Raw genomic sequence first — 72,089 nt, forward strand, 5'->3', positions numbered from 1 at the left:
TTCTTTTTCAGCATATTTTTAAGAGTGTTCCAAAATGTCCTTTTCAGGTTCCACAGAAACAGAGATTACAAACTGCTCATTCCAAATAGTGATTAAACTCTATGAGGTGAATACAAACATCACAAAGCAGTCGCTCTGAAAGATTCTCTCCAGTTTTCATTGGAAGACGTTTCCTTTCTCACCTCAAGGCTCTGGGTGACACTTAATATCCCTTCACAGGTTTTTCAGAAAAAGAGTGTCCAAACTGGGCAAAGCAGTGTGAGCTTCACTTCTCTGAGATGAATACACACGTAAGAAGGCAGTTTCTTGGAATATTTCTTCCTGGGTTTTATTTCCAGATATTTCACTTTTCACCATATACGTCATGGCGCTGCAAACTATCCCTTTTTCAGTTTTACAGGAACAGTGTTTAAACACTGCCTTATGAGAAAATAGGTAGAACACCCTGAGTGGAATGCGCACATCAGAAAGTTGTGTCTCTGAAAGCCACTCTCCTGTTTTTATCTGAAGATATTTCCTACTTCCCCACAGGCCTGAATATGCTCTCAAATATCCCTTCACAAATCCGTTCATGATGCAGTTTCAAAACTGCATAATAGAAAGAAGATTTTATCTATGTGAGATGAATAGACATATCTATCACAAAGCAGTTTCACAGAAAGTTTCTTTCCAGTTTTTATCTGAGGATATTTCCTTTTTCACCATAACCGTCCATTTAAGACCGAATATCCCCTGGTAGCTTTTTCTGCAAATGGGATTCCTCCATCGTCTATGAGAAGAAAAGTATAACTCTGTGAGTGGAATGCACACGTCACAAAGCAGCTCCTTTGAAATCGTCTCTCCAGTATGTATCTGAAGTTATTTCCATTTTCACTGTATGCCTCAAAGCGCTCCCGAGTATTCCATAGCTGACTAACCTAAAGCAGTGTTTGAGTACTGTTCAATGAAAACATTAACTTAACTGTGCAAATGGACTTCATGTGACCTAGACCAGTTTCACAGAAAGTTTCCTTCGGGTTTTTATAGGAGGGTATTTGTTTTTCAGCATATTTTGAAGAGCGTTCCCAAATGTCCTTTCTCAGCTTCCACAGAAACAGTGATTACAAACTGCTCAGTCCAAAGAATGATTAAACTCTATGAGATGAATACACACATTGCAAAATACTTGCTCCTAAAGCTTCTCTCCACTTTTCATCGGAAGACGTTTACTTTCTCACCACAAGCCTCCGGGCGCCACTTAATATCCCTTCACAGATTTCTTAAAGACAGAGTTTCAAAACTGGGCAATGTAGTGTAAACTTTAACTCTCTGAAATGAATGCACACGTCAGAGAGCAGTTTCTTTGAATGCTTCTTTCTGAGTTTTATTTCAGGTTATTTCACTTTTCTCCCAAGTATTCAAAGTGCTGCCAAATATCACTTTTTCAGTTTTACAGGAACAGTATTCAAAAACTGCCTTATGAGAAAAGAAGTATAACTCCCTCAGGGGAATGCACACATCACAAAGCAGTTTCTCAGAAAGCTTCTCTCCAGTTTTTATATGAAGATATCTCCTTTTTCCCCATGGGCCTGAATGTGCTCCCAAATGTCCCTTCGTGAATCTGTCCATGATGCATTTTCAAAACTGCATAATAGAAAGAAAGTTTTATCTATGTGAATGAATAGACATATCTATCACAATGCAGTTTCACTGAAAGGTTCTTACAGCTTTTGTCTGAGATTTTCTTTTTCACCATAGCTGTCTATATACTCCTGAATGTCCCTTGTTAGCTTTTTCTCCAAACGGGATTCCCCAATCATCTATGAGAAGAAAAGTATAACTTTGTGAATGGAATGCACAGGTCACAAAGCAGCTCCTTGGAAATCTTCTCTCCTTATCTATCGGATGATATTACCATTTTCACCATAAGCTTAAAAGCGCTCCCGAGAATCCCTTAGATGACTAACCTAAAGCAGTGTTAGAATATTGCTCAAAGAAAGCAGAAGTTTAACTGTGCGAGCGGACTTCACGTGACCTAGAACAGATTCACAGAGGGATTCCTTATGTATCGGATGGTATTTCTTTCTCAGCATATTCTTAAGAACGTTCCCAAATGTCCTTTCTCAAGTTCCAGAGAAACAGTGATTTCAAACTGCTCAATCGACAGAATGATTTCACTCTATGTGATGAATACACACATCACAAAGCCATTGCTCTGAAAGCTTCCCTAGAGTATTCAAGGAAAGACGTTTCCTTTCTCATCACAAGCCTCTGGATGCCACTTAATATCCCTTTACAGATGCCTCAAAGACAGAGTTTCCAAACTGGACAACGTATTGGAAGCTTTAACTCTCTGTAATGAATGCACACATCAGAGAGCAGCTTCTTGGAACGCTTCTTTCTGGGTTTTATTTCAGGATATTTCACTTTTCACCATAGTCTTCAATGTGGTGCTAAATGTCACCTTTTCAGTTTTACAGAAACAATGTTCTAACACTGCCTCTTGAGAAAAGAGGTATATCTCCCTGAGTGGAATGCACACATCACAAAGCAGTTTCTCAGAAAGCTTCTCTACAGTTTTTATCTCAAGAAATCTCCTTTTTCCCCCAGGCCTCAATGTGCTCCCGAATGCCCATTCACGAATCCATCCATGACGCAGTTTCAAAACTGCATAACAAAAATAAAGTTTTATCTATGTGAAATGGATAGACATATCTATCACAAAGCAGTTTCAAACAAAGATTCTTTCCAGCTTTTGTCTGAGGATATTTCCTTTTTCACCATAGCTGTCCATGTTCTCCCTAATGTTCCTTGTTAGCTTTTTCGCCAAATGGGATTCCCCAATCCTCGATGAGAAAAAAAGTATAACTCTGTGAGTGGAATGCTCCCATCACAAAGCAGCTCCTCGAAAGTCTTTGCTCCAGTATCTATCTGATGATATTACCGTTTTCACTGTAAGCCTCAAAGCGCTCCCAAGTATCCCTTAACTGATTGACTAAAACAGTGTTAGAATACTGTATAATGAAAACAGAAGCTTAACTGTGCGAGTGAACTTCACATGACCTAGAGCAGTTTCACAGAAAGTTTCCTTTTGGTTTTTATCGGAGAATATTTCTTTTTCAGCATATTCTTAAGAGCGTTCCCAAATGTCCTTTCACAGGTTCCAAAGAAACAGTGATTTCTACTGCTCTATCCAAAGAATGATTTTACTCTATAAGATAAATACACACATCACAAAGTAGTTGCTCCTAACGTTTCTCTCCAGTTTTCATTGGAAGACGTTTTCTTTCTCACAACAAGCCTCCATGCGTCACTTAATATCCCTTCACAGATTCCTAAAAGGCAGATTTTTCACATTGTGCAATGTAGCATAATCTTTAACTCTCTGAAATGAATGCACACGTCAGAGAACAGTTTCTTGTAATGCTTCTTTCTGGGTTTTATTTCTGGATATTTCACTTTTCACCAAGGTCTTCAATGTGTTTCATAATATCCCTTTTTCAGTTTTACAGGAACAGTGTTGACACCTGCCTTATGAGAAAAGAGGTATAACTTACTGAGTGGCATGCACATATCACAAAGCAATTTCTCAGAAAGCTTCTCTCCAGTTTTTATCTGAAGAAATCTCCTATTACTTCACATTGCTGAATGTGCTCCCATATGTCCCTTCATGAATCCGTCCATGACACAGTTTCAAATCTTCGTAAGACAAAGTTTTATCTATGTGAGATGAATAGACATATCTATCGGAAAGCAGTTTCACAGAGAGCTTCTTTCCAGTATTTTTCTGAGGAAACTTCCTTTTTCACCATGGCTGTCCATATACTCCAGAATGTCCCCTGGTATCGTTTTTTCAAAACGGGATTCCTCAATCCTCTATGGGAAGAAAAGCATAACTCTGTGAGTGGAATGCACACGTCACAAAGCAGCTTCTCGGAAATCTTCTCTCCAGTATCTATCCGTAGATATTTCCATTTTCACCATAAGCCTCAAGGCGCTCCCGAGCATCCTTTAGCAGACTAACCTTAAACAGTGTTAGAATACTGCTCAATGGAAACAGAAGCTTAACGGTGTGAGTGGAATTCACGTGACATGGAGCAGATTCACAGAAAGTTTCCTTCTGGTTTTTATCGGAGGGTATTACTTTTTCAGCATATTCTTAAGAGTGTTCCCAAATGTCCTTTCTCGGGTTCCAAAGAAACAATTATTTCAAATGCTCAATCCAAAGAATGATTTAACTCAATGAGATGAATACACACATCACAATGCAGTTGCTCCGAAAGTTTCTCTCCAGTTTTCACCAGAAGACGTTTCCTTTGTCAACACAAGCCTCCCAGCTCCACTTATTATCCCTACACAGATTCCTCAAAGACAGAGTTTCCAAACTGGGTAATATAGTGTAAGTTTTACCTCTCTGAAATGAATGCACACGTCAGAAAGCAGTTTCTTGGAATGCTTCTTTCTGTATTTTATTTCAGGATATTTCACTTTTCACCATAGTCTTCAATGCACTGCAAAATATCACTTTTTCAGTTTTACAGGAACAGTGCTCAAACACTGCCTTATGAGAAAAGAGGTATAACTCCCTGAGCGGAATGTACACATCAAAAAGCAGTTTCTCAGAAAGCTTCTCTTCAGGTTTTATCTGGAGAGATTTCCTATTTTCCTACAGGGCTGAATTTGCTTCCGAATGTCCCTTTGGGAATCCGTCCATCACGCAGTTTAAAAACTGCGTATTAGAAAGAAAGTTTTATCTATGTGAGTTGAATAGACATATTTATCACAAAGCAGTTTCCCAGAAAGCTTCTTTCCAGTTTTTGTCTGAGGATACTTCCTTTTTCATCATAGAAGTCCATATACTCCTGAATGTCCCCTGGTAGCGCTTTCTTAAAAACGGGATTCCTCAATCCTCTATGAGAAGAAAAGTATAACTCTGTGCGTGGCATGGTCATGTCACAAAGCAGCTCCTCGGAAATCTTCTCTCCAGTATCTATCTGAAGATATTTCCATATTCACCATAAGCCTCCAAGTGCTCCCGAGTATTCCTTAGCTGACTGACTTGAAAGAGTGTTAAAATACTGCTCAATGAAAAAAGAAGTTTAACTGTGCATGTGGAATTCATGTGACCTAGGGTATTTTCACAGAAAGATTCCAAGTTTCCTTTTGGTTTTTATCAAAGGGTATTACTTTTTTAGTATATTCTTAAGAGTGTTCCCAAATGTCCTTTATGAGGATACACAGAAACAGTAATTTCAAACTGCTCAATCCAAGGAATGATTTAACTCTATGAGACGAATACACACATCACAAAGCAGTTGCTCCATAATCTTCTCTACAGTTTCCATTGTAAGATGTTACCTTCTCACCAAAAGTCTCCGGGCGCCACTCAATATCCCTTCTCAGATTCCTCAAAGACAGAGTTTCCAACCTGAGCAACGTAGTGTAAGCTTTAACTCTCTGAAATGAATGCACACGTCAGAGAGCAGTATCTTGGAATGGTTCTTTATGTGGTTTATTTCAGGATATTTCCCTTTTTGCCATAGTCTTCAATGTGCTGCAAAATATGACATTTTCTGTTTTACAGGAACTGTGTTCAAACCCTGCCTTGTGAGAAAAGACGTGGAACTCCCTGAGTGGAATGCACACATCACAAAGCAGTTTTTCAGAAAGCTTCTCTCCAGTTTTTATCTGAAGATATCTCCTATTTCCCCACAAGCCTCAACGTGCTCCCGAATGTCCCTTCGCGAATCCGTTCATGACGCAGCTTCAAAACTGAGTAATAGAAAGAAGGTTTCTCTATGTGAGATGAATAGACATATCTATCGCAAAGCAGTTTCACTGAAACCTTCTTCCAGTTTTTGTCTCAGGATACTTACTTTTTCACCATAGCCATCCATATACTCCCGTATGCCCCCTGGAAGCATTTTCTCCTAACGGGATTCCCCAATCCTCTATGAGAAGAAAGATATAACTCTGTGAGTGGAACTCACACTTCACAAAGCAGTTTCTCGGAAGTCTTCTCTCCAGTATATATCTGAAGATATTTCCGTTTTCATGGAAGCCTCAAAGTGCTCTCAAATATACCTTAGGTGACTAACCTAAAACAGTGTTACAATACTGCTCAATGAATGTGGAAGCTTAACTGTTCAAGTGGAATTCCCATGACCTAGAGCAGTTTCACAGAAAGTTTTCTTCTGGTTGTTATCGGAGGCTATTTCTTTTTCAGCATATCCTTAAGAGCGTTCCCAAATGTCCTTTCTCAGGTTCCACAGAAACAGTGATTTCAAACTGCTCCATCCAAAGAATGATTTAACTCTATGAGATGAATACACACCTCACAAACTTGTTGCTCTGAAATTTTCTCTTCGGGTTTCATCAGAAGACATTTCCTTTCTCACCACAAGCCTCCGGGTGCCACTTAATATCCCTTCACAGATACCTTAAAGACAGAGTTTCCAAACTGGGAAAGTAGTGTAAGCTTTGACTCTCTCAAATGAATGCACACGTCAGAGAGCAGTTGCTTGGAATGCTTCTTTCTGGGTTGTATTTCAGGATATTTCACTTTTTGCCATAGTTTTCCAGGCGCTACAAACTGTCACTTTTTTCATTTTGCAGAAACAGTGTTCAAACAGAGCCTTATGAGAATAGAGATATATCTCCCTGAGTGAAATGCACACATCACAAAGCTGTTTCTCAGAAAGCTTCTCTCCGGTTTTTACCTGAAGATATCTCCTTTTTTCCCGGAGGCCTGTATGTCTGAGGATATTTCTTTTTTCACCATAACAGTCCATATACTCCAGAATGTCCCCTGGTAGCTTTTTCTCAAATATCTCCAATGAGCTGCAAAATATCACTTTTTCAGTTTTACAGGAACAGTGTTCAAACACTGCCTTTTCAGAAAAGAGGTATAACTCCCTGAGTGGAATGCACACATCACAAAGCAGTTTCTCAGAAAGCTTCTCTCCAGTTTTTATCTGAAGATATATCCTATTTCCCCACAGGCCTGAATGTGCTCCCGATTGTCCCTTCGCGAATCCGTTTTTGATGCAGTTTCAAAACTGCGTAATAGAAAGAAAGTTTTACCTATGTGAGATGAATAGACACATTTATCACAAAGCAGTTTCACAGAAAGCTTCTTTCCAGTTCTTGTCTGAGGATATATCCTCAGACATGTTTCTAGGTAACATGGGCTTCATGTGACCTGGAACAGTTTCACAGAAAGTTTCCTTCTGGTTTTATCGGAGGGTATTTCTTTTTCAGCATATTCTTAAGAGCTTTCCTAAATGTCCTTTCTCAGGTTCCACAGAAACAGTGATTTCAGACTGCTTAATCCAAAGAATGATTAAACTCTATGAGATGCATACACACATCACAAAGCCATTGCTCCAAAAGCTTCTGTACAGTGTTCATCAAAAGACATTACCTTTCTCACCACAAGCCTCAGGCGCCACTTAATATCGCTTCACAGGTTCCTCAAGACCGAGTTTCCAAACTAGGTAATGTAGTGTAAGCGTTGACTCTCTGAAATGAATGCACACGTCAGAGAGCAGTTTCTTGGAATGCTTCTTTCTGGGTTTTATTTCCAGATATTTCATTTTTTGCCATAGTCTTCAATGGGATGTAAAATACCACTTTTTCAGTTTTACAGGAACAGTGTTAAAAACCTCCCTTTTGAGAAAAGAGGTATAACTTCCTGAGTCGAATACACATATCACAAAGCATTTTCTCAGAAAGCTTCTCTCTCGTTTTTATCTAAAGATATTTCCTATTTACACACAGGCCTGAATGTGCTCCCGAATGTCCCTTTGCTAATCCATCCACATCGCAGTTTCAAACCTGTGTCATAGAAAGAAGGTTTTACCTATGTGAGATGAATAGACAAATCTATCACAATGCGGTTTCAGAGAAAGCTTCTTTCCAGTTTTTGTCTGAGGATAATTCCTTTTTCACCATAGCCATCCATATACTCCCGAATGTCCCTTGATAGCTTTTTCACCAAGCGGGATTCCCCTATCCTCTATGAGAAGAAAATTATAACTCTGAATGAAAACAGAAGCTTAACTGTGCGAGTGGACTTCACGTGACCTAGAACAGATTCACAGAATGTTTCGTTTTGTTTTTTATCAAAGGGTATTTCTTTATCAGCATATTCTTAAGAGCATATTCTTAAGAGCATTCAGCATATTCTTAAGAACATTCACAAATGTCCTTTCTCAGGTTCCACAGAAACAGTGATTTCAAACTGCTCAATCTAAAGAATGATTTAACTCTATGAGATGAATACACACAACACAAAGCATTTTCTCCGAAAGCTTCTGTCCTGTTTTCATGCGAAGACGTTACCTTTCTCACCACAAGCCTCCGGGCGCCACTGAATATCTCTTCACAGATTCCTCAGAGACAGAGTTTCCAAACTGGGCAATGTAGTGTAAGCTTTTACTCTCTGAAATGAATGCAAACGTCACAGTGCAGTTTTTTGGAACACTTCTTTCTGGATTTTATTTCACGACATTTCACTTTTTGCTGTAGTCTCCAATGCACTGCAAAATATCACTTTTTCAATTTTACAGGACTGTGTTCAAACACTGTCTTATGAGAAAAGAGGCATAACTCCCTGAGTGGAATGCACGTATCACAAAGCAGTTTCTCAGAAATTTTCTCTCCATTTTTTATGTGAAAATATCTTCTGTTTCCCCACAGGCCTGAATGTGCTGCCGGATGTCCCTTCGCAAATCCGTCCATGACGCAGTTTAAAAACCACGTAATAGAAAGAAGGTTTTATCTATGTGAGATGAATACACATATCTATCACAAACCAGTTTCACAGAAAGCTTCTTTTCACTTTTTGTCTGAGGATATTTCCTTTTTTACCATAGCCGTCCATATAATCCCGAATGTCCCCTGGTAGCTTTTACTCCAAAAGGGATTCCACAATCCTCTATGACAAGAAAAGTATAACTCTGTGAGTGGAATGCACACGTCACAAATCAGCTCCTCTGAAGTCTTCTCTCCAGTATATATCTGAAGACATTTACGTTTTCACGGAAGCCTCAAAGTGCTCCCGAGTATCCCTTAGCTGAGTAAACTAAAACAGTGTAGAATACTGCTCAATGAAAACAAAAGCTTAACTGTGTGAGTGGAATTCACATGACTCAGAGCTGTTTCACAGAAGGTTTCCTTCTGCTTTTTATCAGAAGGTATTTCTTGTTCAGCATATTCTTTAGAGCATTCCCAAATGTCTTTTCTCAGGTTCCACAGAAAGAGTGATTCCAAACTGCTCAATCTAAAGAATGATTTACCTCTATGAGTTCAAAACACAGATCTCAGGCAGTTGTTCAGAAATCTTCTCTCCAGTTTTCACCAGAAGACATTTCCTTGCTCGCCACAGGATCCCGGTCGCCACTTAATCTCCCTTCCCAGAAACCTCAAAGACAGATTTTCCAATGGGGGCAGTGTAGAGTCATCTTAACGTAGTTAAATGAATGCACATATCAGAGAGTAGCTTCTTGGAACACTTCTTTCTGGGTTTTATTTGAGGATATTTCACGTTCTGCCACAGTCTTCAATGCGCTCTGAAATATCACATTTTTGGTTTTACAGGAACAATGTTCAAACACTGCCGTATGAGAAAAGAGGTATAACTACCTGAGTGGAATGCACACATCACAAAGCAGTTACTCATAAACCTTCTATCCGGTTTTTATCTGAAGATATTTCCTTTTTCACCATAGGCCTGAATGTGCTCCCAAATGTCCCTTCATGAATCCGTCCATGACGCAGTTTCAAAACTGCATAATAGAAAGAAGGTTTTATCTATGTGAGATGAATATATGTATCTATTCAAAGCAGTTCACAGAAAGCTTCTTTCCAGTTTTTATCAGAGAATATTTCCTTTTTCACCATTGCTGTCCATATACTCCCAAATGTCGCTTTGCAGCTTTTTCTCCAAAAAGGATTTTGCAATCCTCTATGACAACAAAGGTATAATTCGGTGAGTGGAATGCCCACATCACAAAGCAGCTCCTCAGAAAGCTTCTCTCCAGTTTCTATCTGAAGTTATTTCCCTCTTCAACATAAGCCTCACAGCGCTCTCAAATATTCCTTCACAGTCTAAACAAAAACAGTGTTAGAACACTGCTCTATGAAAACAGAAGCTTAACGGTGTGAGTGGAATTTACACTACAAAAAGCAGTTCCACAGAATGCGTCCTTCTGGTTTCTATCTGAGGATATTTCTTTTTCAGGATTTACTAAAGAGCGTTCCCAAATGTTCTTTCTCAGATTCTACAGAGAGTGATTTCAAACTGCTCAACCCAAAGAAAGATTTAACTCTATGAGATGAATACAAACATCACAAAAGAGTTGCTCAGAAAGCTTCTCTCCAATTTTCAATGGAAGAGGTTTCCTTGTTTGACACAGGTCTCTGGTTGCTGCTTAATATCCCTTCGCAAAATCCTCAAAGACAGACTTTCCAAATTGAGAAATGTAGAGTAAGCTTTAACTCTGTGAAATGAATGGACATGTCAGAGAGCAATTTCTTGGAATGCTTCTTTCTGGGTTTTATTGGACAACATTTCACTTTTCACCATAGTCTTCAATGTGCTCCGATTATCACTTTTTTACTTTTACAGGAACAGTGTTCCAACAGTGTCTTCTGAGAAGAAAGGTATAACTTCCTGAGTGGAATGCACACGTCACCAAGCAGTTTCTCAGAAAGTTTCTCTCCAGTTTTTATCTGATGATAATTCCTTTTTCACCATAGGGAAGAATGTGATCCCAAATATCCTTTTGCGGATTCATCCATGACAGAGTTTCCAAGTTGTGTAAGGTGAAGAAATCTTTATCTATGTGGGATGAATACACATATCACAGAGCAATTTCATAGAAAGCTTCTTTCCTGTATTTGTCTGAGGCTATTTTCCTTTTCACCATAGGCATCAACATGCTCCCGAATATCACTTGGTACCTTTCTGTCCAAAAGAGTTACCCCGATGCTGTATGAGAAGAGAAGTATAACACTGTGAGTGGAATGCACACATCACAGAGCAGTTCCTCGGAAAGCTTCTCTCCAATTTTGGTCTGAACATATTTTCTTTTTCACCACAAGCCTCAAAGTGCTCCCGAATATCCCTTCACACACTAAGGATACACAGGGTTAGAAAACTGCTCAATGAAAAGACAGGCTTTCAAATGAACAGTATTCAAACACTGATTTATGGGAAAAGAGGTATATCTCCCTGAGTGAAATGCACACATCACAACCCAGTTTCTCAGAAAGCTTCTCTCCAGTTTTTGTCTGATGATATTTCCTTTTTCACCATATTCCTAATTGTGCTCCCGAATGTCCCTTTGCAGATCCATCCCTGACAGAGTTTGCAAGCTGTGTAATGTAAAGAAAGCTTTATCTAGGTGAGATGAATACACATAGCACAGAGAAGTTTCACAGAAAGCTTCTATCCAGTTTTTATCTGAAGATATCTCCTTTTCCACCATAGGCCTGAATGTGCTCCCGAACGTCCCTTCGTGGATCCGACCATGACTGAATTTCCAAACTGCGTAATATAAGGAAAGTTTTATCTATGTGAGATGAATAAACATATCTATCACAAAGCTGTTTCACAGAAATCTTCTTTCCAGTTTCTGTCTCAGGATATTTCCTTTTTACCATAGCCGTCCATATACTCCCGAATGTCCCGTGGTAGCTTTTTCTCCAAAAGGCATTCCCCAATCCTCTATGAGAAGAAAAGTATAACTCTGTGTTGAACGTACACATCACAAAGCAGCTCCTCAGAAATCTTCTCTCCAGTATCTATCTGAAGATATTTCCTTTTTCACCATAAGCCTCAAAGTGCTCCTGAGTATCCCTTAGCTGACTAAGCTAAAACAGTGTTAGAATGCAGCTCAATGAAAACAGACGCTTAACTGTGCAAGTGGAATTCACGTGACACAGAGTAATTTCCCAGAGAGCTTTTTATCAAAGGGTAGAACTTTTTCAGCACATTCTTAAGAGTGTTCCCAAATGTCCTTTCTCAGGTTCCACAGAAAGAGTGATTTCAAACTGCGCATTCCAAAGAGTGATTTAACTCTATGAGATGAATACACACATCACAAAGCAGTTGCTCAGAAAGCTTCTCTCCAGTTTTCAATGGAAAGCATTTCCCTGCTCACCACAGGCCCCTGGTCGCCACTTAATATCCTTTTGCAGAATCCTCAAAGACAGACTTTCCAAACTTTTAAATGTAGAGTAAGCTTTAACTCTGTGAAAAGAAGGGACATATCAGAGAGCAGTTTCTTGGAATGCTTCTTTCCGGGTTTTATTGGATGATTTTCACTTTTCACCATAGTCTTCAATATGCTCCGAATATCACTTTTTTAGTTTCACAAGAACAGAGTTCAAACAGTGCCTTATGAGAAAAATGGTATAACTCCCTGAGTGGAATGCACACATCACCAGGCAGTTTCTCAGAAAGCATCTCTTCAGTTTTTATCTGATAATATTTTCTTTTTCACCATAAGCCTGAATATGATCCCGAATATCCCTTCGTGGATCCATCCATGACGGAATTTCCAAGCTGCGTAATGTAAAGAAAGCTTTATCTGTGTGAGATGAATAAACATAGCAAAAAGCAGATTCACAGAAAGCTTCTTTCCAGTTTTTATCTGAAGATATTTCCTTTTTCACCACAGTCCTGAAAGTGTTTCAAAATATCCCTTCGAGGATCAGTCCATGACAGAGTTTCCCAGCTGCATAATGTAAAGAAAGCTTTATGTATGTGAGATGAATACACATATCACAGAGTAGTTTCATAGAAAGCTTCCTTCCAATTTTTGTCTGAGACTATTTCCCTTTTCACCATACAATTCAACATACTCCTGAATATCACTTGGAACCTTCTTCTCCAAAAGTGTTTCCCCAATGCTGTTTGAGAAGAGAGGTATAACACTGTGAGTGGAATGCATACGTCACAAAGCAGTTCCTCAGAAAGCTCTCCAGTTTCCGACTGAATGTATTTCCTTTTTCACCATAAGCCTCAAAGCATTCCCGAATATCCCTTCACATGCTACACATAAACAGGGTTAGAAAACCGCTCGATGAAGAGAGAGGTTTAACTGAGTGAGAGGAATTAAGACGACACAGAGCAGTTTCACAGAATGCTTCCTTCTGGATTTTACCTGAGGATATTTCTTTCTCGATATTCTAAATAGGGTTCCCAAACGTCCTTCCTCAGATTCCACAAAAACAGTTATTTCAAACTGCTCAATTCAAAGAACGGTTTAACTCTATGAGCTGAAAACACACATCACAAAGCAGTTGCTCAGAAAGCTTCTCTCCAGTTTTCAACGGAAGATGTTTCCTAGCTCATGACAAACCTCTGGGCACCACATAATATCCCTTCATAGATTCCTCAAAGACAGAGTTTCCAGACTGGGCAAAGTAGAGTAAGCTTTAACTCTGTGAAATGAATGCACATAACAGAGAACAGTTTCTTGGAATGGTTCTTTTTCGCTTTTATTTGAGGATATTTCACTTTTCGCCATAGCCTTCAAAGTGCTCCGAAAAATCATGTTTTCAGTTTTACAGGAACAGTGTTCAAACACTACCTTATGAAAAAGGAGGTACACTACCTGAGTGCAATGCACGCATCACAAAGTAGTTTCTCAGAAAGCTTCTTTCCATTTTTTATCTGAAGATATTTCCTATTTCACCATAGGCCTGAATATACTCCCGAAATTCCCTTCATGAATCCCTCCATGATAACGTTTTGAAAATGCGTAACGGAAAGAAAGTTTTATCTATGTGAGATGAATAAACATGTCTATCACAAAGTAATTTCACAGAAAGCTTCTTTCCAGTATATGTCTGAGGATATTTCCTCATTTTTTTTTCACCATAGCCGTCCATATACTCCCCAATGTCCCCTGCTAACTACTTCCCCAAAAGGCATTTTCCAATCCTCTATGAGAAGAAAAGAGTAACTCTGTGAGTGGAATGCACACGTCACTTAGCTCTTCATCGGAAATCTTCTCTCCACTTTCTATCTGAAGATATTTCCGTTTTCACCATAAGCCTCAAAGTGCTCCCGAGTTTCATTTAGCTGACAAAACTAAAACAGTGTTATAATACTGTTCAATGAAAACAGAAGCTTACCTGTGCAAGGGGAATTCACATGACACAGAGCAGTTTCACAAAAGCTACCTTCTGATGTTTATCGGAGGGTATTTCTTTCTCAGCATATTCTTAAGAGCATTCCCAAATGTCCTTTCTCAGATTCCACAGAAAGAGTGATTTCAAACTGCTCAATCCAAAGAATGATTGAACTCTATGAGATGAATCCACATATCACAAAGCAGTTGCTCAGAAGCTTTTCTCCAGTTTTCAATGGAAGGCATTTCCTTGCTCGCCACAGGCATCTGTTTGCCACTTAATATCCCTTTGCAGAATCTTCATAGACAGACTCCTAATACCACTTTTTTAGTTTTACAGGAAAGTATTCAAACAGTGTCTTATGAGAAGAAAGTTATAATTCCCTGAGTGGAATGCAAACATCACCAAGCAGTTTCTCTGAAAGCTTCTCTCCAGTTTTTATCTTACGATATTTACTTTGTCACCATAGACCCGAATGTGATCCCAAATATCCCTTCACGGATCCATCCATAATGGAGTTTTCAGGGTGTGTAATGGAAAGAAAGTTTTATGACTGTGAGATGAATAAATATAGAAAAAAGCAGACTCTCAGAAAGCTTCTTTCCAGTTTTTATCTGAAGATATTTCCGTTTTCACCATAGACCAGAATGTTCTCCCGAATGTCGCTTCACGGATCCATCCATGACAGAGTTTCCAAGCTGCATAATGTAAAGAAAGCTTTATCTATGTGAGATGAATACACATATCACAGAGCAGTTTCATAGAAAGCTTCTTTCCAGTTTTTGTCTGAGACTGTTTCCCTTTTCACCATAGGCATCAATATGCTCCTAGATATCCCTTGGTACCTTGTTCTCCAAAAGGGTTTCCCTGATGCTGTATGAGACGACATGTACAATACTGTGAGTAAAATGCACAGGTCACAAAGCAGTTCCTCAGAAAGCTTCTCTCCAGTTTCTATCTGAACATATTTCCTTTATCACTGTAAGACTCAAAGAGCTTCTGAATATCCCTTCGCATGCTAAGTATAAACAGTATTGGAAAACTCTTCAATGCAAAGGGAAGCTTAACTGAGTGAGAGGAATTCACACAACACATAACAATTTCACAGAAAGCTTCCTTCTGGTTTTCATCTGAGGATATTTCTTTCTGCATATTCCAAAGAGCGATCGCAAATGTCCTTCCTGAGATACCACAGAAACAGTCATTTCAAACTGCTCAATCCAAGGAATAGTTTAACTCTATGAGATGAATACAAACATCACAAAGCAGTTGCTCAGAAAGCTTCTCTCCAGTTTTCAATGGAAGACATTTCCTTGCTCACCACAGGCCTCTGGCGCCACTTAATATCCCTTCGTAGATTCCTCAAAGACAGAGTTTCCAACTGGGCAATGTAGAGTATGCTTTAGCTCTGTGAAATGAAAGCATATATCACAGAGCAGTTTCTTGGAACACTTCTTTCTGAGTTTTATTTGAGGATGTTTCACTTTTCACCATAATCTTCAAAGCTCTCCAAATTATCATTTTTCCTGTTTTACAGGAACAGTATTCAAACACTGCCTTATGAGAAAAGAGTTGTAAATCCCTGAGTGGAATGCACACATCTCCAAGAAGTTTCTCAGAAAGCTTCTCTCCAGTTTTTATCTGAAGATATTTTCTTTTTCACTATAGGCCTGAATGTGCTCCCAAATGTCCCTTCGTGGATCCGTCCATGACGGAGTTTCCAAGCTGCATAATGTAAAGAAAGCTTTACCAATGTGAGATGAATAAACATAGCAAAAAGCAGATTCACAGAAAGCTTCTATTCAGTTTTTCTCTGAATATATTTCCACTTTCACCATAGTCCTGAATGTGCTCCTGAATGTCCTTTTGCGGATACGTCCATCTCAGAGTTTCCAAGCTGCATAATGTACAGAAAGTTTTATCTATGTGAGATGAATAAAGATAACAAGAAGCAGATTCACAGAAAGCTTCTTTCCAGTTTTTATCTGAAGGTGTTTCCCTTTTAGTCATACTAATGAATGTGCTCCCAAATGTCCATTGGTGAATCTGTCCATGACAACGTTTCCAACCTGCGTAATGTAAAGGAAGCTTTATCTATGTGAGATGAATACACATATCACAGAGCAGTTTCACAGAAAGCTTCTTTCCAGTTTTTGTCTGAAGATATTTCCCTTTTCACCATAGGCATCAATATACTCTGTAATAGTCATTTGTACCTTTTTCTCCTAAAGGATTTCCCCAATGCTGTATGAGAAGAGAGGTATAACACAGTGAGTGAAATGCACACGTCACAAAGCAGTTCCTCAGAAAGCTTCTCTCCAGTTTCTATCTGAACACGTTTCCTTTTTCAACATAAGTCTCACAGAGGAGTTGCACAGAAAGCTTCCATCTGGATTTTACCTGAGGATATTTCCTTGTCCATATTCTAAAGAGTGTTCCCAAATGTCCTTTATGAGATTCCACAAGAACAGTGACTTCTAACAGCTCAATCCAAAGAATGATTTAATACTATGAGCTGCAGACACACATCACAAAAGAGTTGCTCAGAAAGCTTCTCTTCAATTTTCAATGGAAGACATTTCCTTGCTTGCCACAGGCCTCCGGTTGCCACTTAATATCCCTTTGCAGAATCCTAAAAGACAGACTTTCCAAACTCGGAAATGTAGAGTAAGCTTTAACTCTGTGAAATGAATGACCATGTCAGAGAGCAGTTTCTTGGAATGCTTCTTTCCGGGTTTTATTTGATGACATTTCACTTTTCACCGTAGTCTTCAATGGGCTCTGAATATCACTTTTTTAGTTTTACAGGAACAGTGTTGAAACAGTGTCTTATGAGAAAAGAGGTGTAACACCCTGAGTGGAATGCACACATCACCAAGCAGTTTCTCAGAAAGCTTCTCTCCAGTTTTTATCAGATGATATTTCTTTTTTCACCATTGGCCCAAATGTGACCCCGAAAATCCTTTCGCGGATCCATCCATGACGGAGTTTCCAAGCTGTGTAATGTAAAGAAAGCTTTATCTATGTGAGATGAATAAACATAACAAAAAGCAGATTCACAGAAAGGTTCTTTCCAGTATTTATCTGAATATATTTCCTTTTTTAACATAGTCCTGAAAGTCCTCCTGATGTCACTTCATGGATCCATCCCTGACAGTTTCCAAGCTGTGTAATGTAGAGAAAGCTTTATCTATGTGAGATGAATACACATATCACAGAACAGTAACACATAAAGGGTTTCCCTGATGCTGTATGAGAAGAGAGTTATAATACTGTGAGTGGAATGCACACGTCACAAAGCAGTTCTGCGGAAAGCTTCTCTCCAGTTTCTATCTCAACATATTTTCTTTTTCACCGTAAGCTCAAAGAGCTGATGTATATCCCTTCATATGTTATACATGATCAATGTTAGAAAACTGCTCAATGAAAAGAGAAGCTTAACTGAGCGAGAGGAATTCACATGAAACAGCAGTTTCACAGAAAGATTCCTTCTGCTTTTTATCATACGATATTTCTTTCTCCATATTCTAAAGATCGTTCCCAATTGTCCCTCATCAGATTCCACAGAAGCAGTGAATTCAAACTGCTCAATCTAAAGAATGATTTAACTCTATGGGATGAATACACACATCACAAAGCAGTTGCTCAGAAAACTTCTCTGCAGTTTTCATCGAAAGACATTTCCTTGCCCATCACAGGCAAATGGGCACCACTTAATATCCCTTCACAGATTCCTGAAAGACAGAATTTGCAAACCGGGCAACGTAGAGTATGCTTTACCTCTGTGAAATGAATGCCCATATCTGAGAGCAGTTTCTTTGTACGCTTCTTTCTGGGTTTTATTTGAGGATATATCACTTTTAGCCATAGTCTTCAATGCGCTTCAAAATATCACTTTTTCGTATTACAGGAACAGTGTTCAAACACTGCCTTATGAGAAAAGAGGTATAACTCTCTGAGTGGAATACACACATCACAAAGCAGTTCCTCAGAAAGCTTCTCTCCAGTTTTTATCTGAATATATTTCCTTTTTCACAATAGGCCTGAATGCACTTTCAAATCTCCTCTCGCAGATCCATCCATGACGGAGTTTCCAACTGCGTAATATAAACAAAGTTTTGTCGGCCGGGCGCGGTGGCTCACGCCTGTAATCCCAGCACTTTGGGAGGCCGAGGCAGGCGGATCACAAGGTCAGGAGATCGAGACCATGGTGAAACCCCGTCTCTACTAAAAATACAAAAAATTACCCGGGCGCCATTGTGGGCGCCTGTAGTCCCAGCTACTCGGGAGGCTGAGGCAGGAGAATGGCACGAACCCGGGAGGCGGAGCTTGCAGTGAGCTGAGATCCGGCCACTGCACTCCAGCCTGGGCGACAGAGCGAGACTCCGTCTCAAAAAAAAAAAAAAAAAAAAAAAAAAAAACACAAAGTTTTGTCTATGTGAGATGAATAAACAGAGCAAAAAGCAGATTCAAAGAAAGCTTCTTTCTAGTTTTTATCTGAAGATATTTCCTTTTTCACCATAGTCCTGAATGTGCTCCCGAATATCCTTTCGCGGATCCATCCATGACAGAGTTTCCCAGCTGCGAAATGTAGAGAAAGATTTATCTATGTGAAATGAATACACATATCTAAGAACAGTTTCACAGAAAAGGTTTCCTAGATGCTGTATGAAAAGAGAGGTATAACACTGTGACTGGAATGCGCACGTCACAAAGTAGCCCTTTGGAAAGCTTCTCTCAAGTTTTTATCAGAACATATTTCCTTTTTCACTGTGAGCCTCAAAGTGTTCCCGAATATACCTACACACGCTAAACATAAACAGTGTTAGGAGACTGCTCAATGAAAAGTGAAGCTTAACTGGGCGAGTGGAATTCACACGATACAGAACAGTTTCACAGGAAGGTTGCTTCTGGTTTTTATCTGAACATGTTTGTTTTTCAGCATATTCTAAAGAACATTCCCATTTTTCCTTTCTCAAGTACCACAGAAACTGATTTCAAACTGCTCAATTGAAAGAATGATTTAACTCTATGAGATGAATACACACATCACAAAGCAGTTGCTCAGAAAGCTTCTCTCCAGTTTACAAGGGAAGATATTTCCTTGCTCACCACAGGCCTCCGGGTGCCACTTAATATCCTTTCGCAGATTCCTCAAAGATGTAGTTTCCATATTTGGCAATGTAGAGTAAGTTTTAACTCTGTGATATGAAAACACATATCAGAGAGCAGTTTCTTGGAAGACTTCTTTCTGAGTTTTATTTGAGGATATTTCGCTTTTTGCCATAGTCCTCAATGCTCTCCGAAATATCACTTTTTCAGTTTTACAGGAACAGTGTACAAACACTGCCTTATGAGGAAAGAGGTATAACTCCCTGAGTGGAATGCACACATCACAAAGCAGTTTCTCAGAAAGCTTCTCTACGGTTTTTGTCTGAAGATATTTCTATTTTCCCCATAGTCCTGAATGTGTTCCTGAAGGTCCCTTCATTGATCCATCCATGACAGTTTTTCCAAGTTGCATAAGGTAAAGAAAGCTTTATCTATGTGAGATGAATAAACAGCACAAAAAGCAGATCCACAGAAATCTTCTTTCCAGTTTTTACTTTAGATATTTCTTCTTTCACCATAGTCCTGACTGTGCTCCTAAATTTCCCTTCGCGGATCCGTCCATGACAGAGTTTCCAAGCAGAGTAATGTAAAGAAAGCTTTATCTATGTGAGGTGAATACACATAGCACAGAACAGTTTCACAGAAACCTTCTGTCCAGTTTTTTTCTGAGGCTGTTTCTTCTTTCTCCATATGCATCAATATGCTACCAAGTATCCCTTGGTACCTTTTTCTACAAAAGAGTTTCCCCGATGCTGTATGAGAAGAGAAGTACAAACCATGAGTGGAATGCACACGTCACAAAGCAGTTCCTCGGAAAGCTTCTCTCCAGTTTTGGTCTGAACATATTTTCTTTTTCACCGTAAGCCTCAAAGTGCTCCCGAATATCCCTTCACAGGCTAAACATAAACAGGGTCAAAAAACTGCTCAATGAAAAGAGAGGTGAAACTGAGTGAGAGGAATTAAAAATACACGGAGCAGTTTCACAGAAAGTTTCCTTCTGGATTTTACCTGAGGATATTTCTTTCTCCATATTCTAAGGAGCCTTCCCAAATGTCCTTCTTCAGATTGCACAAAAACAGTGATTACAAACTGCTCACTCCAAACAATAGTTTAACTCTATAAGACCAATACACACATCACAAAGCAGTTGCTCAAAAGCTTCTCTCTAGTTTTCATTGGAAGACATTTCCTTGCTCACCACAAGCCTCTGGACACCACTTAATATCCCTTCGCAGATTCCTCAAAGACAGATTTTCCAAACTGGGCAACGAAGAGTAAGCTTTAACTCTGTGAAATGAATGCACATATCAGAGAGTAGTTTCTTGGAACGCTTCCTTCTGGGTTTTATTTGAGGATATTTCACTTTTTGCCATAGTCTTCAATGTGTTCTGAAATATTATGTTTACAGTTTACAGGAACAGTGTTAAAACACTGCTTTATGAGAAAAGAGATAAAAGTCGCTGAGTCGAATGCACACATCACAAAGCAGTTTCTTAGAAAGCTTCTATCCAGTTTTTCTCTGAATATACTAACTTTTTCACCATAGGCCTGAATGTGCTCCTGAATGTCCTTTCGCAAATCCATCCATGATGGAGTTTCAAAACTGCATAATTGTAAGAAAGTTTTATCTATATGAGATGAATAAACGTATCTATCACAGAGCAGTTTCACAGAAAGCTTCCTTCCAGTTTTTGTCTGAGGATATTTTCTTTTTCACCATAGCCATTCATATACTCCCGAATGTCCCCTGGTAGATTATTCTCCAAAAGGGATTCCCCCACCCTCTATGAGAAGAAAGGTATAATTCTGTGCGTGGAATGCACACGTCACAAAGCCGCTCTTTGGGAGGTTCTCGCCAGTTTCTATCTGAAGATATTTCCTTTTACACCATAAGCCTCAAAGCGCTCCCGAATATCCCTTCACAGACTAAACAAAAACAGTGTTAGAATACTGCTCAATGAAAAGAGAAGCTAAACTGTGCAAGTGGAATTCATGCAACACAGTGTAGTTTCACAAAAAGCTTCTTTCTGATTTCTATCTGAGGTTATTTCTTTTTCAGGATATTCAAAAGAGTTTTCCCAAATGTCCTTTCTCAGATTCAACAGAAACAGTAATTTCAAACTGCTCAATCCAAAGAATGATTTAATTCTATGAGATGAATACAAACATCACAAAAGAGTTGCTCAGAAAGGTTCTCTCCAATTTTCGATAGAAGACATTTCCTTGGTCGCCACAGGTCACCAGTTGCAACTTAATATCCCTTCACAGAATCCTCAAAGACAGACTTTCCAAACGGGAAAATGTAGAGTAAGCTTTAACTCTGTGAAATGAACGGACATGTTAGAGAGCAGTTTCTTGGGATGCTTCTTTCTGGGTTTTATTGGATGACATTTCACTTTTCTCCATAGTCTTTTTTTTTTTTTTTAATTTATTTATTATTATTATACTTTAAGTTGTAGGGTACATGGGCATAACGTGCAGGTTTGTTACATATGTATACTTGTGCCATGTTGCTGTGCTGCACCCATCAACTCGTCATTTACATCAGGTATAACTCCCAATGCAATCCCTCCCCCCTCCCCCCTCCCCATGATAGGCCCCGGTGTGTGATGTTCCCCTTCCTGAGTCCGAGTGATCTCATTGTTCAGTTCCCACCTATGAGTGAGAACATGCGGTGTTTGGTTTTCTGTTCTTGTGATAGTTTGCTAAGAATGATGGATTCCAGCTGCATCCAAGTCCCTACAAAGGACTCAAACTCATCCTTTTTTATGGCTGCATAGTATTCCATGGTGTATATGTGCCACATTTTCTTAATCCAATCTGTCACTGATGGACATTTGGGTTGATTCCAAGTCTTTGCTATTGTGAATAGTGCTGCAATAAACATACGTGTGCATGTGTCTTTATAGCAGCATAATTTATAATCCTTTGGGTATATACCCAGTAATGGGATGGCTGGGTCATATGGTACATCTCGTTCTAGATCCTTGAGGAATCGCCATACTGTTTTCCATAATGGTTGAACTAGTTTACAGTCCCACCAACAGTGTAAAAGTGTTCCTATTTCTCCACATCCTCTCCAGCACCTGTTGTTTCCTGACTTTTTAATGATTGCCATTCTAACTGGTGTGAGATGGTATCTCATGGTGGTTTTGATTTGCTTTTCTCTGATGGCCAGTGATGATGAGCATTTTTTCATGTGTCTGTTGGCTGTATGAATGTCTTCTTTTGAGAAATGTCTGTTCATGTCCTTTGCCCACTTTTTGATGGGGTTGTTTGTTTTTTTCTTGTAAATTTGTTTGAGTTCTTTGTAGGTTCTGGATATTAGCCCTTTGTCAGATGAGTAGATTGCAAAAATTTTCTCCCATTCTGTAGGTTGCCTGTTCACTCTGATGGTAGTGTCTTTTGCTGTGCAGAAGCTCTTTAGTTTAATGAGATCCCATTTGTCAATTTTGGCTTTTGCTGCCATTGCTTTTGGTGTTTTAGACATGAAATCTTTGCCCATGCCTATGTCCTGAATGGTACTACCTAGGTTTTCCTCTAGGATTTTTATGGTATTAGGTCTAACATTTAAGTCTCTAATCCATCTTGAATTAATTTTCGTATAAGGAGTAAGGAAAGGATCCAGTTTCAGCTTTCTACTTATGGCTAGCCAATTTTCCCAGCACCATTTATTAAATAGGGAATCCTTTCCCCATTTCTTGTTTCTCTCAGGTTTGTCAAAGATCAAATGGCTGTAGATGTGTGGTATTATTTCTGAGGACTCTGTTCTGTTCCATTGGTCTATATCTCTGTTTTGGTACCAGTACCATGCTGTTTTGGTTACTGTAGCCTTGTAGTATAGTTTGAAGTCAGGTAGCGTGATGCCTCCAGCTTTGTTCTTTTGACTTAGGATTGTCTTGGAGATGCGGGCTCTTTTTTGGTTCCATATGAACTTTAAAGCAGTTTTTTCCAATTCTGTGAAGAAACTCATTGGTAGCTTGATGGGGATGGCATTGAATCTATAAATTACCTTGGGCAGTATGGCCATTTTCACAATATTGATTCTTCCTATCCATGAGCATGGTATGTTCTTCCATTTGTTTGTGTCCTCTTTTATTTCACTGAGCATTGGTTTGTAGTTCTCCTTGAAGAGGTCCTTTGCATCCCTTGTAAGTTGGATTCCTAGGTATTTTATTCTCTTTGAAGCAATTGTGAATGGAAGTTCATTCCTGATTTGGCTCTCTGTTTCTCTGTTACTGGTGTATAAGAATGCTTGTGATTTTTGCACATTAATTTTGTATCCTGAGACTTTGCTGAAGTTGCTTATCAGCTTAAGGAGATTTTGGGCTGAGACAATAGGGTTTTCTAAATATACAATCATGTCATCTGCAAACAGGGACAATTTGACTTCTTCTTTTCCTAACTGTATACCCTTGATTTCTTTCTCTTGCCTGATTGCCCTAGCCAGAACTTCCAACACTATGTTGAATAGGAGTGGTGAGAGAGGGCATCCCTGTCTTGTGCCAGTTTTCAAAGGGAATTTTTCCAGTTTTTGCCCATTCAGTATGATATTGGCTGTGGGTTTGTCATAAATAGCTCTTATTATTTTGAGGTACGTTCCATCAATACCGAATTTATTGAGCGTTTTTAGCATGAAGGGCTGTTGAATTTTGTCAAAAGCCTTTTCTGCATCAATTGAGATAATCATGTGGTTCTTGTCTTTGGTTCTGTTTATATGCTGGATTATGTTTATTGATTTGCGAATGTTGAACCAGCCTTGCATCCCAGGGATGAAGCCCACTTGATCATGGTGGATAAGCTTTTTGATGTGTTGCTGAATCCGGTTTGCCAGTATTTTATTGAGGATTTTTGCATCGATGTTCATCAGGGATATTGGTCTAAAATTCTCTTTTTTTGTTGTGTCTCTGCCAGGCTTTGGTATCAGGATGATGTTGGCCTCATAAAATGAGTTAGGGAGGATTCCCTCTTTTTCTATTGATTGGAATAGTTTCAGAAGGAATGGTACCAACTCCTCTTTGTACCTCTGGTAGAATTCAGCTGTGAATCCATCTGGTCCTGGACTTTTTTTGGTTGGTAGGCTATTAATTGTTGCCTCAATTTCAGAGCCTGCTATTGGTCTATTCAGGGATTCAAGTTCTTCCTGGTTTAGTCTTGGAAGAGTGTAAGTGTCCAGGAAATTATCCATTTCTTCTAGATTTTCCAGTTTATTTGCGTAGAGGTGTTTATAGTATTCTCTGATGGTAGTTTGTATTTCTGTGGGGTCGGTGGTGATATCCCCTTGATCATTTTTAATTGCGTCGATTTGATTCTTCTCTCTTTTCTTCTTTATTAGTCTGGCTAGTGGTCTGTCAATTTTGTTGATCTTTTCAAAAAACCAACTCCTGGATTCATTGATTTTTTGGAGGGTTTTTTGTGTTTCTATCTCCTTCAGTTCTGCTCTGATCTTAGTTATTTCTAGCCTTCTGCTAGCTTTCGAATGTGTTTGCTCTTGCTTCTCTAGTTCTTTTAGTTGCGATGTTAGAGTGTCAATTTTACATCTTTCCTGCTTTCTCTTGTGGGCATTTAGTGCTATAAATTTCCCTCTACACACTGCTTTAAATGTGTCCCAAAGATTCTGGTATGTTGTATCTTTGTTCTCATTGGTTTCAAAGAACATCTTTATTTCTGCCTTCATTTCGTTATGTACCCAGTAGTCATTCAGGAGCAGGTTGTTCTGTTTCCATGTAGTTGAGCGGTTTTGATTGAGTTTCTTAGTCCTGAGTTCTAGTTTGATTGCACTGTGGTCTGAGAGACAGTTTGTTATAATTTCTGTTCTTGTACATTTGCTGAGGAGTGCTTTACTTCCAATTACGTGGTCAATTTTGGAGTAAGTATGATGTGGTGCTGAGAAGAATGTATATTCTGTTGATTTGGGGTGGAGAGTTCTATAGATGTCTATTAGGACTGCTTGCTGCAGAGATGAGTTCAATTCCTGGATATCCTTGTTAACTTTCTGTCTCGTTGATCTGTCTAATGTTGACAGTGGAGTGTTGAAGTCTCCCATTATTATTGTATGGGTGTCTAAGTCTCTTTGTAAGTCTCTAAGGACTTGCTTTATGAATCTGGGTGCTCCTGTATTGGGTGCATATATATTTAGGATAGTTAGCTCTTCCTGTTGAATTGATCCCTTTACCATTATGTAATGGCCTTCTTTGTCTCTTTTGATCTTTGATGGTTTAAAGTCTGTTTTATCAGAGACTAGTATTGCAACCCCTGCTTTTTTTTGTTCTCCATTTGCTTGGTAAATCTTCCTCCATCCCTTTATTTTGAGCCTATGTATGTCTCTGCGTGTGAGATGGGTCTCCTGAATACAGCAGACTGATGGGTCTTGACTCTTTATCCAGTTTGCCAGTCTGTGTCTTTTAATTGGAGCATTTAGTCCATTTACATTTAAGGTTAAGATTGTTATGTGTGAACTTGATCCTGCCATTATGATATTAACTGGTTATTTTGCTCATTAGTTGATGCAGTTTCTTCCTAGCCTCAATGGTCTTTACATTTTGGCATGTTTTTGCAATGGCTGGTACCGGTTGTTCCTTTCCATGTTTAGTGCTTCCTTCAGGATCTCTTGTAAGGCAGGCCTAGTGGTGACAAAATCTCTAAGCATTTGCTTATCTGTAAAGGATTTTATTTCTCCTTCACTTATGAAACTTAGTTTGGCTGGATATGAAATTCTGGGTTTAAAATTCTTTTCTTTAAGAATGTTGAATATTGGCCCCCACTCTCTTCTGGCTTGTAGAGTTTCTGCTGAGAGATCTGCTGTTAGTCTGATGGGCTTCCCTTTGTGGGTAACCCGACCTTTCTCTCTGGCTGCCCTTAAGATTTTTTCCTTCATTTCAACTTTGGTGAATCTGGCAATTATGTGTCTTGGAGTTGCTCTTCTCGAGGAGTATCTTTGTGGCGTTCTCTGTATTTCCTGGATTTGAATGTTGGCCTGCCCTACTAGGTTGGGGAAGTTCTCCTGGATGATATCCTGAAGAGTGTTTTCCAACTTGGTTCCATTTTCCCCCTCACTTTCAGGCACCCCAATCAGACGTAGATTTGGTCTTTTTACATAATCCCATACTTCTTGCAGGCTTTGTTCGTTTCTTTTTCTTCTTTTTTCTTTTGGTTTCTCTTCTCGCTTCATTTCATTCATTTGATCCTCAATCGCTGATACTCTTTCTTCCAGTTGATCGAGTCGGTTACTGAAGCTTGTGCATTTGTCACGTATTTCTCGTGTCATGGTTTTCATCTCTTTCATTTCGTTTATGACCTTCTCTGCATTAATTACTCTAGCCATCAATTCTTCCACTTTTTTTTCAAGATTTTTAGTTTCTTTGCGCTGGGTACGTAATTCCTCCTTTAGCTCTGAGAAATTTGATGGACTGAAGCCTTCTTCTCTCATCTCGTCAAAGTCATTCTCCGTCCAGCTTTGATCCGTTGCTGGCGATGAGCTGCGCTCCTTTGCCGGGGGAGATGCGCTCTTATTTTTTGAATTTCCAGCTTTTCTGCCCTGCTTTTTCCCCATCTTTGTGGTTTTATCTGCCTCTGGTCTTTGATGATGGTGATGTACTGATGGGGTTTTGGTGTAGGTGTCCTTCCTGTTTGATAGTTTTCCTTCTAACAGTCAGGACCCTCAGCTGTAGGTCTGTTGGAGATTGCTTGAGGTCCACTCCAGACCCTGTTTGCCTGGGTATCAGCAGCAGAGGCTCAGTTGAAAATGCAGAAATCACCGGTCTTCTGTGTTGCTGGCGCTGGGAGTTGGAGACTGGAGCTGCTCCTATTCGGCCATCTTGCTCCGCCCCCCCTCTTCTCCATAGTCTTAAATGTGCTCCGAATATTCCTTTTTCAGTTTTACAGGAACAGTGTTCAAACAGTGCCTTATGAGAAGAAAGGTATAACTCCCTGAGTGAAATGCAAACATCACGAAGCAGTTTCTCAGAAACCTTCTCTCCACTTTTTATCTGACGATATTTCCTTTTTCACCAAAGGTCCAAATGTGATCCTGAATATCCCTTCGCGGATCCATCCATGATGGAGTTTCCAAGCTGCGTAATGTAAAGAATGTTTTATCTATGTGAGATGAATAAGCATAGCAAAAACAGATTCCCAGAAAACTTCTTTCCAGTTTTTATCTGAAGATATTTCCTTTTTCACTATAGTCCTGAATGTGCTCCTGAATGTCCCTTTCGGGACCCGTCCATGACAGAGTTTCCAAGCTACGGTAATGTAAAGGAAGCTTTATATATGTGAGATGAATACACAAATCACAGAGCAGTTTCATAGAGTGATTCTTTCCAGTTTTTGTCTGAGGCTATTTCCCATTTCACCATAGACGTCAACATGCTCCTGAATATCACTTGCTACCTTCTTCTCCAAAAGGGTTTCCCCTATGTGTATGACAAGATAGGAATAACAATGTGAGTGGAATGCACACGTCACAATGCAGTTCCTCGGAAAGCTTCTCTCCAGTTTTGGTCTGAACACATTTCTTTTTCACCATAAGCCTCAAAGCACTCCCGAATATCCCTTCACATGCTAAACATAAACAGGGTTAGAAAACTGCTCAATGAAAAGTGAGGATTAACTGAGCAAGAGGAATTAAGATGACATAGAACAGTTCCATAGAATGCTTCCTTATGGATTATACCTGAAGATATTTATTTCTATATATTCTAAAGAGCGTTCCCAAATTTCCTTCCTCAGATTCCACAAAAACAGTGATTTCAAACTCCTCAATCCAAAGAAAGGTTTAACTCTATGATCTGAATACACACGTCACAAAGCAGTTCCTCAGAAAGCTTCTCTCCAGTTTTCATCGGAAGACACTTCTTAGCTCACCACAAACCTCCATACACCACTTAATATCCCTTCACAGATTCCTAAAAGACAGAGTTTCCAGACTGAGCAAAGTAGAGTAAGTTTTAACTCTGTGAAATGAATGCACATATCATAGAGTAGTTTCTTGGAAGGCTTCTTTCTCGGTTTTATTTGAAGATATTTCACTTTTCACCATAGTCTACAATACACTGCAAAATATCACTTTTTCAGTTTTACAGGAACAGTGTTCAAACACTGCCTTATGACAAAAGAGGTAAAACTCCCTGAGTGGAATGCACACGTCACAAAGCAGTCTCTCAGAAAGCTTCTCTCCAGTTTTTATTTGAAGATATTTCCTTTCTCAACATTGTTCTCAATGTGCTCTCAAATGTCCCTTCACGAATCCGTCCATGATGGCATTTCATAACTGTGTAATAGAAAGAAAGCTTACCTATGTGAGATGAATAAACATATCAAAAAGAAAGTAGTTTCACAGAAAGCTTCTTTCCAGCTTTTGTCTGAGGATATTTCCTTTTTCACCATAGCCGTCCATATACTCCCGAACATCCCCTGGTAGCTGTTTCTACAAACGGGATTCCCCAATCCTCTATGAGAAGAAAAGTAAAACTCTGTGAGTGGAATGCACACGTCACAAAGCAGCACCTCAGAAATTTTCTCTCCAGTATCCATCTGAAGATATTTCCGTTTTCACTGTAAGCCTCAAAGCGCTCCCGAGTATCCCTTAGTTGACTAACGAAAAACAGTGATAGAATACTGCTGAATGAAAACGGAAACTTAACTGTGTGAGTGGACATCACGTGATCTAGAGCAGTTTCACAGAAAGTTTTCTTCTAGTTTTTATCGGTGGGTATCACTTTTCCAGCATATTCTTAAGAGCGTTTCCAAATGTCCTTTCTCAGGTTATATAGAAACAGTGATTTTAAATTGTTCAATCCAAATAATGACTTAACTCTATGAGATGAATACACACATCACAAAGCAGTTGCTTCGAAAGCTTCTCTCCAGTTTTCAACAGAAGACGTTCATTTCTCACCACAAGCCTCTGAGAGCCACTTAATATCCCTGCACAGATTCCTCAAAGACAGAGATTCCAAACTGTTTAACGTAGTGTAAGCTTTAACTCTCTGATATGAATGCAAACGTCAGAGAGCAGTTTCATGCAGTGCTTCTTTCTGGGTTTTATTTCCGGATTTTCACTTTTCACCACAGTCTTCAATGCATTGGAAAATATCACTTTTTCAGTTTTACAGGAACAGTGTTCAAACACTGCCTTATGGGGAAAGAGGTAAAACTCCCTGAATGGAATATGCACATCACAAAGCAGTTTCTCTGAAAGCTTCTCTCCAGTTTTTATCTGAAGATATCTCCTATTTCCCCACAGTCCTGAATGTGCTCCCGAATGTCCCTTCACGAATCCGTCCATGAAGCAGTTTCAACACTGTGTAATAGAAAGAAAACTTTATCTATGTGAGATGAATAGATATATCTATCACAAAGCAGTTTCACAGAAAGCTTCTTTCCAATTTTTCTCTGAGGATATTAACTTTTTCAGCATAGCCATCCATATACTCTCGAATGTCCCCTGGTAGCCTTTTCTCCAAATGGGATTCCCCAATCCTCTATGCGAAGAAAAGCATAACTCTGTGAGTGGAATGCGCACGTCACAAAGCAGCTCCTCGAAAATCTCTCCAGTATATATCTGAAGATATTTCCGTATTCACAGAAGCCTCAAAGCGCTCCCGAGTATCCCTTAACTGAGTAACCTAAAACACTGTTAGAATATTGCTCAATGAAATCAGAAGGTTAACTGTGCGAGTGGAATTCACGTGACCAAGAGCAGTTTCACAGAAAGTTTCCTTCTGGTTTTTATCGGAGGGTATATCTTGTGCAGCATATTCTATAGAGCGTGCCCAAATGTCCTTTCTCAAGTTCCACAGAAATGGTGATTGCAAACTGCTCAATCCAAAGAATGATTTAACACTATGAGATGAATACACACATCACAAAGTAGTTGCCCCGAAAGCTTCTCTCCAGTTTTCATCTCAAGACATTTCCTTTCTCACCACAAACCTCCATATGACACTTAATATCCCTTCACAGATTCCTCAAAGACAGAATTTTCCAAACTGGGCAACGAAGAGTAAGCTTTAACTCTGTGAAATGAATGCACATATCAGAGAGCAATTTCTTGGAATGCTTCCTTCTGGGTTTTATTTGAGGATATTTCACTTTTTGCCATAGTCTTCAATGCGCTCCGAAATATTATGTTTACAGTTTTACAGGAACAGTGTTAAAACACTGCTTTATGAGAAAAGAGATAAAAGTCCCTGAATCAAATGTACACATCACAAAGTAGCTTCTCAGAAAGCCTCCATCCAGTTTTTCTCTGAATATACTAACTTTTTCACCATAGGCCTGAATGTGCTCCCGAATGTCCTTTCACAAATCCATCCATGATGGAGTTTCAAAGCTGCATAATTGAAAGAAAGTTTTGTCTATATGAGACGAATAAACGTATCTATCACAAAGCAGTTTCACAGAAAGCTTCTTTGCACTTTTTGTCTGAGGATATTTCCTTTTTCACCATAGCCATCCTTATACTCCCGAATGTCCCCTGGTAGCTTTTTCTCCAAACGGGATTCCTCAATCCTCTATGAGAAGAAAAGTATAATTCTGTGAGTGAAATGCAGACATCCCAAAGCAGCTCCTCGGAAATCTTCTCTCCAGTATCTCTCTGAAGATATCTCCGTTTTTACCATAAGACTAAAAGTACTCCCGAGAATCCCTTAGCTGACTAACCTAAAATGGTGTTAGAATACTGCTCAATGAAAACAGAAGCTTAACTGTGCGAGTGGAATTCCCGTGACATAGAGCAGTTTCACAGAAAATTTCCCTCTGGTTTTTATCGGAGAGTATTTCTTCTTCAGCATATTCTTAAGAGCGTTCCAAATGTCCTTTCTCAGGTTTCACAGAAACAGTGATTTTAAACTGCTCAATCCAAAGAATGATTAAACTCTATGAGATGAATACACACATCACAAAGCATTTGCTCTGAAGGCTTCTGTCCAATTTTCATCGGAAGACATTACCTTTCTCACCACAAGCCTCCGGGCGCCACTAAATATCTCTTCACAGATTCCTCTAAGACAGAGTTTCCAAACTGGGCAACATAGTGTAAGCTTTAACTCCCTGAAATGAATGAACTCGTCAGAGAGTAGTTTCTTGGAACACTTCTTTCTGGGTTTTATTTCCCGACATTTCACTTTTTGCCATAGGCTTCAATGCACTGCAAAATATCAATTTTTCAGGTTTACGAGAACACTGTTCAAACCTGCCTTATGAGAAAAGAGGTATAACTCACTGAGTGGAATGCACATATCACAAAGCAGTTTCTCAGAAAGCTTCTCTCCAGTTTTTAGCTGAAGAAATCTCCTATTACTCCACATTCTTGAATGTGCCCCGAATGTCTCTTCACGAATCTGTCCATGAGGCAAGTTCAAAACTGTGTAATAGAAAGAAAGTTTTATGTATGTGAGATGAGTAGCCATATCTATCACCAAACAGTTACACAGAAAGCTCCTTTCCCTTTTTTGTCAGAGGATATTTCCTTTTTTTCCATAGCCATGCATATACTCCCGAATGTCTCCTGGTAGCATTTTCCCCAAATGGGATTCCCTAATCCTCTATAAGAAGAAAGGTATAACTCTATGAGTGGAATGCACACGTCACAAAGCAGCTCCTCGGAAATCTTCTCTCCAGTATCTATTTGAAAATATTTCCATTTTCACCATAAGACTCAATGCGTTCCCTATTATCTCTTAGCTGCCTAACCTAAAACAGTGCTAGAATTCTGTTCAATGAAAAAACAAGCTTAACTCTGCGAGTGGACTTCACATGACCTATAGCAGTTTCACAGAAAGATTCCTTCTGGTTTTTATTGGAGTGTATTTCTTTTTCAGCATATTCTTAAGAGCATTCCCAAGCATTCTTTCTCAAATTCCACAAAAACAGTGATTTCAAACTGTTCAATCCAAAGAACGATTTATCTCTACGAGATGAATACACACATCCAAAGCAGTTGCTCCGAAGTTTTCTCTCCAGGTTTCATTGGAAGACATTTCCTTTCTCACCACAAGGCTCTGGGCGCCACTTAATATCCCTTCACAGATTCCTCAAAGACAGAGTTTTCAAACTGGGCAATGTAGTGTAAGCTTTAACTCTCTCAAATGAATGCACACGTCAGGGAGCAGTTTCTTGGAACGCTTCTTTCTGGGTTTTATTTCAGAATATTTCACTTTTCATCGTAGTCTTCAAGGCACAGCAAAGTGTCACTTTTTCCGTTTTGCAGAAAAAGTGTTCAAACACAGCCTTATGAGAAAAGAGGTATAACTCCTTGAGTGGAATACACATATCACAAAGCAGTTTCTCAGAAAGCTTCTCTCCGGTTTTTACCTGAAGATCTCTCCTTTTTCCACAGAGGTCTGTATGTGCCCCTGAATGTCTCTTTGCGAATCCGTCCATGACACAGTTTCAAAACCGCATAATAGAAAGAAAGTTTTATCTTAATAAAATAATCTTCAATGCGCTCCGTTGTATCACATTTTCGGTTTTACATGAAAAGTATTCAAACACTGCTGTATGAGAAAGAAGGTAAAACTCGCTGAGTCAAATGCACACACCACAAAGCAGTTTCTCAGAAAGCTTCTCTCCAGTTTTTATCTGAAGATATTTCCTTTTTCACCATAGGCATGAATGTGATCACGAATATCCCTTCGTGGATCCGTCCATAACAGAATTTCCATGCTGAGTAAGGTAAAGAAAGCTTTATCTATGTGAGATGAATAAATACATCAAAAAGCAGATTCACAGAAACTTCTTTCCAGTTTTTATCTGAAGATATTTCCTTTTTCATCACAGTCCTGATTGTGCTCCCGAGTGTCCCTTCACGGACCCATCCATGACAGGGTTTCCAAGCTGCAGAATATAAAGAAAGCATTATCTATTTGAGATGAATACACATATCACAAATTGTTTCACAGAAAGGTTCTTTCCAGTTTTTATCTGAGGCTATTTCCTTTTTCACCATGGGTGTCAATATGCTCCTGAATATTCCTTGGTACCGTTTTATCCAAAATGTTTTCCTGATGCTGTATAAGAAGAGAGGTATAACACTCTGAGTAGAATGCACACATCACAACGCAGTTCCTCGGAAAGTTCTCTCCATTTTCTATCTGAAGATATTTCCTTTTTCACTGTAAGCCTGAAAGCACTCCCGAATATCACATTCCACGCTAAACATAAACAGTATGAAAACTGGTCAATGCAAGGGAAGCTTAACTGAGAGAGAGGAATTCACAGGACACACAGCAGGTTCACAGAAAGCGTCCTTCTTGTTCTTATCTGAGGAAATTTAGTTTTCCATATTATAAAGAGCATTCCCAAATGTCCTTCCTCAGATTACAGAAACAGTGATTTCAAACTAGTCAATCCAAAGAATGTTTTATCTCTATGAGATGAATACATGCATCACAAAGCAGTTGCTCAGAAATCTTCTCTCCAGTTTTCAACGGAAGACATTTCCTTGCTCAACTCAGACCTCTGAGAGCCACTTCATGTCCCTTCGCAGATTCCTCAAAGACAGCATTTCCTAACTGGTCAATGTAGAGTATGCTTTAATTCTGTGAAATGAATGCACATATCAGAGAGTAGTTTCTTGGAACGCTTTTTTATGGGTTTTATTTGAGGAGTGTTCTCTTTTCATCATAATCTTCAATGCGCTATGAAATATCACGTTTTTGGTTTTACAGGAACTGTGTTAAAACACTGGCTAATAAGAAAAGAGGTATATCTCCCTGAGTGGAATGCACACATTACAAAGCAGTTTCTCAGAAAGCTTCTCTCCAATTTTTATAAAAATAGATTTCCATTTTCACCATAGGCTTGAAGGTACTCCCGAATGTCCCTTTGCAGATCTGTCCTTGACAGAGTTTACAAACTGGGTAATATAAAGAAAGATATATCTATGTGAGATGAATAAACATATCTATCACAAAGCAGTTTCTCAGAAAGATTCTTTCCCATTTTTGTCGGAGGGTAATTCCTGAATGTCCCTTGGTAGCTTTTTCTCCAAAATGGATTCCCCAATCCTCTATGAGAAAAAAGGTACAACTCTGTGAGTGGAATGCACATGTCACAAAGCAGCTCCTCAGAAAGCTTCTCTCTAGTGTTTATCTGAAGATATTTCCATTTTCACCATAAGCCTCAAAGAGCACCCGAGTATCCCTACGCAGACTAAACACAGTGTTAGAATACTGCCCAATGAAAAGAGAAGCTTAACTGTGTGAGTGGAAATCACATGACCGAGAGCAGTTTCACAGAAAGCTTCCTTGTGATTTTTATCTGAGGGTATTTCCTTTTCAGCATATTCTAAATACTGTTCCCAAATGTCCTTTCTTTGGCTCCACAGCAACACTGAATTCCAACTACTCAAACCAAAGAATGATTTAACTCTATGAGATGAACCCACACATCGCAAAGCAGTTGCTCAGAAAGCTTCTCTCCAATTTTCAAAGGAAGAAATTTTCTTGCTCACCACAGGCCCCCGGGTGCCACTTAATTGAAGAGTAAGCTTTAATTCAGTGAAATGAATGTGCACATCAGAGAGCTGCTTCTTGGAAAGCTTCTTTCTAGATTTTATTTGAGGATAGTTCAATTTTCAGCATAGTCTTCAATGTGCTCCCAAATATCACTTTTTCAATAATACAGGAAACGTGTTCAAACACTGTATTATGAGAAAAGAGGTATAACTCCCTGAGTGGAATGCACACATCACAACAGTTTCTCACAAAGCTTCTCTCCAGTTTTTATCTGAGATATTTCCATTTTCATAGCTTCTTTCCAGTTTTTCTCTGAGGATATTTCCTTTTTCATCATAGCCGTCCATATACACCCAGATGTCCCTTGGTATCTTTTTCTCCAAAAGACATTCCCCAATCCTTTATGAAAACAGAGGGATAACCCTGGGAGTGAAATGCACAGGTCACAAAGCAGTTCCTCGGAAAGCCTCTCTCCAGTATCTCTCTGAACATAATTCCTTTTTCACTGTAAGCCTCAAAGCATTTCCGAATATCCCTTCGCATGTTAAACATAAAGTGTTAGAAAAGTGCTCCGTGAAAAGAGAAGCTTAACTGAGTGAGAGGAATTCACACGACACATAGCAGTTTCACAGAAAGCTTCCTTCTGGTTTTCATCTGAAGATATTTGTTTCTCCATATTCCAAAGAACGAGGCCAAATATTCTTCCTGAGATACGACAGAAACAGTGACTGCACACTCCTCAATCCATGGAGTAGTTTAATTCTATAAGATGAATACACACATCACAAAGAAGTTTCTCAGAACGCTTCTCTCCAGTTTTCATGGGAAGACATTTCCTTACTCACCACACGCCTCCGGGGCGCCACTTAATATCCTTTTGCATATTCCTCAAGGACAGAATTTGCAAACTGGGCAATGTAGAGTATGCTTTAGTTCTGTGAAGTGAATGCACATATCAGAGAGCAGTTTCTTGGAATGCTTCTTTCTGGGTTTCACTTGAGGATAGTTTACTTTTCACCATAGTGTTCAATGCACTCCGAAATATCACTTTTTCGATTTTACAGGAACAGTGTTCAAACACTGCCTATTGAGAAAAGAAGTATAATTCCCTGAGTGGAATGCACAGATCACAAAGCAGTTTCTCAGAAATTTTCTCTGTAGTAATTATCTGAAGATATTTCCATTTTCCCCATAGTCCTGAATGTGCTCCCCAATGTCCCTTCACATATCCGTCCATGACAGAGTTTCCAAGCTGCATAATGTAAAGAAAGCTAAATCTATGTGAGTAGAATACACATGACACAAATGAGTTTCACAGAAAGTTTCTTTCCAGTTTTTGTCTGAGGCTATTTCCTTTTTCACCAAAGGTGTCATATACTCCTAAATGTCCCTTGCTACCTTTTTCTCCAAAATGTTTTCCCGATGCTGTATGAGAACAGAGGTATAACACTGAGTGAAATGCACACATCACAAAGCAGTTCCTCGGAAAGCTTCTGTCCATTTTCTTTCTGAAGATATTTCCTTTTTCAGTGTAAGCCTGAAAGCACTCTCGAATATCCCTTCCCACACTGAACATAAACAGCATGAATACTGATCAATGCAAGAGAACCATAACAGAGCAAGAGGAATTCACATGACATGGCAGTTTCACAGAAAGCATCATTCCTGTTTTTACCTGAGGATATTTAGTTCTCCATATTCTAAAGAGCATTCCCAAATGTCCTTCCTCAGATTCCACAGAAACAGTGATTCCAAACTACTCAATCCAAAGAATGGTTTAACTCTATGACATGAATACACACATCTCAAAGCAGTTGCTCAGCAAGCTTCTCTCCAGTTTTCAAAGGAAGACATTTCCTTGCTCATCACAGACCTCTGGGAGCCACTTAATGTCCCTTCACAGATTCCTTAAAGACTGAGTTTCCAAACTGGGCAATGTAAAGTAAGCTTTAATTCTGTCAAATGAATGCACATATCAGAGAGCAGTTTCTTGGAATGCTTCTTTCTGAGTTTTATTTGAGGATACTTCACTTTTTGCCATAATCTTCAATGCACTCCAAAATAACTTTTTCATTTTTACAGGAACGGTGCTCAAACACTGCCTTATGACAAAAGAGGTATAACTCCATGAGTGGAATGCACACATCACCAAGCAGTTTCTCAGAAAACTTCTCTCCACTTTTGATCTGAAGATATCTCCTTTTTCACCATAGGCCTGAATGTACTCAAGAATGTCCTTTTGCAGATCTGTCCATGAGGGAGTATACAAACTGTGTAATATAAGGAAAGTTTTATCTCTTTGAGATGAATAAACATATCTATCACAAAGCAGTTTCACAGAAAGGTTCTCTCCAGTTTTTGTCTGAGGATATTTACTTTTCCACCATAGCCAACCATATACTCCCAAGTGTCCCTTGGTAGCTTTTTCTCCAAAAGGGATTTCCCAATCCTATATCAGAAGAAAGGTATAAATCTGTGAGTGGAATGCACACGTCACAAAGCAGTTCCTCGGAAATCTTCCCTCCAGTTTCTATCTGAACATATTTGCTTTTCCACCGTAAGCCTTAAAGCGGTCCTGAATATCCCTTCGCAGAGTAAACACAGTGTTAGAATACTGCTCAATGAAAAGAGAAGCTTAACTGTGCAAGTGGAATTCACACGACATAGAGCAGTTTCACAGAAAGCTTCCTTCTAATTTTTAACTGAGGGTTTTTTTTTCAGCATATTCTAAAGAGTGTTCCCAAATGTCTTCACTCAGGTTCCACAGAAACAGTTACTTAAATCTGCTCAATCCAAAAAATGATTTATCTTTATGGGATGAATACACACATCACAAAGCAGTTGCTCAAAAAGCTTCTCCCCAGTTTTCAATGGAAGACATTTCCTTGCTCACCACAGGCCTCCGGCGCCACTTAATATCCCTTCGTAGATTCCTCAAAGGCAGAGTTTCAAAACTGGGCAATGTAGAGAAAGCTTTAGTTCTGTTAAATGAAAGCACATATCACAGAGCAGTTTCTTGGAACGTTTCTCTCTGCATTTTCTTTGAGGATATTTCACTTTCCGCCATAGTCTTCAAAGCGCTCTGAAATATCACTTTTTCTGTTTTACAGGAACAGTGTTCAAACACTGCCTTATGAGAAAAGAGTTATAACTCCCCGAGTGGAATGCATACATCACAAACAGGTTTCTCAGAAAACTTCTGTCCCTTTTTATCTGAAGATATTCCCTTTTTCACCATAGGTAAGAATGTGATCCCGAATATCCCTTCACGGATTCTTCCATGACAGAGTTTCCGGGCTGCGTAGTGTAAAGAAAGTCTACCTATGTGAGATGAATAAACATAGCATAAAGTAGATTCACAGAAAGCTTCTATTCAGTTTTTATCTGAATGTATTTCCATTTTCACCATAGTCCTGAATGCGCTCCCAAATGTCTCTTCACAGATATGTCCATGACAGAGTTTCCAAGCTGTGTAATGTAACAAAAGCTTTATCTATAGGAGATGAATAAACATAAGGAGAAGCAGAATCACAGAAAGATCTTTCCAGTTTTTATCTGAAGATATTTCCTTTTTCATCATACTACTGAATATGCTCCCAAATGTCCCATGCGGATCCTTCCATGACAGAGTTTCCAAGCCGCGTACTATAAAGAAAGCTTTATCTATGTGACATGAATACATATATCACAGAGCAGTTTCACAGAATGCTTCTTTCCCGTTTTTGTCTGAGGCTGTTTCCCTTTTCACAATGGGCATCCATGTGTTCCCGGACATCACTTGGTAGGGCCTTTTTCTCCAAAAGAGTTTCTCCGATGCTGTATGAGAAGACAGATATAACACTGTGAGTGGAATGCTCACGTCACAAAGCAGTTCCTCGGAAAGCTTCTCTCCAGTTTCTATCTGAACATATTTTCTTTTTCACCGTAAGCCTCAAAGTGCTCCCATATATCTCTTCATATGCTAAACATGAACAATGTTAGAAAACTGCTCAATGAAAAGAGAAGCTTAACTGAGCTAGAGAAATTCACATGACACACAACAGTTTTGCAGAAAGCTTCCTTCTGGTTTTTATCGGAGGATATTTCTTTCTCCATATTCTAAAGATCGTTCCCAAATGTCCCTACTCAGATTCCACAGAAGCAATAAATTCAAACTGCTCAATCCAAAGAATAATTTAACTCTATGAGATGAATACACACATCACAAAGCAGTTGCTCAGAAAACTTCTCTGCAGTTTTCATCGAAAGACATTTCCTTGCTCACCACAGGCGAATAGGCACCACTTAATATCCCTTTGCAGATTCCTGAAAGACAGAACTTGCAAACTGGGCAATGTAGAGTAAGCTTTACCTCTGTGAAATGAATGCACATATCCGAGAGCAGTTTCTTGGTACACTTCTTTCTGGGTTTTATTTGAGAATATATCACTTTTCACCACAGTCTTCAATGCGCTCCAAAATATCACTTTTTCGTTTTACAGGAACAGCGTTCAAACACTGCCTTATGAGAAAAGAGGTATAACACCCTGAGTGGAATACACACATCACAAAGCAGTTTCTCAGAATGCTTCTCTCCCGTTTTTGTCTGAATATATTTCCTTTTTTACCGTAGGCCTGAAAGCGCTTTCAATTATTCCGTCGTGGTTCCGTCGATGACAGAGTTTCCAAACTGCGTAACATAAAGAAAGTTTTATCTATGTGAGATGAATAAACAGAGCAAAAAGCAGGTTCACAGAAAGCTTCTTTCTAGTTTTTATCTGAAGATATATCCTTTCTTACCATAAACCTGAATGTGCTCCCGCATATCCCTTCACCGATCCATCCATGGCAGATATTCCAGGCTGCAAAATGTAGAGAAGGATTTATCTATGTCAGATGAATTCACATATCTAAAAACAGTTTCACAGAATGGGTTTCCTAGATGCTGTATGAGAAGAGAGGTATAACACTGTGAGTGGAATTCACACGTCACAAAGCAGCACTTCGGAAAACTTCTCTCCAGTTTCTATCAGAACACATTTCTTTTTTCACCATAAGCCTCAAAGTGTTCCCGAACATCCCTTCATGGATCCGTCCATGACAGAGTTTCCAAGCTGCATAATGTAAAGAAAGCTTTACCTATCTGAGATGAATAAACATCACAAAAAGCAAATTCACAGAAAGGTTCTCTCCAGTTTTTATCTGAACATATTTTCTTTTTCACCATAGTCCTGGTTGTCCTCCTGACTGTCCCTTCGTGGATCCGTCCATGACAGAATTTCCAAGCTGCATCATGTAAAGAAAACTTTATCTATGTGAGATGAATACACACATCACAGAGCAGTTTCACAGAAAGCTTCTTTCCAGTTTTAGTATGAGGCTATTTCCCTTTTCACCGTGTTCGGCAATATGCCACCGAATATCCCTTGGTATCTTTTCCTACAAAAGGGCTTTCCCAATGCTGTATGAGAAGAGAGGTATAGCACTGTGAGTGGAATGCATACATCACGAAGCAGTTCCTCTTAAAGCTTCTCTCCAGTTTCTATCTGAACATATTTCCTTTTTCACCTTAAGTCTCGAGTACTTCTTAATATCCCTTCGAATGCTAAACATAAACAGTGTTAGAGAACTGGTCAATGCAAAAAGAACCTTAACTGAGAGAGAGGAATTCACACGATACATAACAGTTTCACAGAAATCTTCCTTCTGGTTTTTATCTGAGGCTATTTCTTTCTCCATATTCTAAGGACCATTCCCAAATGTTCTAACTTAGATTCCATAGCTACAGTGATTTCAAACTGCTCAATCCAAAGAATGATTTAACTGTATGAGATGAATACACACGTCACAAAGCAGTTGCTTGGAAAGCTTCTCTCCAGTTTTCAACGGAAGACATTTCCTTGCTCACCACAGGCCTCTGGGCACCAATTAATATCCCTTCGCCGAGTCCTCAAGAGAGACTTCTCAAACTGGGCAACGTGGAGTAAGCTTTATTTCTGTGAAATAAATGCACATATGAGAGAGCAATTTCTTGGAACGATTCCTTATGGATTTTATTTGAGGATAGTTCACTTTTGGCCATAGTCTTTAAAGTGTTTCAAAATATCACTTTTTCGGTTTTACAGGCACAGTGTTCAAACACTGCCTTATGAGAAAAGAGGTATAACTACCTGAGTGGAATGCACAAGTTACAAAGTGGTTTCTCAGAGTTTCTCTCAAGTTTTTATCTGAAGATATTTCCTTTTTTACCATAGGCCTGAATGTGATCCCGAGTGTCCCTTTGAAGATCCATCCATGACAGAGATTCCTAACTGCGGAAAAGGTTTTATCTATGTGAAATCAATAAGCATATGTATCACAAAGCAGTTCCACAGAAAGCTTGTTTCCAGTTTTTGTCTGACGATATTTCCTTTTTAACCATAGCCATCCATATACTCCCGAATATACCATGGTAGCTTTTTCTCCAAAAGGTATTCCCCAATCCTCTATGAGAAGAAAGGTATAACTCTTTGAGTGGAGAGCACATGTCACAAACCAGCTCTTCAGAAAGCTTCTCTCCAGTTTCTATCTGAAGATATTTCTGTTTTCACCATAAGCCTCAAAGTACTCCCGAATATCCCTTCACAGAGTAAAAAAAAAAAAAAAACTGTGTTAGACTACTGCTCTATGAGAAGAGAATTTGAACTGTGTATATCTGAAGATATTTCAATTTTCATCATTAGCCTCAAAGCATTCCCGAGTATCCCTAAGCTGTCTAAACTAAAACAGTGTTAGAACACCACTCAATGATAACAGAAGATTAACTGTGTGAGTGGAATTCACACGACACAGAGCACCTTCACAAAAAGCTTCCTTCTGGTTTTTATCAGAGGGAATTTCTTTTTCAGCATATTCTACACAGCGTTCCCAAATGTACTTTCTCAGGTTCCACGGAAACAGTGATTTGAAACTGCTCAATCCAAAGAATGATTTAACTGTATAAGATGAATACACACATCACAAAGTAGTTGCTCCTAAAGTTTATCTCCAGTTTTCATTAGAAGACGTTTTCTTTCTCACCACAAGCCTCCATGCGCCACTAAATATCCCTTCACAGATTCCTAAAAGGCAGATTTTTCACAGTGGGCAATGTAGTGTAAGCTTTAACTCTCTGAAATGAATGCACAAGTCAGAGAACAGTTTCTTGTAATGCTTCTTTCTGGGTTCTATTTCTGGATATTTCACTTTTCGCCATAGTCTTCAATGCATTGCAAAATATCCCTGTTTCAGTTTTACAGGAACAGTGTTCCCACCTGCCTTAAGAGAAAAGAGGTATAACTCACTGAGTGGAATGCACATATTGCAAAGCAGTTTCTCAGAAATCTTCTCTCCAGTTTTTATCTGAAGAAATCTCCTATGACCCCACATTGCTAAATGTGCTCCCGAATGTCCCCTCGCGAATCCGTCCATAACGCAGTTTAAAAACTGCAGAATACAAACACAGTTTTATCTATGTGATATGAATAGGCATATCTATCTATCCGAAAGCAGTTTCACAGAAAGCTTCTTTCCAGTATTTTCCTTCAGGTAATTCCTTTTTCACCATAGCCTTCCATATACTCCAGAATGTCCCCTGGTAGAGTTTTTTCAAAACGGGTTTCCTCAATCTTCTATGGGAGGAAAATTATAACTCTGTGAGTGGAATGCACACGTCACAAAGCAGCTCCTCAGAAATCTTCTCTCCAGTATCTATCTGTAGATATTTCTGTTTTCACCACAAGCCTCAAAGCGCTCCCGAGCATCCCTTAGCTGACTAACCTTAAACAGTGTTAGAATACTGCTCAATGGAAACTGAAGCTTGACGGTATGAGTGGAATTCATGTGACCTGGAGCAGTTTCACAGAAAGTTTCCTTCTGGTTTTTATCAGAGGGTAATACTTTTTCAGCATATTCTTAAGAGCGTTCCCAAATGTCCTTTCTAAGGTTTCAAAGAAACAATTATTTCATATGCTCAATCCAAAGAATGATTTAACTCTATGAGATGAATACACACATCACAATGCAGTTGCCCCAAAAGCTTCACTCCAGTTTTCACCAGAAGACGTTTCCTTTGTCACCACAAGCCTCCCGGCACCACTTAATATCCCTTCACAGATTCCTCAAAGAAAGAGTTTCTAAACTGGGCAACGTAGTGTAAGCTTTACCTCTCTGAAATGAATGCACACGTCAGAAAGCAGTTTCTTGGGACGCTTCTTTCTGTGTTTTATTTCAGGATATTTCACTTTTCGCCATAGTCTTCTATACGCTGCAAAATGTCACTTTTTCAGTTTTACAGGAACAGTGCTCAAACACTGCCTTATGAGAAAAGAGGTATAACTCCCTGAGTAGAATACACACACCACAAAGGAGTTTCATAGCAACCTTCTATCCAGTTTTTATCCGGAGATATTTCCTATTTTCCCACAGGGCTGAAAGTGCTTCCGAATGTCCCTTCGTGAATCCGTCCATCACGCAGTTTAAAAATTGCATAATAGAAAGAAAGTTTTCTCTATGTGAGAAGAATAGAGATATCTATCCCAAAGTAGTTTCACAGAAAGCTTCTTTCCAATTTTTGTTTGAGTCCATTTCTTTTTTCACCATAGCTGATTGTATACTCCCGAATGTCCCCTGGTAGCTTTCTCTCCTCAAAGGATTCCCCAATCCTCTATGAGAAGAAAAGTATAACTCTGTGAGTGGAATGCACACGTCACAAAGCAGCTCCTCGGAAATCTTCTCTCCACTATCTATCTGAAGATATTTTCATTTTCACCGTAACCCTCAAATCGCTCCCGTGTATCCCTTAGCTGACTAACATCAAACAGTGTTAGAATACTACTCAATGAAAACAGAAGTTTAACTGCATGAGTGGACTTCACGTGACCTAGAGCAGTTTCACAGAAAGTTTCCTTCTTGTTTTTGTCGAAGAGTTTTCTTTTTCATCATATTTTTAAGAGTGTTCCAAAATGTCCTTTCTCAGGTTCCACAGAAACAGTGATTACAAACTGCTCAATCCAAAGAATGATTTCACTCTATGAGGTGAATATACACATCACAAAGCAGTTGCTCCGAAAGCTTCTCTCCAGTTTTCAATGGAAGACGTTTCCTTTCTCACCTCAAGCCTCCGGGCGACACTTAATATTCCTTCACAGGTTTTTCAGAAAGAGTGTCCAAACCGGACAAAGTAGTGTGAGCTTTACTTCTCTGAGATGAATGCACACGTAAGAGGGCAGTTTCTTGGAACATTTCTTCCTGGGTTTTATTTCCAGATATTTCACTTTTCACCATATACTTCATGGTGCTGCAAACTATCCCTTTTTCAGTTTTACAAGAACAGTGTTCAAAGACTGCCTATGAGAAAATAAGTAGAAGTCCCTCAGCGGAATGCACACATCACAAAGTTGTGTCTCGGAAAGCCACTCTCCTGTTTTTATCTGAAGATATTTCCTACTTCCCCAGAGGCCTGAATGTGCTCTCAAATATCCCTTCACAAATCCATCCATGACGCAGTTTCAAAATTGTGTAAGAGAAAGAAGATTTCATCTATGTGAGATGAATAGACATATCTATCACAAAGCAGTTTCACAGAAAGCTTCTTTCCAGTATTTGTGTGAAGATATTTCTTTTTTCACCATAGCTGTCCATTTACAACCGAATATCCCCTGGTAGCTTTTTCTCCAAACGGGATTCCCCCATCGTCTATGAGAAGAAAAATATAACTCTGTGAGTGGAATGCACATGTCACAAAGCAGCTCCTCAGAAATCGTCTCATCAGTATCTATCTGAAGTTATTTCCGTTTTTACTGTAAGCCTCATAGCACTCCCGAGTATCCCGTAGCTGACTAACCTAAAACAGTGTTTGAATACTGCTCAATGGAAACAGAAGTTTAACTGTGCGAATGGACTTCATGTGACCTAGACCAGTTTCACAGAAAGTTTCCTTCAGGTTTTTATAGGAGGGTATTTTTTTTCAGCATATTTTGAAGAGCGTTCCCAAATGTCCTTTCTCAGGTTCCACAGAAACAGTGATTACAAACTGGTAAGTCCAAAGAATGATTAAACTCTATGAGATGAATACACACATCGTAAAATACTTGCTACTAAATCTTCTCTCCAGTTTTCATTGGAAGATGTTTCCTTTCTCACCACAAGCCTCCGGGCGCCACTTAATATCCCTTCACAGATTCCTTAAAGACAGAGTTTCCAAACTGGGCAATGTAGTGTAAGCTTTAATTCTCTGAAATGAATGCACACGTCAGAGAGCAGTTTCTTGGAACACTTGCTTCTGGGTTTTATTTCAGGATATTTCACTTGTCTCCCAAGTCTTCAAAGCACTGCCAAATATCACTTTTTCAGTTTAACAGGAACAGTGTTCAAACAGTGCCTCATGAGAAAAGAGGTATAACTCCCTGAGGAAGATGCACACATCACAAAGCAGTTTCTCTGAAAGTTTCTCTCCAGTTTTTATCTGAAAATACTAACTTTTTCCCCACAGGCCTGAATGTGCTCCCAAATGTCCCTTTGCGAATCTGTCCATGATGCATTTTCAAAAATGTGTAATAGAAAGAAAGTTTTATCTATGTGAAATGAATAGACATACCTATCACAAAACAGTTTCACTGAAAGGTTCTTACAGCTTTTGTCTGAGGAGGTTTTCTTTTTCAGCATAGCCATGCATATACTCCCGAATGTCCCTTGTTAGCTTTTTCTCCAAACGGGATTTCCCAATCATCTTTGAGAAGAAAGGTATAACTTTGTGAGTGTCATGGACATGTCATAAAGCAGCTCCTCTAAAATATTCTCTCCAGTATCTATCTGAAGATATTTCCGTTTTCACCATAAGCTTCAAAGTGCTCCCGAGTATCCCTTAGCTGACTAACTTGAAAGATTGTTACAATACTGCTCAATGAAAACAGAGGCTTAACTGCACATGTGGAATTCATGTGACCTAGGGCATTTTCACAGAAATTTCCAAGTTTTCTTCTGGTTTTTATCGCAGGGTATTACTTTTTTAGTATATTCTTAAGAGTGTTCCCAAATGACCTTTATGAGGATCCACAGAAACTGTTATTTCAAACTGCTTATTCTAAGGAATGATTTAACTCTATGAGATGAATACACACATCACAAAGCAGTTGCTCCATAATCTTCCCTACAGTTTTCATCGGAAGATGTTACCTTTCTCACCAAAAGCCTCTGGGCGCCACTCAATATCCCTTCCCAGATTCTTCAAAGACAGGGTTTCCAAGTGAGCAACGTAGGGTAAGCTTTAACTCTCTGAAATGAATGCACACGTCAGAGAGCAGTTTCTTGGAATGCTTCTTTCTGTGTTTTATTTCAGGATATTTCCCTTTTCGCCATAGTGCTGCAAAATATGACATAGTGCTGCAAAATATGACATTTTCTGTTTTACAGGAACTGTGTTCAAACACTGCCTTATGAGAAAAGAGGTGGAAAGTCCGAGTGGAATGCATACGTCACAAAGCAGTTTTACAGAAGGCTTCTCTCCAGTTCTTATTTGAAGATAGCTCTTATTTCCCCACAGGCCTCAATGTGCTCCCGAATGTCCCTTTGCGAATCCGTTCATGACGCAGCTTCAAAACTGCGTAATAGAAAGAAAGTTTCTCTATGTGAGATTAATAGACGTATCTATCACAAAGATGTTTCACCGAAAGCATCTTCTAGTTTTTGTCTGAGGATACTTCCTTTTTCACTATAGCCGTCCATAGATGCCCATATACCCCCTGGTAGCGTTTTCTCTAAACGGGATTCCCCAATCCTTTATGAGAAGAAAGGTATAACTCTGTGAGTGGAACTCACACGTCACAAAGAAGCTTCTCAGAAATCTTCTCTCCAGTATATATCTAAAGATATTTCAGTTTTCACGGAAGCCTCAAAGTGCTCCCAAATATCCCTTAGCTGACTAACATAAAATAGTGTTACAATACTGCTCAATGAATACGGAAGCTGAACTGTGTGTGTGGAATTCCCGTGACGTAGAGCAGTTTCACAGAAAATTTTCTTCTGGTTGTTATCAGAGGGTATTTCTTTTTCAACATATTCTTAAAAGCATTCCCAAATGTCCTTTCTCAGGTTCCACAGAAACAATGATTTCAAACTGCTCTATCCAAAGAATGATTTAACTCTATGAGATGAATACACACCTCCCAAACTTGTTGTTCTGAAAGCTTCTCTCCAGTTTTCATCAAAAGACGTTTCCTTTCTCACCACAAAGCTCTGTACGCCACTTAATATCCCTTCACATATTCCTCAAAGACAGAGCTACCAAACTTTGCAACGTAGTATAAGATTTAACTCTCTGAAATGAATGCAGACGTCAGAGAGCAGTTTCTTGGAACGCTTCTTTCTGGGTTTTACTTCGGGATACTTCACTTTTCACCATAGACTTCAATGCACTGAAAAATATCACTTTTCTAGTTTTACAGAAACAGTGCTCAAACATTGCCTTATGAGAAAAGAGGTATAACTCCCTGAGTGGAATGCACATATCACAAAGCATTTTCTCAGAAACCTTCTCTCCAGTTTTTATCTGAAGATATCTCCTATTTCCCCACAGGCCTGAAAGTGCTCCCAAACGTCCCTTCGTGAATCCATCCATGAAGAAGTTTCAAAACTGTGTAATAGAAAGAAAGTTTTTTCTATGTGAGATGAATAGACATTTCTATCACAAAGCAGTTTCACAGAGAGCTTCTTTCCAGTTTTTGTCTGAGGATATTTCCTTTTTCACCATAGCCTTCCATATACTCTGCAAAGTCCTCTGGTAGATTTTTCTCCAAATGGGATTCCCCAATACTGTCTGAGAAGGAAAGTCTAATTCTTTGAGTGGAATGCACACGTCACAAAGCAGCACCTAGGAGATCTTCTCTCCAGTGTCTATCTGAAGATATTTCCGTTTTCACCATAAGCTTCAAAGTGCTTCTGAGTATTCCTTAGCTGACTAACCAAAAACAGTGTTAGAACACTGCTCAATGAAAACAGAAGCTTAACTGCGTGAGTGGACTTCACGTGACTTGGAGCAGTTTCACAGAAAGTTTCCTTCTGATTTTTATCGGAGGGTGTTTCTTGTTCAGCATATTCTTTAGAGCGTTCCCAAATGTCCTTTCTCAGGTTCCACAGAAACGGTGATTTCAATTCGCTCAATCCAAAGAATGATTTAACTCTATGAGATGAATACACACATCACAAAGTAGTTGAACTGAAAGCTTCCCTCCAGTTTTCATAGGAAGACATTTCCTTTCTCACCACAAACCTCTGTGCGCCACTTTATATCCCATCACAGATTCCTCAAAGACAAAATTTCCTAACTGGGCAACATAGTGTAACCTTTAACTCTCTGAAGTGAATGCAAACCCCAGAGGGCCGTTTCTTGGAATGCTTCCTTCTGGGTTTTATTTCAGGATATTTCACTTTTCCCCATACTCTTAAAAGCACTGCAAAATATCACTATTTCAAATTTACAGGAACAGTGTTCAAACACTGCCTTATGAGAAAAGGGGTATAACTCCCTGAGTGGAATGCACATATCACAAAGCAGTTTCTCAGAATGCTTCTCTCCAGTTTTTATCTGAAGTTATCTCCTATTTCCCCCCAGGCCTGAATGTGCTCCAGAATGTCCCTTCGCGAATCCATCCATGACACAGTTTCAAAACTGCATAATAGAAAGAAAGTTTTATCTATGTGAGATGAAAAGAATATCTATTCCAAAGCAGTTTCACAGAAAGTTTCTTTCCAGTTTGTCTGAGGATATTTCCTTTTTCACCATAGCTGTCCATATATTCCTCAATGCCCCCAGGTAGCTTTCTCTCCAAACGAGATTCCCCAAGCCTCTCTGAGAAGGAAAGTAGAACTCTGTGAGTAGAATGCACACCTCACAAAGCAGCTCCTCAGAGATCTTCTCTTCTGTATCTATCTGAAGATATTTCCGTTTTCACCATAATCCTCAAAGCCCTCCCAAGTATTCCTTATTTGAGTAACCAAAAACAGTGTTAGAATACTGCCCAATGGCAATGGAAGCTTAACTGTGTGATTGGAATTCACGTGACCAAGAGCAGATTCACAGGAAGATTCCTTCTGGTTTTTATCAGAGGCTATTTCTTTTTCAGCATATTCTTAAGACCGCTCCCTAATGTCCTTTCTCAGGTTCCACAGAAACAGTGATTTCGAACTGCTGAATCCAAAGAAAAATTTAACTCTATGAAATGAATACACACATCACAAAGCAGTTGCTCCAATAGCTTCTCTCCAGTTCTCATCGGAAGACGTTTCCTTTCACACCACAAGCCTCTGGGCGCCACAAAGTATCCCTTCACAGATCCCTCAAAGACAGAGTTTCCAAACTGGTCAATGTAGTATAAGCTTTAACTCTCTGAAATGAATGCACACGTCAGAAGGTAGTTTCTTGGAATGCTTCTTTCTGGGTTTTATTTCAGGATATTACACATTTTGCCATAGTCTTCAATGCGCTGGAAAATATCACTTTTTCAGTTTTACAGGAACAGTGTTCAAACACTGCCTTACGAGAATAGTGGTATAAGTCCTTGAGTGGAATGCATACATCACAAAGCAGTTTCTCCAAAAGCTTCTCTCCAGTTTTTTTCTGGAGATATTTCATATTACCCCACAGGCCTCTATGTACTCCCGATATTCCCTTAGTGAATCCTTCAATGATGCAGTTTCAAAACTGCATAATAGAAAGAAGGTTTTATCTATGTGAGATGAATAGACATATATATCACAAAGCAGTTTCACAGAAATCTTCTTTCTAGCTTTTGTCTGAGGATATTTCCTTTTTCACCATAGCCATCCATATATGCCCGAATGTCCCTTGGTAGCTTTTTGTCCAAATGGGATTCCACAATCCTCTATGAGAAGAAAAGTATAACTCTGTGATTGGAATGCACACATCACAAAGCAGCTTCCCGGAAAACTTCTCTCCAGTATATGTCCGAAGATATTTCCATTTCCTTGGAAGCCTCAAAGCACTCCCAATATCCCTTAGCTGACTAACCTAAAACAGTGTTAGAATACTGAACAATGAATACAGAAGCTTAATTGTGAGAGTGGAATTCCCGTGACCTAGAGAAGTTTCACAGAAAGTTTCCTTCTGGTTGTTATCTGAGGATATTTCTTTTACAGTATTTCCTTAAGAGTGCTCCCTAATGTCCTTTCTCAAGTTCCACAGAAACAGTGATTTCAAACTGCTCAATCCAAAGAATGATTTAACTCTATGAGATGAATACACACATCACAAAACAGTTGCTCCGAAAGCTTCTCTACAGTTTTCATTGGAAGACGTTTCCTTTCTCACCACAAACCACTGTGCACCACTTAATATCCCTTCACAGATTCTTAAAAGACAGAGTTTCCAAACTGGGCAATGTAGTCTAGGCTTTAACTCTCTGAAATGAATGCAGACGTCAGAGAGCAGTTTCTCGGAACGCTTATTTCTCAGTTTTATTTCAGGATATTTCACTTTTTGCCAAAGTCTTCAATGCGTTGTAAAATATCACTTTTTCAGTTTTACAAGAAAAGTGGTCAAACACTGCCTTATGAGAAAAGAGTTATAACTCTGTGAGTGGAATGCACACATCACAAAGCAATTTCTCAGAAAGCTTCTCTCCAATTTTTATCTGAAGATATCTCCTATTTCCCCACAGGCCTGAATGTCCTCCCAAATGTCCCTTCGTGAATCCATCCATAATGAAGTTTCAAAATTGTGTAATAGAAAGAATGCTTTATCTATGTGAGATGAGTAGACATCTATCACAAAGCAGTTTCACAGAAAGCTTCTTTCCAGTTTTTGTCTGAGGATATTTCCCTTTTCACCATAGCCGTCCATATATGCTGCAAAGTCCCCTGGCAGCTTTTTCTCCAAATGAGACTCCCCAATCCTCTCTGAGAAGGAAAGTATAACTCTGGGAGTGGAATGCACATGTCACAAAGCAACTTCTCGGATATCTTCTCTCCAGTGTCTATCCGAAGATATTTCCGTTTTCACTGTAAGAAGCAAAGCGCTCCCGAGTATCCCTTGGCTAACTAACCTAAAACAGTGTTGGAATACTGCTCTGTGGAAACAGAAGGTTAACTGTGCGAGTGGACTTCACGTAACCTAGAGCAGATTCACAGAAAATTTCCTTCTCATTTTTATCGGAAGGTCTTTATTTTTCAGCATATTATTCAGAGCGTTTCCAAATGTGCTTTCTCAGGTTATACAGAAACAGTGATTTCAAACTGCTCAATCCAAAGAACGATTTAACTCTATGGGATGAATACACACATCACAAAGCAGTTGCTCCGAAAGTTTCTGTCCAGTTTTCATCGGAAGACGTTTCCTTTCTCACCCCAACCCACAGACGCCACTTAATATCCCTTCCCAGATTCCTCAAAGACAGAGTTTCCAAACTGGGCAACGTAGTGAAAGCTTTAGCTCTCTGAAATGAATGCACACGTCAGAAAGTAGTTTCTTGGAAAGCTTCTTTCTGGGTTTTATTTCAGGATATTTCACTTTTTGCCATACTCTTCAAGGCACTGCAAAATATCACTTTTTCAGTTTTACAGGCACAGTGTTCAAACAGTGCCTTATGAGAAAAGAGGTATAACTCCCTGAGTGGAATGCACACATCACAAAGCAGTTTCATAGAAAGCTTCTCTCCAGTTTTTTTCTGGAGATATTTCCTATTTCCCCACAGGACTGTATGTGCTACTGAAATTCCCTTCGCGAATATGTCAATGATGCAGTTTCAAAACTGCGTAATAGAAAAAAAGTATTATCTATATGAGTTGAATAGATATATCTATCACAAAGCAGTTTCACAGAAAGCTTCTTTCCAGTTTATATCTTAGGATATTTTCTTTTTCACCATAGCCGTCCATATACCCCCAGATGAGCCCTACCAGCTTTTTCTCAAAACGGGATTCCCCAATCGTCTATGAGAAGAAAAGTATAACGCTGTGAGTGGAAAGCACACGTCACAAAGCAGCTCCTCAGAAATCGTCTCTCCAGAATTTATCTGAAGATATTTCCGTTTTCACCATAAGCCTCAAAGTGCTCTTGAGTATCCCTAAGCTGACTAAATTAATCAGTGTTAGAATACTGCTCAATGAAAACAGAAGTTTAACTGTGCGAGCAGACTTCACGTGACCTAGAGCAGTTTCACAGAATGTTTCCTTCTGGTTTTTATTAGAGGGTGTAATTTTATCAGCATATGATTAAGATCGTACCCAAATGTCCTTTCTCAGGTTCCACAGAAACAGTGATTTCAAACTGCCCAATCCAAAGAATGATTTAACTCTATGAGATGAATACACACATCGCAAGGAAGTTGCTCCGAAACCTTCTCTCCAGTTTTCATCGGAAGACGTTTCTCACCACAAGCCTCCGAGCGTCACTTAATATCCCTTCCCAGATTCCTCAAAGACAGAGTTTCGAAACTGGGCAACGTAGTGTAAGCTTTAATTCTCTGAAATGAATACACATGTCAGAGAGCAGTTTCTTGGAACGTTTCTTTCTGGGTTTTATTTGAGGAGAGTTCTCTTTTCTTCAGAGTCTTCAATGCACTATGAAATATCACGTTTTCGGTTTTACAGGAACAGTGTTGAAACACTGCCTTATGAGAAAAGAGGTATATCTCCCTGAGTGGAATGCACACATCACAAAGCAGTTTCTCAGAAAGCTTCTCTCCAATTTTTATATGAAGAGATTTCCGTTTTCACCATAGGCCTGAAGGTGCTCCCGAATGTCCCTTTGCGGATCTGTCCTTGGCAGAGATTCAAAACTGCGTAATATAAAGAAAGTTTTATCTATGTGAGATGAATAAACATATCTATCACAAAGCAGTTTCCCAGAAAGCTTCTTTCCCGTTTTTGTCTGAGGATAATTCCTTTTTCACAATAGCCATTTACATACACCTGAATGTCCCTTGGTAGCTTTTTCTCCAAAAGCGATTCCCCAATATTGTATGAGAAGAAAACTGTAACTCTGTGAGTGGAATGCACACATCACAAAGCAGCTCCTCTGAAAGCTTCTCTCTAGTGTCTATGTGAAGATATTTCCGTTTTCACCATAAGTCTCAAGGTGCTCCTGAATATCCCTTCGCAGACTAAACACAGTGTTAGAATACTGCTCAATGCAAAGAAGCTTAACTGGGTGAGTGGAAATCACATGATCATGAGGAGTTTCACAGAAAGCTTCCTTCTGGTTTTCATCTGAGGATATTTCTTTCTCCATATTTCAAAGAGTGTTCCCAAATGTCCTTCCAGAATAACCGCAGAGACAGTGATTTCAAACTGCTCAATCCAAGGAATGGTATAACTCTATGAGATGAATACACACATCACAAAGCAGTTGGTCAGAAAGCTTCTGTCCAGTTTTCATGGGAACACATTTCCTTGCTCACCACAGGCCTCCAGGGCACCAATTAATATAGGAATATTAAAGGAATAATAAAGGAATATCCCTTCGCATATTCCTCAAAGACAGAGTTTGCACATTGGGCAATGTAGAATACACTTTATTCTGTGAAGTGAATGCACATATCAGAGAGCAGTTTCTTGGAACATTTCTTTCTGGGTTTTGCTTGAGGATAGCTCACTTTTCATCATAGTCTTCAATGTAATCCGAAATATGACTTTTTCGGTTTTACAGGAACAGTGTTCAAACACTGTCTTATGAGAAAAGAGGTATAACTTCCTGAGTGGAATGCACACATCACAAAGCAGTTTCTCAAAAAGCTTCTCTGCAGTAATTATCTGAGGCTATTTCCATTTTCACCATAGTCCTGAATGTGCTCCCCAATGTCCCTTCATGGATTCATCCGTGATAGAGTTTCCAAGCTGTGTAATGAAAAGAAAGGTTTATCTATGGGAGATGAATAAACATCGCAAAAAGTAGGTTCACAGAAAGCTTCTTTCCAGTTTTTGCCTGAACATATTTCCTTTTTCACCATAGTCCTGAATGTCCTCCCGAATGTTCCTTCCTGGATCCGTCCATGACAGAGTTTTCAAGTGGCATAATGCAAAGAAAACTTTATCTATGTGAGATGAATACACATATCACAGAGTAGTTTCATAGAAAGCTTCTTTCCAGTTTCTGTCTGTGGCTATTTTCCTTTCCACCATAGGCATCAACATGCTCCTGAATATCACTAGGTAAATTTTTCTCCAAAAGTGTTTCCCCGATGCTGTGTGAGAAGAGAGGTATAACACTTTGAGTGGAATGCACACGTCACAAAACAGTTCCTCGGAAAGCTTATCTCCAGTTTCGGTCTGAACATATTTCCTTTTTCACTGTAAGCCTCAAAGCGCTCCCCAATATCCCTTCACATACTAAACATAAACAGAGTTAGAAAACTGCTCAATGAAAAGTGAGGCTTAGTTAAGTGAGCGGAATTTAGATGACACTGAGTAGTTTCACAGAAAGCTTCCTTCTGGATTTTACCTGAAGATATTTCTTTCTCCATATTCTAAAGAGCATTCCCAAATGTCCTTCCTCAGATTCCACGAAAACAGTGATTTCAAACTGCTCAATCCAAAGAATGGTTTAACTCTATGAGATGAATGCACACATCACAATGCCGTTGTTCAGAAAGCTTCTCTCCAGTTTTCATCGGAAGACGATTCCTTGCTCACCAAAAGCCTCTGGGCGCCACTTAATATCCATTCACAGATTCCTCAAAGACAGAGTTTCCAAACTGTTCAACGTAGTGCAAGCTTTAACTCTGTGAAATGAATGCACATATCAGAGAGCAGTTTCTTGGAATGCTTCTTTCTGGGTTTTATTTGAGGATATTTCACTTTTTGCTATAATCTTCAATGTGCTCTGAAATATCAATTTTTTCGGTTTCACAGGAACAGTGTTCAAACACTGCCTTATGAGTAAAGAGGCAAATCTTGATGAGTGGAATGCACACCTCTCAAAGCAGTTTATCAGAAAGCTTCTCTCCAGTTTTTATTTGAAGATATTTCCTTTTTCACCATTGCCCTGAATGTGCTCCCGATCGTCCCTTCACGAATCCGTCCATGTCAGGGTTTCAAAACTGCATAATAGAAGGAAAGTTTTATCTATGTGAGATGAATAAACATATCTATCACAAGGCAGTTTCACAGAAAGCTTCTTTCCAGTTTTTCTCCGAGTATATTTCCTTTTTCACCATAGCCGTCCATATACTCCTGAACGTCCCCTGGTAGTTTTTTCTCCAAAACGATCCCCCAATCTTCTATGAGAAGAAAAGTATAACTCTGTGAGTGCAATGCACAAGTCACAAAGCAGCTCCTCAGAAGTCTTCTCTCCAGTTTCTCTCTGAAGATATTTCCATTTTTACCATAAGCCTCCAAGCGCTCCCGAGTATCCCTAAGCTGTCTAAACTAAAACAGTGTTAGAATACTGTTCAATGAAAATAGGAGCTTAACTGTGCGAGTAGAATTCATTTGACACAGAGCACTTTCACAAAAAGCTTCCCTCTGGTTTTTATCAGGGGGTATTTCTTTTACAGCATATTCTTCACAGCATTCCCAAATGTCCTTTCTCAGGTTCCACAGAAACAGTGATTTCAAACTGCTCAATCCAAAGAATGATTTAACTCTGTGAGATGAATACACACATTACAAAGCATTTGCTCAGAATGCTTCTCTGCAGTTTTCAACGGAAGACTTTTCCTTGCTTGCCAATGGTCTCCGATCGCCACTTAATATCCTTTTGCAGAATCCTCCAAGACAGACTTTTCAAACTGGGAAATGTAGAGTAAGCTTTAACCCTCTAATGAATGCACAAGTCAGAGAGCAGTTTCCTGGTATGCTTCTTTGTGGGTTTTATTTCAGGAAAATTCACTTTTCATCATAGTCTTCCATGCACTCAGAAATATTACATTTCAATTTTACAGGAACAGTGTTCAAACACTGCCTTATGAGAAAAGAGGTATAAATCCCTGCGTGTAATGCACACATCACAAAACAGTTTCTCAGAAAACTTCTATCCATTTTTTATCTGAAGATATCTCATTTTTCACCATAGGCCTGAAGGTGCTCCCAAATGCTCCTTTGTGGATCCATTCATGACGGAGTTTCAAAACTGCATATTATAAGGAAAGTTTTATCTACATGACATGAATAAACGTATCTATCACAAAATAGTTTCACAGAAATCTTTCCAGTTTTTGTCTGAGGATATTTCCTTTTTCACCATAGCCGTCCATATACTCCCGAATGTCCTTTGGTAGCTTTTTCTCCAAAAGGGATTCCCCAGTCCTCTATGAGAAGACAGGTATTATTCTGTGAATGGAATGCACACATCACAAAGCAGCTCCTTGGAAAGTTTCTCTCCAGTTTCTATCTGAAGTTATTTCCTTTTTCACCCTATGCATCGAAGTGTTCCCGTATATCCCTTTGCAGACTAAACAAAAACAGTGTTAGAATACTGCTGAATGAAAAGAGAAGCTTAACTGTGTGAGCAGAATTCATGCCACACAGAGCAGTTTCACAGAAAGCTTGCTTGCGCTTTCTATCTGAGGTTATTTGTTTTTCAGGATATTCTAAAGAGCGTTCCCAAATGTCCACGCTCAGATTCCTCATAAACAGTGATTTCAAACTGCTCAATCCAAAGAATGATTTAACTCTATGAGCTGAATACAAACATCACAAAAGAATTGCTCAGAAAGCTTCTTTCCAATTTTCCACGGAAGACATTTCATTGCTCACCACAGTCCTCTGGTTGCCACTTAACATCCCTTCGCAGAATCCTCAAGACAGACTTTCCAAACTGGGAAATGTAGAGTAAGCTTTAACTCTGTGAAATGAATGGACTTGTCAGAGAGTAGTTTCTTGGAATGCTTCTTTCTGGGTTTTATTGGAGGACATTTCACTTTTTGCCATAGTCTTCAATGTGCTCCGAATATAACTTTTTTAGTTTTACAGGAAAAGTTTTCAAACAGTGCCTTATGAGAAGAAAGGTATAACACCCTGATTGGAATGCACACATCACCAAGCAGTTTCTCAGAAAGCTTCTCTCCAGGTTTTATCTGATAATATTTCCTTTTTCACCATAGGCCCGACTGTGATCCTGAATATCCCTTCACAGATCCATCCATGACGGAGTTTCCAAGCTCCGTAATGTAAAGGAAGCTTTATATATGTGAGATGAATAAGCATAACAAAAAGCAGATTCAGAGAAAACTTCTTTCCAGTTTTTATCTGAACATATTTCTTTTTCATCATAGTCCTGGATGTCCTCCCGAATGTCCCTTCGTGGATCCGTCCATGACAGAGTTTCCAAGCTGCATAATGTAAAGATGAATACACATATCAAAGAGCAGTTTCATACAAAGCTTCTTTCCAGTTTTTGTCAGAGGGTATTTCCCTTTTCACCGTAGGCATCAACATGCTCCCGAATATCACTTGGTACCTTTTTCTCCAAAAGGGTTTAACCAATGCTGTATGAGAAGAGAAGTAAAATACTGTGAGTGGAATGCACACATCACAAAGCAGTTCCTCGGAAAGTGCTTCCGAATATCCCTTCACATGCTAAATATAAACAGGGTTAGAAAACTGCTCAATGAAAAATGAGGCTTAAGTGAGGGAGAGGAATTAAGACGACACAGAGTAGTTTCATAGAAAGCTTCCTTCTGGATTTTACCTGAGGATATTTCTTTCTCCAAATTCTAAGGAGCATTCCCAAATTTCCTTCCTCAGATACTACAAAAACAGTGATTTCAAACTGCTCAATCCAAAGAATGGTTTAAATCTATGAGAGGAATACACACATCACAATGCAGTTGCTCAGAAAGCTTCCCACCACTTGGCATTGGAAGACGTTTCCTTGCTCACCACAAGACTCTGGGCACCACATAATATCCCTTCACAGATTCCTCAAAGACAGAGTTTCCAAACTGGACAACACAGAGTAAGCTTTAACTCTGTGAAATGAATGCACATATCAGAGAGCAGTTTCTTGAAATCCTTCTCTCTGAGTTTTATTTGATGATATTTCACTTTCCATCATAGTCTTTAAAGTGCTCCGAAATATCACTCTTTCGATTTTACAGGAACAGTGTTCAAACACTGCCTTATGAGAAAAGAGGTATAACTCCCTGAGTGGAATGTACACATCACAAAACTGTTTCTCAGAAAGTTTCTCTCCAGTTTTTTTCTGAAGATATTTGCTTTTTCACCATAGGCCTGAATGTGCTCCCGAATGTTGCTTTGCGAATCTGTCCATGACAGATTTTCAAAACTGCATAACAAAAGGAAAGTTTTTTCTATGTGAGATGAGTAAACATATCTATCACAAAGCAGTTTCACAGAAAGCTCCTTCCAGTTTTTGTCTGAGGATATTTCTTTTTCACTGTAGCCGTCCATGTACCCCTGAATGTCCCCTGGTAGCTTTTTCTCCAAAAAGGATTCCCCAATCCTCTATGAGAAGAAAAGTGTAACTCTGTGAGTGGAATGCAGAGGTCACAAAGCAGTTCCTCGGAAATCTTTTCTCCGGTTTCTATCTGAAGATATTTCTGTTTTCACCATAAGCCTCAAAGTGCTCCATTTTATCCCTTAGCTGACTAAACTAAAACAGTGTTAGAATACTGCTCAATAAAAACAGAAGCTTATCTGTGCAAGTGGAATTCACATGACACAAAGAAGTTTCACATAAGCTTCCTTCTGGTTTTTATCGGAGGGTATTTCTTTTTCAGAATATTGTTTAGAGCGTTCCCAAGTGTCCTTTCTCAGGTTCCACACAAAGAGTGATTTCAAACTGTTCAATCCAAAGAATGATTTAACTCTATGAGATGAATACACACATCACAAAGCAGTGGCTCTGAAAGCTTCTCTTCAGTTTTCAACAAAAGTCATTTCCTTGCTTGCCACAGGCCTCTGGTTGCCACTTAATATCCCTTTGCAGAATCCTCAAAAGCAGACTTTTCAAACTGGGAAATGTAGAGTAATCTTTAACCCTCTGAATGAATGCACATATCAGAGAGCAGTTTCTTGAAATGCTTCTTTCTAGTTTTTATTTCAGGATATTTCACTTTTTGCCATAGTCTTCCGTGTGCTCCGAAATATTACATTTTCAATTTTACAGGAACAGTGTTCAAACACTGCCTTAGGAGAAAAGTGGTATAACTCCCTGAGTGGAATGCACACATCACAAAGCAGTTTCTAAGAGAGCCTCTCTCCAGTTTATATCTGCAGATATCTCCTTTTTCTCCCTAGGCCTGAATGTGCTCACAAATGTCCCTTCGTGGATCCATCCATGAGGAAATCTCCAAACTGCATAATATAAGGAAAGATTCATCTGTGTGAGTTAAATAAACATACCTACCACAAAGCAGTTTCACAGAAATATTCTTTCCAGTTTCTGTCTGAGGATATTTCTTTTTCACCATAGCCATCCATATACTCCCGAATATCCCTTGGTAACTTTTTCTCCAAAAGGGATTCCCCAATCCTCTATGAGAAGAAAGGTACAATTCTGTGTGGAACGCACACGTCACAAAGCAGCTCCTCGGAAAGCTTCTCTCCAGTTTCTATCTGAAGATATTTCCTTTTTCACCTTAAGCCTCACAGCACTCCCAAATATCCCCTTGCAGACTAAACAAAAACAGTGTTAGAATACTGCTCAATGAAAACAGAAGCTTAACTGTGCAAGTGGAATTCACATGACACAGAGCAGTTTCACAGAAAGCTTCCTCTGGTTTCAATCTGAGGTTATTTCTTTATCTGGATATTCTAAAGAGCATTCCCAAATGTCCTTCCTCAGATTCCACAGGAAGTGTGATTTCAAATTGCTCAATTCAAAGAATGTTTCAACTCCATGAGATGAATACTAACATCGCAAAAGAGTTGCTCAGAAAGCTTCTCTCCAATTTTCAATGGAAGACTTTTCCTTGCTCGCCACGGACTTCCTGTTGTCACTTAATATCCCTTCACAGAATCCTCAAAGATAGACTTTCCAAACTGGGAAATGTAGAGTAAGCTTTAACTCTGTGAAATGAATGGACATATCAGAGAGTAGTTTCTTGGAATGCTTCTTTCTGGGTTTTGTTGGACGACATTTCACTTTTTGCCATAGTCTTCAACGTGCTCTGAACATCACTTTTTACTTCTACAGAATCAGTGTTCAAACAGTGACTTATGAGAAGAAAGGTATAAATCCCTGAGTGGAATGCACACATCACCAAGCAGTTTCTCAGACAGCTTCTCTCCAGTTTTTCTCTGAAGATATTACCTTTTTCACCGTACTCCTGAATGTGATCCCGAATATCCCTTCGTGAATCCGTCCATGACAGAGTTTTCAAGCTGCGTAATGTAAAGAAAGCTTTATCTATGTGTGAAGAATACAGATTTAAAAGAGAAGTTTCACAGAAATCTTCTTTCCAGTTTTAGTCTGAGGCTATTTCCCTTTTCACCATATTTGTCAATATGCCTCCGAATATCCCTTGGTACCTTTTTCTCCAAAAGGGTTTCCCAGATGCTGTATGAGAAGAGAAGTGTAACACTGTGAGTGGAATGCATATGTCACAAAGCAGTTCCTCTTAAAGCTTCTCTCCAGTTTCTATCTGAACATATTTCCTTTTACACCTTAAGTCTCGAGTACTTCTTAATATCCCTTCGAATGCTAAACATGAACAGTGTTAGAGAACTGGTCAATGAAAAAAGAACCTTAACTGAGCGAGAGGAATTCACACGATACATAGCATTTTGACAGAAATCTTCCTTCTGGTTTTTATCTGAGGGTACTTCTTTCTCCATATTCTAAGGAGCGTTCCCAAATGTCCTAACTCAGATTCCATAGAAACAGTGATTTCAAACTGCTCAATACAAAGAATGATTTAACTCTATGAGATGAATACACACGTCACAAAGCAGTTGCTCAGAAAGCTTCTTTCCAGTTTTCAACGCAAGACATTTCCTTGCTCACCAGAGGCCTCCGGTTGCCAATTAATATCCCTTCACAGATTCCTTAAGAGAGACTTTCCAAACGGCATCATAGAGTAAGCTTTATCCATGTGAAGTAAATGCACATATAAGAGAGCAGTTTCTTAGAGCAATTCCTTCTGGATTTTATTTGAGGATAGTTAACATTTGGACATAGTCTTTGAAGCGCTCCGAAATATCACTTTTTCGGTTTTACAGGCACAGTGTTGAAACACTGCCTTATGAGAAAAGAGGTATAACTACCTGAGTGGAATGCACACATTACAAAGTGGTTTCTCAGAGTTTCTCTCCTGTTTTTATCTGAAGATATTTCCTTTTTCACCGTAGGCCTCAATGTGCTCCTGAGTGGCTCTTTGTGGATCCATTCATGATGGAGATTCCTAACTGTTTAATATAAAAAGGATTTATCTATGTGAAATCAATAAGTATATCTATCACAAAGCAGTTCCACAGAAAGCTTGTTTCCAGTTTTTGTCTGATGATATTTCCTTTTAACCATAGCCATCCATATACTCCCGAATGTCCCATGGTACCTTTTTCTCCAAAAGGGATTCCCCAATCCTCTATGAGAAGAAAGGTATAACTCTTTGAGTGGAGTGCACACGTCACAAAGCAGCTCCTTGGAAAGCTTCTCTCCAGTTTCTATCTGAAGATATTTCCGTTTTCAGTATAAGCCTCAAAGTACTCCTGAATATCCTTTCACAGACTAAAGAAAAACAGTGTTAGAATACTGCTTAATGAGAATAGAAGCTGAACTTTGTAGTGGAATTCACACGACACAGAGCAGTCTCACAGAAAGCTTCCTTCTGTTTTTTATCTGAGGGTATTTCTTTTTCAGCATATTCTAAAGAGCGTTCCCAAGTATCCTTTCTCAGATTCCACAGAAACAGTGATTTCAAACACTTCAATCCAAAGAATGATTTAACTCTATGAGAATAATACACACATCACAAAGCAGCTGCTCAGAAAGCATCTCTCCAGTTTTCAACGTAAGACATTTCCTTCCTCACCACAGGCCTCCGGGAGCCTCTTAATATCCCTTCACAGATTCCTCAAAGACAGAGTTTCCAAATTAGGCAATGTAGAGTCTGCTTTAACGCTGTGAAATGAATGCACATATCAGAAAATAGTTTCTTGGAATGATTCTTTCTGGGTTTCATTTGAGGAGAGTTCTCTATCCGCCATAGTCTTCAATGCGCTCCATGATATCACTTTTTTGGTTTTACAGGAACAGTGTTCAAACAATGCCTTATGAGAAAAGTGGTATAACTCCCTGTGTGGATTGCACATGTCACAAAGCAGTTTCTCAGAAAACTTCTCTCCAGTTTTCATCTGAGAATATTTCCATTTTCAACATAGGCCTGAATGTACACCCGAACATCCCTTCGCAGATCCGTCCATGACAGAGTTACCAAGCTGCATAAGGTAAAGAAAGGTTTATCAATGTCAGGTGAATAAACATAGCAAAAAGCAGATTCACAGAAAGCTTCTTTCCAGTTTTCATCTGATGTTATTTCCTTTTTCACCATACTCCTGTATTTGCTCCCGAATGTCCCTTCGCAGATCCGTCCATGACAGAGTTTCCAAGCTGCATAACATAAAGAAACCTTTATCTATGTGAGATGAATGCACATACAACAGAGCAGTTTCACAGAAAGCTTCCTCCCCTTTTTAGTCTGAGGCTATTTCCTTTTTCACCTTTTTCGTCAATAAGCCTTAAATATCTCTTGGTACCTTTTCTTCCAAAAGTTTTCCCCTGAATCTATATGAGAAGAGAGGTATAATAATGTGAGTGAGTGGAATGCACATGTCACAAAGCAGTTCCTCGGAAAGCTCTTCTCCAGTTTCTATCGGAACATATTTCCTTTTTAACCATAGGCCTCAAAGCGCTCCCAAATATCCCTTCGCATGCTGAACATAAACAGTGGTAGAAAACAGCTCAATGAAAAGAGAAGCTTAACTGAATGAGAGGAATTCACACGACTTGTAACAGTTTTCCAGAAAGCTTCCTTCTGGTTTTTATCTGAGGATATTTTTTTCTCCATATTCTAAAGAGCATTCCAAATGTCCTTCCTCAGATTCCACAGACACAGTGATTTCAAACTGCTCAATTCAAAGAATGGTTTAACTCTATAAGATGAATACGCACATCACAAAGTAGTTGCTCAGAAAGCTTCTCTCCAGGTTTCATCGGAAGACATTTCCTAGCTCACCAGAGCCCTCTGGGCGCCACTTAATATCCCTTCGCAGATTCCTCAAAGGCAGAGTTTCCAATCTGGGCAACATAGAGTAAAAATTAACTCTGTGAAATTAATGCGCATATCAGAGAGCTGTTTCCTGGAACGCCTATTTCTGTGTTTTATTTGAGTATGTGACACTTTTCGCCATAGTCTTCCATGCACTACGAAATATCACTTTTTTGGTTTTACCTGAACAGTGTTCAAACATGCCTCGGAGGAAAAGAGATATAACTCCCTTAGTGGAATGCACACAACAGAAAGCAGATTCTCAGAAAGATACTCTCCAGTTTTTATCTCAGATTCTTTCCTTTTTCACCATAGGCCTGAATGTGCTCCCGAATGTCCCTTTGAGCATCCATCCATGATGGAGTTTCAAAACTGCGTAAAATTAAAAAAAGTTTTACTATGTGAGATGAATAAATATAGCAAAAAGCAGATTCACAGAAAGCTTCTTTCCAGCTTTTGTCAGAGGATACTTCCTTTTTCACCATAGTCCTGAATGTGCTCCCGAATGTCCCTTTGCGGTCTGTGCATGACAGAGTTTCCAAGCTGTGTAATGTAAAGAAAGCTTTATCTCTGTGAGATGAATACATATATCACAGAGCAGTTTCACTGGAAGCTTCTTTCCAGTTTTTGTCTGAGGCTATATCCCTTTTCACCATAGGCATCAATATGCTCCCGAGAGGTATAACACTGTGAGTGGAATGCACACTTCACAAAGCAGCTCCTCGGAAATCTTCTCTCAAGTTTCTATCTGAAGATATTTCCGTTTTCACCATAAGCCTTAAAGCACTCCCGCATATCCCTTTGCAGAATAAACACAGTGTTAGAATACTGCTCAATGAAAAGAGAAGCTGAACTGTGTGAGTGGAATTAACATGACACAGAGCAGTTTCACAGAAAGCTTCCTTCTGCTTTTTATCTGAGTGTACTTCTTTTAAAGCATATTCCAAAGAGTGTTCCCAAATGTCATTTCTCAGTTTCCACAGAAACGTTGATTTCAACCTTCCCAATCCAAAGAATGATTTAACTATATGAGATGAATACACACATTACCAAGCAGTAGCTCATAAAGCTTCTCTCCCGTTTTCAGTGGAAGACATTTCCTTTCACACCACAGGCCTCTGGACGCCACTAAATATCCCTTAGTAGATTCCTCAAAGACAGAGTTTCCAAAGTGGTCAATGTACAGTAAGCTTTAACTCTGTGAAATGAATGCCCATATCAGAGAGCAGTTTCTTGGAACACTTCTTTTTGTATTTTATTTGAGAGTAATTCACTTTTCGCCATAGTCTTCAATGTGCTCCGAAATAGCACTTTTCCAGTTTTACACTGCCTTATGAGAAAAGAGGTATAACTCCTGAGTGGAATGCACACATCACAAGGCAGTTTCTCAGAAAGCTTCTATCTGATTTTTATCTGAAAATAGTTTCTTTTTCACCATAGGCCTGAATGTGCTCCCGAATATTTCTTTGCAGATCTGTCCATGATGTAGTTTGCAATCTGCATAATGTAATGGAAGCTTTATCTATGTGAGATGAATAAACATAGCAAAAAGCGGATTCAGAGAAAGCTTCTTTCCAGTTTATACCTGAAGATATTTACTTCTTCATCACAGTCCTGAATGTGATCCTGAATGTCCCTTTGCAGATCTATCCATGACAGAGTTTCCAAGGTGCGAAATGTAAAGAAAGCTTTATCTCTGTGAGATGAATACACATATCACAGAGCAGTTTCACAGAAAGCTTCATTCCAGCTTTTGTCTGAGGCTATTTCCCTTTTCACCATAGGCATCAATATGCTATCCCTTGGTACCTTTGTATCCAAAAGGGTTTCCCCGATGCTGTTTGAGAAGAGAGGTATAACACTGTGAGTGGAATGCACACGTCACAATGCATTTCCTCGGAAAGCTTCTCTCCAGTTTCTATCTGAACATATTTCCTTTTTCACCATAGGCCTGAAAAAGCTCCCGAATATTCCTTCGTGGATCCATCTATGACGGCGTTTCCAAACTGCATGATATAAAGACCGTTTTTTCTATGTGACAGGAATAAACATATCTATCACAAAGCAGTTTCAACGACAGTTTCTTTCCAATTTTCGTCTGAGGATATTTTCTTTTTCACCATAGCCATCCTTATACTCTCAAATGTCCCTTGGTAGTTTTTCCTCCAAATGGGATTCCCCAATCCTCTATGAGAAGAAAGGTATAAGTCGGTGAGGGGAATGCAAACTTCACAAAGCAGCTCCACGGAAAGCTTCTTTACAGTTTCTATCTGAAGATATTTCCGTTTTTACTGTAAGCCTCAAAGCACTCCTGAATATCCCTTTGCAGAAAAAACAGTAATAGTATTAGAATAGTGCTCAATGAAAAGAGATGCTTAACTACGTGAGTGGAATTCACACGAAACAGAGCTGTTTTACAGAAAGACTCCCTCTGGTTTCTCTCTGAAGGTATTGATTTTTCAGCGTATTCTAAAGAGTGTTCCCAAACGTCCTTTCTCAGGTTCCACAGAAACAGTGATTTCAAACTGCTCAATCCAAAGAATGATGTAACTTTATGAGTTGAATAAATACACCCGAAAACTGTTGCTCAGAATTCTTCTCTCCAGGTTTCAATGGAAGACATTTTCTTGCTCACCACAGGCCTCTGGTCACCTCTTAATATCCCTTCGCAGATTCCTCAAAGACAGAGTTTCTAAACTGGGAAATGCAGAGTAAGCTTTAACTCTGTTAAATGAATGCACATATCAGAGACCAGTTTCTTGGAACGCTTCTTTCTGGGTGTTATATGAGGATATTTCACTTTTAGCCATGGTCTTCAAAGTGAACGAAAATATCACTTTTTCACTTTCACACAAACCGTGTTCAAACACTGCCTTATGAGAAAAGAGGTATAACTCCCTGAGTGGAATGCACACATCAAAAAGCAGTGTCTCCGACAGCTTCTCTCCAGTTTTTATCTGAAGATATTTCCTTTTTCAACTTAGGTCTGAATGTGCTCCCAAATGTCCCTTTGCGAATCCATCCATGATGGAGCATCAGAACTGCGTAATAGAAAGAAAGTTTTATCTATGTGAGATGAATAAACGTATTTATCACAAGGTAGTTTCACAGAAAGCTTCTTTCCAGTTTTTGTCTGAGGATATTTGCTTTTTACCAAGCCATCCATATACTCCAGAATATCCTCTGGTGGCTTGTTCTCCAAACGGGATTCCCCAATCCTCTATGAGAAGAAAAGTATAACTCTGTGAGTGGAATGCACATGTCACAAAGCAGCTCCTCGGAAACCTCCCCAGTATCTACCTGATGATATTTCAGTTTTCACCGTAAGCCTCAAAGTGCTTCCGAGTATTCCTTAGCTGACTAACCAAACACAGTGTTAGAATACTTCTCAATGAAAACAGAAGCTTAACAGTATGAGTGGAAATCACGTGACCTAGAGTTTTTCACAGAAAGTTTCCTTCTGGTTTTTATCACAGGGTATTTCTTTTTCTACATATTCTTTAGAGCATTCCCAAATGTCCTTTCTAAGGTTCCACAGAAACAGTAATTTCAAACTGCTCATTCCAAAGAATGTTTTAACTCTATGAGATGAATACACACATCACAAAACAGTTGCTCCAAAAGCTTCTCTCCAGTTTTCATCAGAAGACGTTTCCCTTCTCACCACAAGCCTCCAGGAGCCACTTTATATCCCTTCACAAATTCCTCAAAGACAGAGTTTCCAAACTGGGCAACGTAGTGTAAGCTTTAACTCTGAAATGAATGCACACATCAGAGAGCAGGTCCTTGGAACGCTTCTTTCTGGGTTTCATTTGAGGACATTTCACTTTTCGCCATAGTCTTCAATGAACTGCAAAATATCAATCTTTCAGTTTTACAGGAACAGTGTTCAAACACTGCCTTATGAGAAAAGAGGTATAACTCCCTGAGTGGAAAGCACATCACAAAGCAGGTTTTCAGAGAGCTTCTCTCCAGTTTTTATCTGAAGATATCTCCTATTACCTCACAGGCCTGAATGGGCTCCCCAATGTCCCTTCGCTAATCTGTCTTAGGCAGTTTCAAAACTGCGTAATAGAAAGAAAGTTTTATCTATGTGAGATGAATAGATATAAAAGCAGTTTCACAAAAATCCTCTTTCCTGTTTTTGTCTGAGGATATTTCCTTTTTCACCATAGCCATCCATATACTCCCAGATGTCCCCTGGTACCTTTTTCTCCAAGCGGAATTCCACAAACCTCTCTGAGATGAAAATTATAACTCTGTGAGTAGAAAGCACACGTCACAAAATAGCTCATAAGAAATCATCTCCCTAGTGTCTATCTAGGGAGATGAAGGTATTTCTGTTTTCACCGTAAGCCTCAAAGCGCTCTCGAGTATCCCTTAGCTGACTAACCTAAAACAGTGTTAGAATACTGCTCAATGAAAACAGAAGCTGAATTGTGTGAGTGGAATTCACGTGAACTAGAACAGTTTCACAGAAAGTTTCTTTTTGGTTTTTATTGCAGGCTATTGCTTTTTCAGCATATACATAAGTCCATTCCCAAATGTCCTTTCTCAGGTTCCACAGAAACAGTGATTTCAAGTTGTTCACTCCAAATAATGATTTAACTCTATGAGATGAATACACACATCACAAAGCAGTTGCTCCGAAAGCCTCTCTCCAGTTTTTAATCAGAAGACGTTTCTTTCTCACCACAAGCCTCCGGGTGCCACTTAATATCCCTTCACAGATTCCTCAAAGACAGAGTTTCCAAACCAGGCAACGTAATGTAAGCTTTAATTCTCTGAAATGAATGCACACGACAGAGAGCAGTTTCTTAGAATGCTTCTTTCTGGGTTTTTTTTTTTTCAGGATATTTCACTTTTTGCCACAGTCTTCAATGTGCTGCCAAATATCACTTTTTCAGTTTTACAGGAACAGTGTTTAAACACTGCCTGAGTAAAGAGGTATAACTCCCTGAGCGGAATGCACACATCACAAAGCAGTTTCTCAGAAAGCTTCTCTCCAGTTTTTATCTGAAGATATGTCCTTTTTCCCCACAAGCCTGAATGAGCTCCCGAATGTCCCTTCATGAATCCATCCGTGACGCAGCTTCAAAACTGCATAATATAAAGAAAATTTTATCTCTGTGTTACGAATAAACATATCTATCACAAAGCAGTTTCACAGAAAGCTTCTTTCCAGTTTTTGTCTGGGGATATTTCCAATTTCACCATAGTTGTCCATATACTCCCGAAGGTCCCTTGGTAGCTTTTTCTCCAAAAGAGATTCCCCAATTCTCTAAGCGAAGAAAAGTATAACTCTGTGAGTGGAATACATATATTACAGAGCAGCTCCTCAGAAAGCTTCTCTCCATTTTCCATCCGAAGGTATTTCCTTTTTCACCGTAAGCCTCAAAGTGCTCCCGATATCCCTTCACTCACTAAACAAAAACAGTGTCAGAATACTGCTCAATGAAAAAAGAAGCTTAACTGTGTGAGCAGAATTCACATGACAGAGAGCAGTTTCACAGAAAGCTCCTTCTGGTTTCTATCTGCGGTTATTTCTTTTTCTGCATATTCTAAAGAGAGTTTCCAAATGTTCTTTCTCAGATTCCTCAGAAACAGAGATTTCAATGTGCTTAATCCAAAGAATGATTTAACTGTATGAGATGAATACACACATCACAAAAGAGTAGCTCAGAAAACTTCTCTCCAATTTTCAACGGAAGAGATTTCCTTGCTCGGCACAGGCCTACACTTGCCACTTAATATCCCTTCACAGAATCCTCAAAGACAGACTTCCCAAACTCGGAAATGGAGAGTAAGCTTTAACTCTGTGAACTGAATGGACATGTCAGAGAGCAGTTTCTTCGAATGCTTTTTTCTGGATTTTATTTGATTACATTTCAATTTTTACCATAGTCTTCAATGTGCACATAGTATCACCTTTTTAATTTACAGGACCATTGTTCAAACAGTGCCTTATAAGAAGAAAGTTTTAATTCCCTGAGTGGAATGACAACATCACCAAGCAGTTTCTCAGAAAGCTTCTCTCCAGTTTTTATCTGATGATATTTCCTTTTTCACCATAGGCCCGAATGTGATCCTGAAAATCCATTCACGGATCCATCCATAACGTAGTTTCCAAGCTTCAAAATGTAAAGAAAGCTTTATCTATGTGAGATGAGTAAACATAGCAAAAAGTAGATTCACAGAAAGTTTCTTAGCAGTTTTTATCTGAAGCTATTTCCTTTTTCACTATAGCCTTGAATGTGCTCCCGAATGTCCCTTTGTGGATACATCCATGACAAAGTTTCCAAGCTCAGTAATGTAAAGAAAGTTTGTCTATGTGAGATGAATACACACATCACAGAGCAGTTTCATAGAAAGCTTCTTTCCAGTTTTTGTCTGAGGCTACTTCCCGTTTCACCATAGGCATCAACATGCTCCCGAATATCACTTGGTAACTTTTTCCCCAAAATGGTTTCCCCCATGTTATGTGAGAAGAGAGGTATAACACTGTGAGTGAAATGCACATGTCACAAAGCAGTTCTTCAGAAAGCTTCTCTCCAGTTTCGGTCTGAACATATTTCCTTTTTCACCATAAGCCTCAGAGTGCTCCCGAATATCCCTTCACATGCAAAACATAAAGAGGGTTAGAAAGCTGCTCAATGAAAAGAGAGGCCTAACTGAGTGAGAGGAATTAAGGTGACACAGAGCTGTTTCACAGAAAGCTTCCTTCTGGAATTTACCAGAGGATATTACTTTCTCCCTATTCTAAGGAGTGTTCCCAAATGTCCTTTCTCAGATTCCACAAAAACAGTGACTTCAAACTTCTCAATCAAAAATGGTTTAACTCTATGAGATGAACACTCACATCACAAAGCAGTTGCTCAGAAAGATTCTCTCCAGTGTTCCTCGGAAGACATTTCCTTGCTCACCACAAGCCTCTGGGCGCCTCTTAATGTCCCTTCACAGATTCCATAAAGACAGAGTTTCCAAACTGGGCAACATAGAATAAGCTTTACCTCTGTGAAATGAATGCGAATATCAGAGAGCAGTTTCTTGGAACGCTTCTTTCTGGGATTAATTTGTGGATATTTCACTTTTTGCCATAGTCTTCAATGCACTCCGATGTATCACATTTTTGGTTGTACATGAACAGTGTTCAAACACTATCGTATGAGAAAAGAGGTAAAACTCGCTGAGTGATATGCACACACCACAAAACAGTTTCTCAGAAAGCTTCTCTCCAGTTTTTATCTGAAGATATTTCCTTCTTCACCATAGGCATGAATGTGATCCTGAATATCCCTTCACGGATCCATCCATGACGGAATTTCCATGCTGTGTAATGTAAAGAAAGCTTTATCTATGTGAGATGAATAAATATAGCAAAAAGCAGATTCACAGAAACTTCTTTCCAGTTTTTATCTGAAGATATTTCCTTTTTCAGAAAAGTCCTGATTGTGCTCCCGAGTGTCCCTTCATGGATCCACCCATGACAGAGTTTCCAAGCTGCATAATGTAAAGAAAGCTTTATCTATGTGAGATGAATACACATATCACAAATCAGTTTCACAGAAATCTTCTTTCCTGTTTTCATCTGAGGCTATTTCCTTTTTCACCATAGGTGTCAATATGCTCCCGAATATTCCTTGGTACCATTTTATCCAAAATGTTTTCCTGATGCTGTATGAGAAGAGAGGTATAACACTCTGAGTAGAACGCACACATCACAAAGCAGTTCCTCAGAAATCTTCTCTCCAGTTTCTACCTGAAGATATTTCCTTTTTCACTGTAAGCCTGAAAGCACTCCCGAATATCACATTGCATGCTAAATATAAGCCGTATGAAAACTGGCCAATGCAAGAGAAGCTTAACTGAGAGAGAGAAATTCACAGGACACACAGCAGGTTCACAAAAAGCGTCCTTCTTGTTTTTATCTGAGGATATTTAGTTTTCCATATTGCAAAGAGCGTTCCGAATGTCCTTCCTCTGATTCCACAGAAACAGTGATTTCAAACTACTCAATCCAAAGAATGGTTTATGTCTATGAGATGAACACACACATCGCAAAGCACTTGCTCAGAAATCTTCTCTCCAGTTTTCAACAGAAGACATTTCCATGCTCACCACAGACCTTTGGGAGCCACTTAATATCCCTTCATAGATTCCTCAAAGATAGCGTTTCCTAACTGGGTAATGTAGAGTAAGCGTTAATTCTGTGAAATGAATGCACATATCAGAGAGCAGTTTCTTGGAATGCTTCTTTCTGGGTTTTATTTGAGGAGAGTTCTCTTTTCTTCAGAGTCTTCAATGCACTACGAAATATCACGTTTTCGGTTTTACAGGAACAGTGTTGAAACACTGCCTTATGAGAAAAGAGGTATATCTCCCTGAGTGGAATGCACACATCACAAAGCAGTTTCTCAGAAAGATTCTCTCCAATTTTTATATGAAGAGATTTCCATTTTCACCACAGGCCTGAATGTGCTCCCGAATATCCCTTTGCAAATCTGTCCTTGACAGAGTTTCCAAACTGCATAATATAAAGAAAATTTTATCTATGTGAAATGAATAAACATATCTATCACAAAGCAGTTTCCCAGAAAGCTTCTTTCTCGTTTTTGACTAAGGATAATTCCTTTTTCACATTAGCCATCTATATACTCCTGAATGTCCCTTGGTAGCTTTTTCTCCAAAAGGGATTCCCCAATCCTCTATGAGAAGAAACGTATAATTCTGTAAATGGAATTCACACGTCACAAAGCAGCTCCTCAGAAAGCTTCTCTCTAGTGTTTATCTGAAGATATTTCCATTTTCACCATAAGCCTCAAAGCGCTCCCGAGTATCCCTTTGCAGCCTAAACACAGTGTTTGAATACTACTCAATGAAAAGAGAAGCTTAACTGTGTGAGTGGAAATCACATGACCAAGAGCAGTTTCACAGAAAGCTTCCTTGTGGTTTTTATCTGAGGGTGTTTTCTTTTCAGCATATCCTAAAGACTGTTCCCAAATGTCCTTTCTCAGCCTCCACAGAAACAATGAATTCAAACTGCTCAAACCAAAGAATGATTTAACTCTATGAGATGAACCCACACATCACAAAGCAGTTGCTCAGAAAGCTTCTCTCCAGTGTTCAACAAAAGAAATTTTCTTGCTCACCACAGGCCCCCGAGTGCCACTTAATATCTCTTTGCAGATTCCTCAAAAAAAGACTTTCCAAA

This window comes from Macaca thibetana, chromosome 13 (genome assembly GCF_024542745.1).
Source record: "Macaca thibetana thibetana isolate TM-01 chromosome 13, ASM2454274v1, whole genome shotgun sequence".
In the NCBI taxonomy this organism is placed as follows: domain Eukaryota; kingdom Metazoa; phylum Chordata; class Mammalia; order Primates; family Cercopithecidae; genus Macaca; species Macaca thibetana.